Source organism: Lytechinus pictus, unplaced genomic scaffold (assembly GCF_037042905.1).
Source record: "Lytechinus pictus isolate F3 Inbred unplaced genomic scaffold, Lp3.0 scaffold_19, whole genome shotgun sequence".
Classification (NCBI taxonomy): Eukaryota; Metazoa; Echinodermata; class Echinoidea; order Temnopleuroida; family Toxopneustidae; genus Lytechinus; species Lytechinus pictus.
Genome location: NW_026974140.1, coordinates 18,592,707 through 18,664,795, shown reverse-complemented (window position 1 = coordinate 18,664,795; position 72,089 = coordinate 18,592,707). Strand labels below are relative to the sequence as shown.

The 72,089-nt window shown below is 35.7% G+C and overlaps 4 protein-coding genes and 1 long non-coding RNA gene across 8 annotated transcripts in view; 3 read left to right on the top strand and 2 right to left on the bottom strand.

Annotated features, from left to right (window-relative positions):
• LOC129259899 (uncharacterized) overlaps positions 1 to 7,772 on the top strand; it is a 12,486-nt gene extending 4,714 nt beyond the window's left edge. Inside the window, exons 2-3 of the long non-coding RNA XR_010296675.1 lie at positions 519 to 3,154; positions 3,648 to 7,772. This is a non-coding gene — a long non-coding RNA (uncharacterized LOC129259899). The remainder of the gene's footprint in view (positions 1 to 518; positions 3,155 to 3,647) is intronic.
• Positions 7,773 to 18,385: 10,613 nt separating this feature from the next.
• LOC129259900 (signal transducer and activator of transcription C-like) lies at positions 18,386 to 23,459 on the top strand. The gene is made up of 2 exons (XM_054898027.2): positions 18,386 to 18,820; positions 19,400 to 23,459. The coding sequence occupies exons 1-2, from the start codon at positions 18,533 to 18,535 to the stop codon at positions 19,721 to 19,723; spliced, it is 612 nt and encodes a 203-aa protein (XP_054754002.2). The 5' UTR covers positions 18,386 to 18,532; the 3' UTR covers positions 19,724 to 23,459.
• A 714-nt stretch (positions 23,460 to 24,173) lies between these two features.
• Positions 24,174 to 56,604, top strand: LOC129260224 (teneurin-3-like). The gene is made up of 28 exons (XM_064114519.1): positions 24,174 to 24,950; positions 30,513 to 30,661; positions 32,492 to 32,606; positions 33,196 to 33,468; positions 33,988 to 34,219; positions 34,552 to 34,766; positions 35,296 to 35,427; positions 36,099 to 36,599; positions 36,952 to 37,050; positions 38,249 to 38,443; positions 38,877 to 39,089; positions 39,545 to 39,691; positions 40,060 to 40,282; positions 40,679 to 40,798; positions 41,373 to 41,658; positions 42,098 to 42,371; positions 42,941 to 43,081; positions 43,553 to 43,802; positions 44,535 to 44,767; positions 45,168 to 45,325; positions 45,692 to 46,626; positions 46,987 to 47,162; positions 47,757 to 48,001; positions 48,745 to 48,918; positions 49,411 to 49,539; positions 50,027 to 51,626; positions 52,000 to 52,151; positions 52,624 to 56,604. The coding sequence occupies exons 1-28, from the start codon at positions 24,845 to 24,847 to the stop codon at positions 53,416 to 53,418; spliced, it is 8,268 nt and encodes a 2,755-aa protein (XP_063970589.1). The 5' UTR covers positions 24,174 to 24,844; the 3' UTR covers positions 53,419 to 56,604.
• On the bottom strand, positions 55,360 to 63,906 carry LOC129259901 (fatty acid hydroxylase domain-containing protein 2-like). 3 transcript variants are annotated; one of them, XM_054898028.2, is made up of 7 exons: positions 63,759 to 63,906; positions 62,931 to 63,042; positions 61,868 to 62,060; positions 61,392 to 61,510; positions 59,698 to 59,906; positions 58,794 to 59,066; positions 55,360 to 58,007 (listed from the first exon to the last, which is right to left on the bottom strand). In XM_054898028.2, exons 2-7 carry the CDS (start codon positions 62,994 to 62,996, stop codon positions 57,902 to 57,904), a joined length of 966 nt encoding a protein of 321 aa, XP_054754003.2. In that variant the 5' UTR covers positions 62,997 to 63,042; positions 63,759 to 63,906; the 3' UTR covers positions 55,360 to 57,901. The 3 variants fall into 3 exon arrangements, with proteins under 3 accessions (XP_054754003.2, XP_063970590.1, XP_063970591.1); XM_064114520.1 differs by having other exon boundaries at positions 63,591 to 63,761; XM_064114521.1 differs by having other exon boundaries at positions 56,947 to 58,007; positions 61,868 to 62,213; positions 63,759 to 63,859.
• Positions 63,907 to 64,483: 577 nt separating this feature from the next.
• Positions 64,484 to 71,350, bottom strand: LOC129259903 (fatty acid hydroxylase domain-containing protein 2-like). Of its 2 annotated transcripts, none has more exons than XM_064114244.1 (7): positions 71,216 to 71,350; positions 69,833 to 69,924; positions 69,363 to 69,564; positions 68,907 to 69,025; positions 67,448 to 67,656; positions 66,264 to 66,536; positions 64,484 to 65,784 (listed from the first exon to the last, which is right to left on the bottom strand). In XM_064114244.1, exons 2-7 carry the CDS (start codon positions 69,890 to 69,892, stop codon positions 65,637 to 65,639), a joined length of 1,011 nt encoding a protein of 336 aa, XP_063970314.1. In that variant the 5' UTR covers positions 69,893 to 69,924; positions 71,216 to 71,350; the 3' UTR covers positions 64,484 to 65,636. The 2 variants fall into 2 exon arrangements, with proteins under 2 accessions (XP_063970314.1, XP_063970313.1); XM_064114243.1 differs by lacking the exon at positions 71,216 to 71,350 and adding an exon at positions 71,019 to 71,066.
• Positions 71,351 to 72,089: the final 739 nt, after the last annotated feature.

Genomic DNA, 72,089 nt, shown 5'->3' with positions numbered 1-72,089 from the left:
CACCCTATTACCATTGCTTGAATGGACTAATCCAAAGTCTGGCCACTTGCCTTTGTTTTCCAATCATTTGAGGCTGGCCAGCTCCATTCAGTAAAGAGGGGTGGGATCAATGAAGGTCCATTACATTAGAATGTCTAATCCTGAATAGAACAAAAGGGATAACCCATTGTTCAAAGAAGATCAATCCAAGATGCCTCTCATGTTTACAGAGTGATAAATAGCTCAACAGCTGTGGCTTTCTTTGAAATTGAATAAAGTAGTAAAAATCACATGCAGGATTTCAAAGGACTTCCTTTTGAGGTATTGATCAATCTACTTGAAACTTTGAGTGGGCTGTTTTTGTGACCATCTTGGACACTCGAAAACCCTTGAAAATAATCAATTGCATTGATTACCTGTGTTTTAATCGGAAGGTGATGATCAGTATTGAAATATGTGAATGCGGTCTACATACCTACATGTATAGGTGAATCATGTTTTCGGTAATGTTTTCTTCCTATCTTTTATTTCGTTTTCAGATTGAGGAACGATAAGGCTTGGATAGCGTCATGGAGTACTAGTAAGGACCCAAAAATTTTGAGCTTGTAAGTTGTATTCAGGTGAGTACTAAGTATTTAATTTTTTTATTGTTTTAGAAAACTTCTTCTTTTTCTTCTTCTGTACGTGTCGACAGACTTAGTAGTCCACATACAAACCATGGAGCTATTATGTACAAACACAGGAACCAGAACGTGTGGTTATATTGTCTGTAATTTTATCTTGCATTTTTATTACAGGTAAAACAGATAAATTATTGGAATATTATCTAGGCCTATATCTTGGATGACTTCTGCATCCTAACTGTGATAATGATAAACAGTAACCATATCTGAAATGTAGCTGATTTTTTTCAAAATTCAAAATGATGTGATAAACTTTAACAAATTTCAGGCATTCACATCCCAGGGCTGTAGCTGTAAAATAGAGGCATGAAAAAACTCTATTATAAGATGACTTCATTGTAAAAACACACATTGCATTTGGCTCGACAGTGGGAGAAGGAAATTTAATTATGTTGCGCTGTCAGAAGGGATTAAAAACTACCTGTTCATGAATAATTGTGAAAGTTGTGTTGTTAAAGAGATTGCTTGAGCAGAGCTGCATAATTGACGGTGTCTTTTCTGTTTTTTGTTTGTTTTTTTGTTTTGAAGTTTTATATAATGGAGAGCTAGATTAACAACTTCAAATAGAATCAACACCAGGGAGAATATAACGTGATAGGGCTACACTTCATATGAAAGTTGATACTGCCTGGTCTTCTTACGTGTACATGTATACTGTACATGTTTTAGTTCTGAACATAGGCCCTTCATTGTACGTAGGCCTACATGTATACGTGTATGTAAGATAAGATTATAAGACTGCAGTAAGGAATCGCCTTCAATTCAAATGGTGATTTGAATCGTAGAGAAATCAATTTGTCATAATCCCTCCCTTTGAATAGATCAATTTGAGGATATACAAACTTCTACAATGGTTTCCATCTGAGTTAAACCCCTCTTGCTTCAGTCCTTCAAACTTGTCATGAAAATAGAAGGCTCTTCTCACATATCGAGGGGAAGCTACAAAAATTAGTTTGACAAATTACTGTAATTTTGGTGCGGATTGAACCCTTTTATCAAATTCATCTTTTAAGGGCCTAGCTTGATGGTTCTTTGATGTTATTTTAATGATACCAGAAAGTTTTTCATCAAGAGGGCTTTATAGCTAGTTGTGGCTACAAGGAATGGTGAATGATTGAAAACAACACGATGTAGAGTAAATCAAATGGGTGTGGCATCATTCTTTCAACAATTTGTAACTTTGGGTTTCATGATTACTTGGGTCCCATTTCATTTTCCAGGACAAGAGTCCACTTTAGGGATTTATGTTTATTATAAGAACCACTTTTTCAAAGGGAACAAGTACACTGACATCCACTCTTAATGTATTGATTTATCAATCTATTGAGTGTGACTATATTCCTAATAAGATATATGAAAATCTGCTTTAAAAATCCATTACATATCTTTTAAAAAAATATAATAAATGAAGTTTAAATTACATTGTACAGTGTGCTTTAACAAAATTAGCAAACAGTTATTTTTTTTAAAGGAAGATGGGAAAATTTGTTGCAGAGATTTGATGATGGTTTGAAGGATGGGTTTCATATCGCTTAGGATTCAAGGTTTAAACACACTAGATATGATGCTATCCAATTAAACCAAGATTACAGCACAAGATCTTTTGATTATCTTGTTTTTGTCCTCTGCTAAACACTTTAATATGACTCGGGCATGTTGAGTTATAGGCCTATTATTATTTAAGAATTATGAACCCTTCAAGGATGAAGAAAGCTATAAGAAATTCCAGAATAGTGTGATATGCATTTAAATGATTTGGGAGGAGTGGATTTATCAATATTAAGGGATAATTTTACATATTCATTTTACTCTAATGTAGGCTACTGAACATTCAATTATTTCTTTATATTTATCTTGTCACTTAAATAGATAAATGTAGCAGCAATGAATTACAATTTATTTCCTCCTATCCATGAGTCAATATCTTTCAAGTTTATGAGGACGAAGGGTAAAGGGGCTTACATTTTTAGCAATTACTGTTCAAAATATGATTCTGTGGACTCAAATTTCCATTGTTAAACATTTTTCATCCAAAATATGACAATGGAGGTAGGCCTATATTATGTCAGCATCACAATTTTCTCAAAATAATGTTCTATTATGTCCATCTCTTTGGACGCATGGAGTAACTGTAACAGGGATAAACTTGATATTGTATGTGATACTTATGGCTATTACCGACCAAGCGATCTTTCTCTATTAGGCCCATGCAGAGTTCTGTTGAAAAACCATTAGGATGATATTATCTGCTGGTATGGATAGCATCACCTACACAGTGAGTTCACACTAAAAACTAGTAGTGTCCATTGTAGGTCCAGTACATTTGTCTTTTCTTTGCTCTTTTAAGCTTGTATTCTTGTAATACAATGGAGATCTGATTAAAATAGAACTTCAAGAACATCTTTTATGATAAAGCATCTAAGCTTGATCCATTTGCCAATTGGGCAGGCAACCTTTATATATGTGATTTGTAACCGATACATATAGATATTGTTATAAAATGGATGCGAACCATCCGACAGCACAATACCCCCTTACCTGGCAGTGCACGCCGACCCGATCGTTCCCGGCCCCGAACGAGGGACCGCTCAGCTAGTCAGCCCCCGCCCACGGGAAACTAGCGAGCCCGCCAATTTTGTCTAATTTGCATATTGCCGACCCACGGCGTATTTGCATATACCCCTGGCTTATTTGCATATACGGATTACCGGCCGCACCGCATACCGACGCAACGGATCAATGCCCACCTATTGTTCTCGCGTTCGTGCGTACGGTCCTGGAGATTAGTATAAATAGAGTACGTTTTCAGATAATTTTCGTCACTTGATAAAGAGTTGCAGCGGCACTCGAAAGCTCGTGAACTTGTAAGCTAGTGAACACTTTTTGCGAGAGTGATCACGAATTTCCTTGTTGACCATAGTAGATTGCGAGACAAATGAATACCCTCTAGCGATTATTTCAATCCGCAATAATGAACCTATTTAGTATTATTATAAAATCTTGTTTGTAATTCAAGCAGGGTAATTGTGGTTAAGGTTTAATCTTCGCATTATACTTTATTTTCGTAGTAATTTTGGCGTAATTTCTCTTCCAACTTTTTTCATAGAGAGTATTTTATGTTGTAAAAAAAATGTTATTTATATATTACTGTGTACCTAATTTTTAAACTACCTTAAAATATGTATAAATTTTGGAGCAGATTTTATTATTTTCAAATTTTATTCCAATTTCCGCATTGGCTATTGAATATCAGAGGTAAATGTGAACACACTGTTAGTCTACGTGTGGGCAGATTATCCACTCTAGAGCACAGTCAAGATCAAATTATTGACTTTAAAGAGGCGGTAATTGGAGGCCAACTATCACAAGGAGGAGGAGATGGAGGAGGGATGGATGATGAGGACCAAGATGTAGTCCTCCAGTAATGAAATCTTTGCACCTATGGGTGGTGATTGAGGGGTCTTGGGTCGAACAGTTTTAGCAGCGGGATGAGGATTGGAGGAATGGGATGGTGATGTGGATGGGGGATAATAGACTCCAGCGGGAAGAAGATAGAAGGATCGTTCCTTTGTCAATTCTGAGGGTAATTAGGAACATAGACCCCTCTCGATGCCATCCATTTCTTATTTGGGCTGCAAAAGTAAAGAATGTGAAGTATTAGGATATGGGCCTATATTTTATCATGTAAGTGTAACAAAGAAGGAAGTAAAGAAGGGAGATTTTAAAGAAATTTGAAAAAAAAAGGAGAAGTCATGATAGACAATCAATATGGAAAAAGGGAGCAAATATTGGGGGAGAACAAAGATCATCACCGTGATAGCTTGATGCATAGATGTACATGGAATTTATTGAGAAATAGGTACAGGCTTTTTATCTGTTGGGATTTCTTTATAAAAAGTCAGTAAAGTAGGCCCCAGATGGAGTCAGTTTTGCCACAAAGGCAAACAAATATTAAATAGAGGAGGCCACTGACCTACAGTTCTTATGGAGAATATAGCTCCATGTTTATATCCCTAGACATACATGTGTACTGTTGGCAATAAAATTGACCAAATTTCCTTGATCTCATCTCATATCACACCAGAGTGTACGAAAACAGGTGAGGAGTCTTTCCTTCTTATGGTGCAGTATGTGATCGGTACAAGAAGTTGAGGTTAATTGTTCTATTCCAGCTCTTCTCTCTGGTGTAACATTCTTGGAAATCTACCCCTCCATCCCTCATCTGACAAATAATACACACATGCAGGCATAGGCCTACATAAATGTGGTAAGCTGCTTGTGCATGGGTCATCGTCGCCTCATGCTTGAACCATGGACCTACATGCTTGAACATATAGATTTACTTGGAAATAATTAATTGGCATACTCTCATGTACCTGTAGGCCTCTACTTGTATTTTTCAAAGCTCCTTCAGCCTTAAAAATTAAAATAAATTATTATATAAGAAAAATCATTACTGTATGTATAATTTAGAATGTTTTGTTGTTGTTATTCTGATAATAGATGGAAAAAGTTAATTTAATGACCCAATGTAGAGAAACAGTTGTGAAATACAGGGACATAGAACTATGAAAGTGTGATATGATACACATGCAAGGGTAAGTTTATATCAAAATTTTGTAAGTAGGTACTGTAAGTTAGGGTAGTGTTTAGGACTATTCCTGCATTAACTTTTGATAACCACTTAGCAGTATTGGAGACTGTATGCATCTCTGCATATCAGGCAGCCAGCATGTTGAGATAATGACAATTGTTTTCCGAACACTACCCCTCTAAACCAAACCAGTTAGCATTCCAGGCAGAGTTGGGGATTATCAGCTGTGGTGGAACCGCCGGCAGGAGAATTCCTGCGTTACGCAGTCCCCTTCCGCCCGTCCAGGTCCTTTCATCGCGGCAGCGGCCCGCGTCAGATGATCTGTACTGCCGTTGTTTACCTACGGTCCCATCTGAATCAGACTGGAATCAGATGGGGTGCTGGGTACTAGTCGCATGTTGAGTTGGGTCTTAACCTCCGCTTAGTACAAGATTTAGCTACAAATGAGAGACATATTCTGTAAACATTTCTGGTTTATTTCAGCTTTTATTTCCTTTATGTTACTCTACTCAGAGACTAATCAGAAGGGGCAAAAACGATACAAGTAGAATGGTTGAGCTTACAGGACAGGTTGGGAGATGGAATCTGTAAAACCTGTTTTTCATTTTCCCATTTTGAATAAATAAACAAGTCTTCATCTCAGTGAATAAAGTTTTTGTGGCTACTTGATTAAGTGAGTTAACAGGAAAGATGAATTACAATATTGAAAGTATACTATAAAGCATTACTCATTCTCTGATTAATTATTGGATATCTTGAGGTTACTTAAATATTGCACATTGTGGGAATGACGCATCGAGCCATGAAGACATGTTTGGCATCTTGATTAAACAAAGAAATCAGCATTATCGTTGTCTGTGTAATTATGAAGTGATCAAAGGTTCAACTTATTTATTTGTTTGTTTGTTTGTGTATCAGGTGAAATGGTGGTGAAATACTTGGAAACAAAAATAAACTGTTTAATCTGTTGCATTTTTAAGACCACATTTGAACAATCGCAGAAAAAACACTGGGTGAATATCCTCAACAGGTTTTGGACATACGCCTCCAGCTTGACCGAAGAAGAGACGTGATTGGTCGTTTAGCCAGCCATTAACATTCCAACGAATAACTTTTCCCATGTCACAACAACCCAAGTTGTACCAAAGATATAAACGATGGAGTCATTAATAATCTCTTTGCATTTTCAAGCTAGGCATCTTTTTTTGCTGCTTCCGCAATCCCATCTCTTCAATATAGTCCTGTACTGGAGGAGATCTTGAAGAGAGTAGCAGCATCTCCTGCATTCCTCCTGGGTTAGGGAGCCTGAACCCTTCCCATGAGTCATAGCAATATATCCGTCATCACCTGTGATTTGGGCGCAGGTATGCACCCCCTTCCAACCTCTCACAGAGTGGGAGAAGGGCGCAAAAAAAAGAGCTTTAGCAAAAAATGGTCCCAGGCGTCGTCCATTCTGTCCGATGGGGGTGTCGAGGTAAGACCTAGCTCCATCGCAAGAAACTTCAACCCAATCTTGCTTTCGTCTCACAGACTCTTCAACCATATGGAATGATGTGTTATAGTCGTTATCAATCAAACTTGTTTTTTCATGCTCTCCAATTAAAAACCTCTCAATGCTAAGGATAGAGGTGCCTCTCAGAGCTGTGACTGTTAGCTTGTGGATCTTTCATTACTTTTCAGTCAAGCAAGCTGAACTCCTGGTAGGGTTGGAGTCCAGCGGACGGAAAAGCACGGTCTATCAGACAGAACTAGCGAGTGACTTCGGGAGAACAGCAAAGTTGAGGGATTTGTTCGTTCTTCGCTGTAGGCATTCGGTGTGGAAGGAAGATACCCTGTTTTTAGTAATGCCAACTATTGAAATGGAATGACATCCACTTGGTGTGTTATGTAGAGCTCGTGATATTATATACCGTGTTGTGCTATCACTGTGGTGTATTGTTTCCAGAGCGTTGCGTTGCCTGGTACTGACTTCCTTGATTGAAACTAGGACTGTGAACTTAACTTAACTTATTTTCTGGAATATCCTTCTACCTGTAAGTAAGCAAGATAAGTCATTCTTTGTTTCATTTAGAAATATTTTGGTAGTTGCAAGCCTGGCTGTATGTGTATAGGGTACTTGGCCAGCATATCGTGATATTGAAAGATTTCAACTAAATTCAATGCATATTGAGAAGAAAGATTTTTTCATTCCTGAGTGGAAGATTGAGGAGAAAGGAGATTAGGAGAGGATGAGCAGATAAAGAAATATCATAAGGGTATTCAAGATGTATAAATCATACATAAAAGATGAAGGAAGAAGTCAAAGTTAAGTTGTAGGTAAGAGTGGAAAGGATGGAAGGAAAGGGAAATGAGATTGTGGGAGACATAGAGAATAGATAACCTCAACATTACAAACCAAGACAGAAAAAGTCATCTAAATATTGGTGCATTTACTGCTTTTATTACCTACACGCATTTTCTGTGTGCTTTTTTGTTTAATAGCAAACTTGGGTTCTAAATAATGTTTTCATGTTTTACCTTGTAACAAGAAAAGAATCATACAAAAGCTGAATGTGATTATACTTGTACTAAACAACATCACATTTCAATGTTTGGATAAAATCAAGGCAAAACATGGGTTTCATAGTGGGCCAAATGGGTGCTATTGGAACACCGTAACTCAAAGGCCAGCCAGTAATAAGGCCTATTCATTTTCAATGGAAATAGTACCATCTAGCTGGTAAGTCGGTGATAATGAAAAGATATTCACAATTAAATCTTCTTTTAAATATTTTCACTTATAGACTATAGTACATTGTCAGAAATAATTTTTTTACTCCGCTGTAGGCATTGTGGCAGTGCTTCAATATCTGAATGCACCCAGTTATGAGGAATTTCATTTCAGTGGTTAAATAAATGCATGTTGCTTTTTTTCACAACCTGAAAGAATGAAATCAATATTCATAATTCAGAGATCAGTATTCCACTGCAGAAGTCACATCGGTTACAGATTAGATTTAACAAGATTATGAAGATGAATATTTATTTGTTATTATAAAATGGTTAATTCCGTTGCTAAAAGTGACCCTCAATTTAAAATGTTATTCCCCCTTCATTAGAATGGAACAGACCACCTGTCAACAGATAGCATATGACACGGTCCACCTAGATATATATTATCACCAAACTATTTTCATTTCCCTCTGCCAATGTCATATCGTTACTTTCCAAAAGTACATTAGATTGCAAACCTTTCAACCGTCACGTTTATCTCGCCTAAGATTACGAAAATTGCAAGGCTTCGGTTGTCCAATCAGCTGCTTGGTGCGGTGGCGCTAGAGATTTACCCGTGCACTGCCCTGATGATGCAGCCAAGTCGAGACGACCATCTCAGACAAAAACGATTTATTACATGCGGTTTTATGAAGCTGATGACGACAGCGATTACGAAACTGTTGTTGAAAACTCTATATACATGTACTCTCAGGGGGCGAATGATAGAAGACTTTGATTTGACCGTGACTCATCGACCAATCAGAATTAACGATTGATCAGTCTAATCAGGATAGGCGGTGAGCTTAGGATGACAGGCTACCACCAGTCTTACCTGTTTTCCAGGTAGCCAATGGTGATGGATACCGGTAGATGGACAAGAACAGGTTGACATACCAACTCCATATAGTCATCCAAGGAAAGGAGTGGAAGAAAGATGTGTCTTTGTTATGTGTTGGTCCATCTAGTCAGACACCATCACATGAACTCATCATTTTAAAGATGTTTGGTAGAGGTAACACTTGTGCTTTTACTTGAATTGAACAGCTGTCATTCTCCTCCATTACCCCCTACCCACCAACATTGAGCTTGTTTGGGTAAACTTGACAGTTTTGTATTTGGGTATGTTCATGGTTTCACGCAAGGGTGCCTTCGATCTCCATGTCATCATTGACTTGAAGTTTTTGGAGAGAATTTTTTATACAGTTGCAATTCTAGTATTCCATGCATTTATCATGCATTGAAGACCAGTGTTATTAAGAAGTATATACAATGTATCATTTGATGTTACTTTAAAATGGTTCATATTTTAATGAACATGATTGAATACTCCTGCTTGCAGCATACCTATATATTTGAAATGTAAGATACTTATTTTGATGCATGAAGCATTCAACCATCCAATGAACAGAAACAAGAAAATTTGTAAATAAATTCTATAATGTTCTCCCTTTCTTGTTCTTTTTTGTTATACACACACCAAAAGTGTTCAGTACATATATTTTTTTTCTTCCAACTACAATGTATGTATTATCAATTTGTTTAAGAAGACTGCTGTATACACTGTCAATATCATCATCTTCACATGTGAATTACAGAGGTTTACAATTGCCATTAGGTTTGATATTGAAAAACAACTTCTTTAATTGAGGCAGCATTTCATTGTCAAGGCTGTGGAATTGTGCGAAGGCATGCTTCAGTCAATAAAGTGCATACCGGTTGAAGAACGTCAACATTTAACATCGTCACAAAAGAAGCATAAGAGCTATCATGCACGCAATCTGTTGATCGTCATCGATGTTCAGTCGTCTTCATCCGCACCTCACACTTTCCCTTCATCAGCTCTTCGTCAGACACACATCAGCTCTCAATTGGGAGTGATTACTGGGAATATTTCCGCACATGAAACGTGATTGAGCCATTTTGGAGTGTAAGAACTTGCTTCTCTTTTCATTTCGCTCTTCCTCTGATCTGTTCTCCGGCTGTCTCCCTTGGAAGCGGTTTCATTAAATCGTTACACAGCTCTAGGTAAATGTTAGCTGTATTATTTATTATCCTAGTCATTACATGTATGTGTGGAGAGGATGCAGGAATTGGATGCTGTTGACAAAAGGGTCTATTGTTTTCCCAATTTTTTGCCCTGGATATGCAGGTAGAAAATTGATATTCCAAACTTTGACTGTGCTGTTATCGTTTTTCAGACAGGAAAATATCTTGAAATCATTTTTCTCTTACTTTGATGGTTAAGTCGATTGAACTTGAAATTGAAAAGATAACTTTATGCTTATACTTATGCAACATTCTATTAATAAACTGTTATCCTTCTAAGAATTACATTCAAAACTGAATTTTGCTATTGCTGTATATGGAACAATGTGACTGAATGAATCTAAAAAAATATAGGACAGTTGATTTTATACAATAAATTTGTCATTCAAGCAGAAGATTAGAGAAAAATACATCATTAAACTAAACATGATTATGTTAGATAATAAACGTGTTAGTCATAATCAACAGGGATGACATCTTATGGAGATGTACTCTTGTTTGAGAGTATAAATAATTAGATTAATATTAGGTAGTTTGCAGTGCTCATGTAATATTTATTATTTGCATTTTTCATTTCCATTTGTTGACATCTTGTGTGGTTTTTTTTTCATTCAAATTCTTTTTAACTGCATAAGTATGCATCCAATTTTTTTATCATTCTCGTGGGGTAGATTCAAGTTATGTGTAAAATCTAACAAAACTGTCATATTTAGATTTTAATTTTGCTATTATTATCATTAGTTTGGATGGAGACCTTTTATTTTTTTTCGATATTTCCAAAAATTTGTGATTGATAAGTTGGAGGGAGGAAGCCAAAGAATTGATCATTTTTCAATTACCAACAATCACTTTTGCAATAGATTGGCATGTACTGATTAATGTCAATTGTTACAGGAAATTCAATACATTAAAAATGCCATGCAGTGATTGTACAAAAATAAATCACTCTTTTTTTTAAACCCTTTTTCAGGGAGGTTAGGGGATGTTCTCGTAACCACCCCCCCCCCCTCAAACACACTCACCAATATACCATTTTTTTTATTTGATTACACCATTTCATTCATTTTTTTTTTGGGGGGGGGGATGAGATTGACGCTGTCATGTAATTGATGTACAGTAGTTGATGTGAAATACTTGTCTGTTTCTGTCTTTTGGTTTTGAACTGTCAGTTTATATATGTTCTCTACAACTGTTATTTGTACTTTTTGTATGATTTTCCCCCTCTTTTTTTTGTCTCCTGATTTAAGACCTTCACCCTGTCACATCGCTGATTGCAAAATAGTCCTCCAGAGATCATGAACTAAAAATTAGTTCTAAATCCCATCGAACCAATTAGTTTGGAGTCCCTAAACCTAGGGTCTTACCTGTGAGCACCTATTGGTCTGACCTGATAGGATTTCAAGCTGCGGGAAGGCTTCTGAACCTTCTCCAAAGGATTCAAGATTTTCTAACTCCATTCTCCGGAAGGCATCTCTAGACAGTGATGTAGAAGATGGTAGAGGCTGATGAGGTGAACATTACTTTGGATTTATGGAGAAAGATGCTTTTTGCAGGATTGAGTGTGGATTTGTTTTTGTGGAATTACAGGGATTTGATTGAAGAAGGTGAAACACTCTACAGATAATTAGCATTTTTATCTTTTTCTTCTTTTTCTTTTCTTTTGATGGGGGGGGGGGGCTATTATATTTTTGCCATATTGCCCCTCTCCTTGTAGGTTTGTACCAATGGGCAATTTCATAAAATATGTACATCCGACTTCATGTATGCGAGACCTTCATGGAATTTTCTGTCTCTGATTTCTTGTTCTTTTGACAGTCTGTAATGTTCTCAAAGGCCATGACTTGGTCAGTTTATGAAGTGAAGTAAGACTTGATAAAAATGTGGGTTTGATGTAATGTACAAAAAGGTTGAACATTTTATTGAATTGCCCCAATGTTGCAGATAGAGAAATATTTTGCTTGGCATTTTGCCTGTCAAAAGTCTAGGTTGTTGGTGATAATATTATCACCAAGAATATTATATTTTCAATAATCTTGTGATTATCATCTGCTTGATTATTTAACTTATCTCTCTCCTCATAAGCATTTCATTTCATAATCAAGTTAAGTTTTAATTGTTGACACTATCATAATGGGCAGTGTAGTGTTGTGTAGGTAATGAGAATGGAATCATACTCAAATGCAGTACAATGATGAACTTTATTATCATCTTCCTTGAAACAGCATCTATGTTTTTGCCCCAGCAGTCCTGCTTTGAAAATAATAAATAACCTTTAATCAACATTCATGTTCCATAATCTGCACATTTACATATATACATGTATTACCTTCTCATGAACCATATTGTTTTTTTTTGTTCATCATCATACCTCTGATGTAGTAAACTTGCCAAGACCGTCATTAAAACCAAACTCTTCTCCTCTACATTTCTGTGGCTTTAACTTGACAGGTTAGATGGATGATGTCTTGAGCCCATAATACTGTTTTTTCGTCTTGCTTTGTCCTCCATCGAACACAGTCTCCAAACTTACCACTATTCCTGATCAATATAATCAGATCATGCACACCTCAATTTGGGTGAGAACTTCTCCCAAGGAGATCCTTCTCATCTGATACCCCCTCCCTAATACCCCTTTCATAAACCCAATAAAACACAATTATGCGGCTAATAGCAGCATAATTTGGTCGTAAAATCAGAGGAGGACAAGAGTTATCCGCATTATTCTGATGCTGCTATTATCCGCATAATAGCGGCATCGGGACAAGATTTTGAGTTTATGAACATATTTCCAAATAATGCGGATAATTGCCATGGTGCGGTCACAAGGTCACCCTTTTCCAACACAACCGCATTGGAGGGGGCGTGTCCAGTTGTCATGACGATTATCCGCCTTTTTCTGGATGGGCGCTCGTAAAAATAATTTATGGAGTTTGTGAACGCAATTTTTATTGAATTATCCGCATTACTCTTAGGCGGCTAATTGGAGGATATGTTTTATTGGGTTTATGAAAGGGGTATGACACTTTCTGCATCCTTTAGGCAGTTTGTAGTGTCTTTGAAGATACCCCCTCCCTGACACTCTCTGCATCCCTTAGGCAATTTGTAGTGTCTTTGAAGATGATGTATTGGAGGGAGTGACCCGACATTGACCTCCTTAATGAGGCAAAACTCACTTGCACTTGGCACATCTGGTAAGCATGACACTGGGAGATGAACTCATCACAAATACCCCACTTACAATCAACAATTACAAGGAAGGACAGGGGCATGCTGGGACGGGGAGGGGTCAAAGGTTACATCTTGTAATTTGGAGGTAGGCCCTACACAGCCTCGTGTTCCATAATACAATTTAGTATTTATCTAGCGTACATGAAAACCTTATATGAAGGTTATAATGACTCCCTCTAAATTCTATTTTACTTTTTATGTAAAAACGTGGAATAAAACTTGGAGATGAAAGATCCACTTTGGTGTATCATGAAGCATGTCTTGTGTCGGGCTGTTATTTTTACTTGGTAAAGTAATGAAGCCAGACAAACCTTTGTTTCACACATGTACCTTGCGTTTCATGGATAAATTAATTACTGTAATTTTGTAAGGGAAACCATCTTATTTGGATATCTGCCATAGTGCAGACATCTTTAACCCTTTTCAATGTTATCTGAACACCCAAGGTCCCATCTGAGTCAGGATGAAGTCTGATCTAAATGTGACTTCCGTTCTCTTTCCTGAAAACCGCACTAGGTGTTTCTCCATCAGTCTCAGTTTACTCTTATCTTAAGATTCTATCTCGATGGACCCTTAACAATTTTATTCTGGTAGATTCAAGAGACTATATGTATCCAGAATCCTCTTCAGGCGTTTTCAGACCAACTCAAAGTTTTAGAATACTGTATAAGGTATTCTCTGATCAGGAAATACCCTGATCTACCCAGATCAGAAAATAGCAGGTTTTTTTTGTGTGTGTGTGAATGCAAATTACTCATTAAAATTTCCTGAAATGGGGAAGCCTGCTTGACAAAATAACAAGAAATTTAACAGGGATGCAGCAGATCAGAAACAGTAGTTTGGAGTGAAAACTTGGGCTAGTGGAGATCTCCTTTTATCATCCTTGACAGTTTTCATCACATTTCAGAGTTTTATCCTTGCTTCCACATTTCTCTTGATTTTAGAAGTCTAACTGATGAATGTATTAATAAGAATTATGGTCTATCGTGCATACATTGTATGCGGGCATGCAAGGATCCGATGACCGGGCCACCGGGGTAATAATATATCTATACGGCACTAAGAGACGTCGTTCCGATGTATTAAGCGCTATATGCAGAATATTATTATAATTATTAGTATTGTGCCTGCAGACAGGGTATAGATGGATGGAGGCAGGGATTAAATTTTCAGCCCCCCCCCACACACACATATGCATCAACACACAAACCCACTCCCCCAAATTGGTTTATTTATTTCTTTTCTTTTTCTTAAAATTCTGCTCTTGTAATTTTGGGAATTCATTTTGATATCAATTGGTAAGAAGGAAAGGCATGGAGCCAATCTGTAGATGGATAGGCCCGTACTACAAATTTTTAAAATTTTGTTGTTTTCGTTTTGGATTTTAGGGTGTGACCATTAAAATCCAAAACAATCACAACTCTGATGCTGTTAGCAATGCTTAGTCTTGGCTATAACCATGCCATTAGATTCTCACAGAGCCCTGAAGTTTAAAGAGGAAGTACCTGTAAACTAGAGAGTACCTGACAGTAGCAAGTCAAAGTCAAGGATCTCTTGAGTGACAGCATCTTCCTGGACCATACCTTCCGTTTGACAGTTCATTCTGCTGCTGCTTCGTCTGTAGAGGATATCCTGAATGTGGATCAGATCTTCCATTGTGTCTTAGGATGTATATCGTCAAAAATGGGGGGGGGGGGAGAGAATACGCACATTTTTTTAAGTTTTAATTTTTTTTTTTTTGATAAAAGCTGATCTGAAACTCATTTGAAGGTGCCTTTGAGATTGAACCGTTTCCCAAAACACTGTTGCTCAGGACGCAAAAATGAAATAGTCCTGTTAGTACGTATAAACATATTTTTGTGATGTTGAATTTGCTGACACCCAGATTTTATGTGGCTATATGTGAACTAAAAATGTGAAAACGATTTGTGAAACTTATGAATCTTATGTTAGGCACAGATTCTGCATGCTTTTGCCACTTAAAATGCAAATGGACTTTACCATTGCAAAATGTTTGTGAGCTTGGTAGAAACTAGGCTTTAGCAAGACACTAGGGGAATCTTTCAGGAAGCATTTTGTCATTGATTTTCACTGACTGATTTACTCTTAGCCAATCAGATGCAAGGATTTCAGTAGCTTGTAACAATTTAGTAAATGAAAATCACATACCATTTTTTCATGTAAATGCTCCCAGGTTCATTGTCTATCTCAAAAAGTTCTTTGACTTGCACAATGTTCTGTGGTGAGGCTGCTCTAGGAATGTTATTGTTTCATCTTCATGGGGAAATCTTTCATTTGTTTTTATAGGCACCAGGATTTGAAGTACTGCATGGTTTGTGGTTTACAATTGTCATGTAAAGGTGTCTTCAACTACCTGATGCATTCATAAGTCATTATGCAAGATTGTAAAGTTCGACTGTTCAAGTGTTTTCATACCATACCAATAAATATTACTAATGGTGCACTGAATTTTATCTGCATAAACTTGACAGATGTAGCCAATAACCTTTCAATCATTATCTAGAATAATTCAAAGATTCTGATTTTTATATTTTCATTGTTTATCAGTGAGAATATTGATATATTTACCCTGGGTATTTATAATGGATTGATGGGAAAGCAGTGATTTTTTTGGGGGGGACAGAATAATAAAGGTGGTGGTGGTGGTGGTGGTGGTGGTGGTGGTGGTGATGGTGATGATGATGGTGGTGGTGATGGTGATGATGATGAGGAGGAGGAGGAGGAGGAGGATGATACAGGCAATGAAGATGATTTTAAATAACGATATAAACTATTAATTATATGGTTATTTCTAATTTAACAGTTTTCTGTATAACAATGGATATCAATACAATGTTAAAATACAAATTTGTTGTCTTAGCGATGGTTTTAAACTGTAGTTTTATATTGAACCCTCTTTTTTTAATTGAAGTCAAGCGAATACTGAACTTCTTTTGATTTTTTCTTGTTTCAAATACTTCATATAATCGCTTACATGTAGGACAGACGACTGGCTAGGAACACTGAACTGCCATGAACATTGTACAAAGAATCTATTGGACATCTTATGATTTTCAATTCAAGTTCTAGAAAATCTTAAGTTCATTTTTGAAATATAGTTTGATAAATCACATTTCATTTGCCTACCTTAACTTCATACAAAATAAATGTCTTCAAAAAGAGGTGATATACACATGGATAAAAAAAAATATTGCCTATCATACACCTACATCTTTTTCATTTTATCTTGTTATTACAAATCAACTAATTACATACCTGTATCATACACCTACTGTGTACAATACATAATCATGATTGCCACATGATGTGATTTAGCATTCTGTTGAAAGAAGAGAGATTTGAACACAAAATAAATTAGACTGATTCATTACACCTATACATCACACACCTACAGGTTCAGTAATACTAATTCAAAGATTTTTTTTTTCATTGTGAATGGATTCATAGTCGAGTTATATTCTTGTTTATCAAAACATCAAGCTAAGTCACAAGCCTTTGCAACTGAAAATCTTTAAAACCTCATCCTCTATTGAGATGCGAAGGTACTATCTAACATAAAAGTCTCTGCATCACGTTTCCATGGAAACACACCACTGAAGCAGAAAAGCTCTAGCTTGTAAGAAACCACTGAAATATATATTACATGTAGGTGTGCCCCGTTTTGTGGTTGAAAATAAAAAGGGCATAAATATGAAATATGTTATCTTTGCTCTTTAAAAGTATTAGATAACATTGCTCGGAGCTTGTTTTTATCTGTTTGTATTTCAAGGGAAGATTTGAGGAATGAAGTTATCATAAGAATCATGAGCAATAAATATACTCTTTATCATTCAGTTTATATAAATGTGCGAAAAAGCTGTTATAACCTGATATTATGCCCATTTCCATTTTTTTTGGTCCTGTATGTATCTGTCATTGGGTCTGTATGAAATCAATACTCCATTTTGAATGGTCTTTCCATGATCCTCTTTGTGATATTGATGATTGAATTATTATTCATTTTTTACATCTGCATTGGGAATCATGTGCTTTTACCTGCATTCCTGCTGAATTTCAAAATACCACTATGGTTTAAGGATTTATTTCTGTTTCCATGGTAACTCCACTCAGGCTGAAATACAGATTACCATTTTCAATTTCTTGGCATCCACTGGCTGCAGTGTAAAATGTAATGACAGAGTCATATTGTATGATTGTGACTCTTTGTTTTGTTACCAATGTGAAATTATGGCTTTTACCATTTTTTTTGGGGGGAGGGCAATTTTCATATTCAGTTGAAATTACTTTTCATTAAATGTGTGTACTCCTGTCTGCAATTAGTATGTATTGTAGAAAAGTGAACAAAATAAATAAATTTCACAGAAATTGGACAATATAGTAAAGATATAAGCCCTAGACTTTGATCAGATTTTAGTGTTTCATTGTGATTCTCAGAACCTAAAAAATGAACAATTATAATGTACAAGAATTGCTGAATCATTACATATTCACAAGAAAGTGTGCATGTGTCCCTGCTCCAGCAAATAATGCAAAACTAAGAACATACCATAACTTTGTTTCACTTATCCAAATTTAGCGTAAATTTAAGTATTTTTTGCTTGTTATAATTTTGTAGACCATATATTTTATATGTAATTCATATTTATTTCAACACGGTGTATCAATTTACGAATGTGGAAATTGTATCTTTTGCCACTTTCTATTGTTTTCAATTTCTATGGAATTCTTGAAATGACCCCCCCCCCTCTCTGTGTCCATTAAGTTGGTCAGTACAGTCACCCTGACCTCCATCCATTCATCTAGCAGTAGCACCGAATGGTTCCCAGAGGAATGGACTAAGGGTTTAAGAAAGAGATGATAGATATCCAGACTAATCCACTTCACCAAGTAGCAGGAAATGAAATGAAGGAGGTTTTATTTGTGAAGGATATCGAAACAATGGTTTTCGGGTAGTTCTCTAGTTTTGCTTGTTTACCATTACTGTCAAGACTTCAGACGGTGGATTTCATTGACTAAAGAGAAATGCCATAGAAGGTTTTTTTTCGCATTGTCAACTGAACATATCTCCTTTTTATCTTTACAGGTGTGAACTACTTGTTTTCCAGATAAGGATGCATTAAAGTGAACATAATCACCAAATAATTAAAGAACATTTTAGAAGGAGCTACAGCAGGACAGTTTAGTCCCATACTTGAGGTCTGGAAGTGACACAGCTCATATCACCCCTATGGCTGCACGTGGCTCTGTACTAGCTTACTCAGTTCAGCCTGTACCCAAGGAGTATTTTCACCAGCAACCATTGCAACAGGTGCAACAACAGCAACAGCCACTGCAACATCAGCTACCACATCAACAGCAGCAACACCCTCCACCTCCTCCTCCAGAGGGCAATCGAAAGAGCTTGCATCACAGGCAGCGTCGCCAGCGGCAACCACATCATCAGCAGCAACAGCGTCATCAGCAGGCCCGTTCGTCATGTAGCAGTTCCTCACAGGAGGACGATCAATCTCAACAGGTCAGTGTCATCAATCCATCACGAATCTCTAGCACAAGTTTTCGCCGTTGATCGTATAACAATTTTGTGATTGATTGTACTGACCACATTATGCAAACAGTCATGAAAATAAGTTGTATGATCAGTTGTTTAGTTTTGTGTAGCTGGCCCAAGATCTTGGAAGATGAATTTCCTCTTGAATCTGTTGGTGTCTCCACCAATTCTTCATCACCTAGGATAACTTGTGTGAAGTATTGTCTGTGATTTGTTGATTAGGTCCAGATTGAAAAATAATTGGTAGAATTTCATGAAGCAAATAATTGTTGGCTTTTACTGACAAATTTATTCTGCACCAATCAGATGCAAGGAATTCATTAGCTTATAGCAGTTCTCAGCACAGTGAATATCATTGAATATTCATTTCATGAAATGCTTCCCTGGTCTCTGCATATAGGCTTTAGAGAATAGAAGTTGGAGGATTCAGTATTTATGGGACAACAGTATGGCCTCAAATTCATGTCTTTTGACAGGTTTGATAAAGATTATAATTTGTTGTAATTTATGCATCCATCCATGTCTTTCTTTTTTCTTTGTTTTTAGGGCTACGGTGTAAGGAACGGAGGCTATAGCTCCAACGAGACATTGCGGATGAGTGAAGTCCCCGTCTCACCGACAAGTGAAGACGGGAAGGAATTATTTCCACAACCAGAGGTACGAGCTAAAGAAGAGAGTTTGTGCCACCCTGCTGTAAGAATGGAACCTCCCATTGCTGAACACATAGCAGAAGAGAGGCCTTATTATGATGGTAGGTATCATGAACTTATGTTTGAATTTAGTAATTTTATCATTCTTACAGTTCTTAGTTTTCATTATGACACAGAGAAAATGAGAGAGATAAGGAGAGAGAGAGAGGAAGAGAGATGAAGGAAGGTTATGTGCAGGTAGCAAGGGTGTTATGGTAGGTCGAGAGAGGGAGGAGAGACAGAACAAAAGGAAATGATACAGGTAAAGAAGATAGATTAACTTAATTAGATGGGGTAAACATAATCAATATTTAAATTCTACTTTGAAATTAAAGAAATAAAGAATTCAAAGGGTATTTTAAACGAAGGCTTTGAAAAGGCTTGAATACTGCGTAATATCAAACACAATGATGGTATAAGGAATGCCACCAAGATAGGGCATACAGCTGATTAAAAAATGAGGGACTATTTAAAATCAATTAAAGAAATTCCAATTTCTAAAAATATATTATCTTATCACTTTGTTGACAAAGTAAGGATGAATCATACTATCAAATATTCTTAATGTGTGAATCAAGACATCAAATCCGGTTGAAATATGAAGCTGATAGGGAGACCATTACTAATTGATTTAGAGAGAACTATCTTGTATTTGTGTGGATTATTAATCACCGGATTGCAAGTTCACTAATGGAGGATGACAAGGATTAATGAGTTCAATAATCAGCAAATATTGACCTGGAGTAGGTTGGTTATCTTGTCTTAACCAAGTATTGATCTTCAGTCACGCTTGGTTTAGGCATTCAAACTCATTGGCGAGTCTGATTGTTAAGACTAACTTGCTAGTGTTTGTTGGTCATCATTTTCAACTTTACCTACTTATGATAATGTAAAGTATGATCAGTTTTGATTGTCTTTTCTGTAGCAAAGTCTTAGAGAATGATCAGAGAGCTGATCTATAACCTATGTGTTGGGAGTATACCTCTATTTTTCAAGTATATGTTAGTCTTGCATGCATGAAAAAATATTTCTACAGTGCAATGTCTGGAAACAAAAGAATGATATGATGATACAGATTGCAAACAAGAAAAATTGATCAATTGCCAGGGTCCATGCCTATGCTAAGTGACCACAACCTAGCCTGCAGGCACAGACCCTGAATGAAACAAGTGGGCTTGTACACAAGACTAGCACAAAATCAACTTTCTCTTCCAAGTTCTGTACACAAGTCATTAACAGGGACTGTAGGCTGCATTTTCAGACCGCTTTCTTCAAATGAAGAGTTTGCATAGCAAACTAACCCAAAAAGTTTTATAAATATGCTGAAGTGTTTGAAACAAAGGCTTAATGTAATTGATTATATGAGGAGCTTACAAGATTTTCAATAGTTTAAGATTTGTTTATTTTCTTTATTCAACAATGTATTTTATATTCATGAGTGGTAGTTGGATAGAATAGTGAACTGAATACCAATTAAATGTGATCAATCATGAGTTCAAACAATATCTCAAAATATATATTTAAAAAAAGCTGCTCTAGTACTGCAGGATTATATTCTGTACACCTTGTAAAAGTGATTATCAGCTGAAAATTGATGTTGAGGTGGCAATAACATTTTCATTATTCCACTATCGGGCATCCACAATCACCAACAAATATTATCAATGTAATATCATGTTTGAACAATCAATGGGTGATGTGCATACTGATGACTTGTAAGAAATGGAGGGATGCAATAAGAGAGCAAATAAGAAAGGAAAAATATCACAGCATTGATGATTCATTAGCCAGTAGAGGAGACAAAGGGTGTGTTTAATTAAGAATATTGACGCGGAGTAGAGGTTGGTTTGTTCCTCTTGTGAAATGATTGCATCGCAATGATTGACAGGTTAAAAACGGTGATTCTTTCCACCCCAAAATTAGCCTTTTTTCTTATTTCATACCTCCGTCTCTCAGTTGTTAATTTCTGACTTTCATTGTGAATGGATTCGTAGTTGAGTTATTTTCTTATTTATCAAAACATCAATCTAAGTCACAAGCCTTTGCAACTGAAAATCTTTAAAACCTCATCTCCTATTGAGATGCAAAGGTACTATCTAACATAAAAATATAAAGATTTACCTTTTAAATAAGCCATTCATATTCGCAGTGATCATTAGAGTTCATTATGATGGTAGTTTCCTTAAAAATTTGTTAGAATATCAAACCATAAATCATTAATTTTTTACCATTACCGGGAATGAAAATGTTGCATATTCCAATTTTCTACTATAAAATGACATTTCTTGATTTCTTATGTTGAGTAAAGATAAGAAGTGACAAGTGTTTCAAGTTTATATTCTTGTTTTAAGTAAATGTATTGTTTCTATGCTGCTATGTGAGATAAATAAAACCATCTAGATCTGTAAAATTAAGTATACTACCTAAGGAATATGATTTTAAATTGTGCTCTAACTAATGTAATCTAGATTTATGGAATTACAATTCACTACTCACATCAGAATACCACATTTTTGTGGGATTTTGTTTATGTCTTATGAATATTCATAGAATTGGGGGTATTTCAGGCTCAACTTCCGTGGAAAAATGAACTCGACAAATAGGTTTGGACAGAGGGAAAGACCATGTCCGTGGGTTTGTAAAACAAACAGAAGCGATCATTTATCAGGCGTGATGAGTTAATTGAGTCAGACATCTAATTATACAACAGATAATTGATTCCCTTGAAAAGTAGGATCTTTTGTATTTATTCAGTTAGCTAACAGGGTTGTTGTACTATGTCAATCATGTTTGAGACTGGGTGAAATTAGTGAAACAACAATCGTCAGCCCAAGTAAATATTTTACAGTGGTGTAAATAGAGAGAAGAGATTACTTGCTAATTGTTGTTGGGCAGTTGCGTACCATGGTAGGCAGAAAAGGGAATATTAGAAAATATAACAGGATGTCAACTAGATGAATGAGAGACAGAGAGAAGAGAGAGAACAGGAGATAGAGAAAGTGGGGGATGAAGAGAGAGAGAGAGAGGGGAGGGGATGGAGATTCGGGTTGGAGTGAAGAAGCCCCTTCTGAGTGGATTTTAGTGGTTAAATAGAGTAAAATTTAGAAGAAAGGTGACAGTGATATACCTTAATTATGAAAGAAAAGGATAAGGTTTTTTTTTCTCTAATACAAAAGGATCTGAAATAAAGAGAAACCTCACAATCTTGATATGATGGAACTTAGGAGAGATTCAATGAAGAAGATTGACAAGGGAACGAGGAATATGGGAAAAAAAGAAAGAAGGGGAAATTGTTTGGAAGGGGAGAAATAGGAGGACAGAAGATTGTGAGGGAAAGAGAGAAAGAAAGAGAAAAGAGGAGGGGAGAAGAATGATCAGAAATAAGGAAACCTCACAATGGTCATGTGTGAAACTTGGAAGAAATTCAAAGAAGATTGACAAGGGAATGGGAAATATAGAAAGGAAGAAAAAGGGAGGAAGGGGAAGAAGACGAGGGCATGGGAGCATACGGCAGAGAGAATTAGAGAAAAAGAGAGACGGATAGAATGAGCATGAATACCAGTCCCATTGTGGTCTACGGTCAGGAAGTCGGTTGAAATCTTGAAAGCATTGAATATGGAATTATGATGGCTCTCATTGACAGATGGAGGGACTTTGATAGACAGGTTTGGATGTTCTATTCTCAAAGACAGAATATGCTGAAGATCTATGTTGTTATAACCAAGATGTCATAGTATAGACAGAGATGTGAGGTGTAGACTTCTTCATTACATGTCTATTTGCTTGTCTTGATTAGTGTCTCCATGGAATCCACGGAATTCAAATGAAATTAGGAAAAAAAAAACATGCACAAAGAAAATGGAAGAGGAAGCTGGATTCTATAGAATATATTGAAATGATTTAGAATGAGTTGAGGCAAACATATAAATGAAAGATGAAGGTAAATAAATAGAAAGAGCTCATGCCTCAATGGTGCATGTTTGTATACATGAGTAAATTTCGTTAGATTAGAGGTTTTAGGACATAGGCCCTACCCATACCAAGAAAAGGAAATGATTGATTGATTTATTGATGAAGAAATGTACTAGTGTTTAATTTCCATTTGATCAGTAAACCTTTTGGGCAATATTTTAAGATGAAATAAAATGGAAATGTTTGAGCTGCTAGAGACATGTTGTGCTCAGAAAATTAAATTTTAACTGGAAGAAAATCAGATTATGGTTAGAGTTGCAAAACATGAAACAATTACCCAGTATTGCTATCTATTGAAGGTCCTTCAAATACATCCCAATGTTTGTATTATGCATACAAATTTGTTGGAAGTTTTGTTAATGATTTAGCTATCTGTTGTTTATTTATCTGGACTGGCTCCTTATCAGGGGCTCAGATCTGGGGCATCTTTGCACAACTGCAGGGGCTTAGCCCCCCTTCCTTCATACCATAATCCCATGAACACACATTGTAGATTACTGATTGACCAAACCATCACATGGAAACACAAAAGGAAATACCAGTATCTTGCTTTTTCTTTGTTAGGGATTCACCTTATTTTAATCCTAACTTCCAATCTTTGGTTGTTGTGATACATATCTCCCTCTCTGTTTACATAGGTCTTCTCCTTCTCCACACACAGTGCCATGGGGCACCTTTTATTGTGCTTTAATTAGCGAGGAGGTCAGAACTTTGTTCACAGTTTCAGTTGTGCTATTGTTCAGATAACTTGCTGCTTGTCTGTGTGTAGGGACTGGTTCTTCTGTAAACATTACACTTTGGTTACCTGAAATACCTATAACACCAGGCAGATTTGATTTTATTGCAGTATTTTGAACCTCAGGAACAGAAAGGATACATTGGTTCATGTAACTCCTACGTGTTTTTCTCACGCTACGCCCATAGACTTCTCCTAATCTTGCCTCCATGCCAAAGCTTGTGGTTGAATGTGAAATAGTTTTCTTTGTTTGTCGCAATTGGAGTTTGACTAGTACAGTGCCATTTCACAATAAAGATGGAACATTTTATTAATGTCCTCACTGGATTCATTTCAAGGAGTTTGTGAAGGAAACTGATCAGCCTTCAGTCTTGTATTACTACTACTCCGTGATGATACATGCGTGCCTATAGTCTCTGCCAAATTGTCAGACTGAAGAAGAGAATCTGTGATCAATATTGCTTGGACGTTGGATAGTCAACCCATTGGAAGATTACATTTCTGAGGAAATAAGTGATCTGATGGATTTATAAATGGAACATATTTGCATTTTCAATTAGACAAGCAGTGTCTGTATCTTTGAGAACATTTACAATGGAAGTGCATGCTGGAGAAACGCAAAGTTCTCTCATGCGAAAGCCCTATTTTCGGCTTCGAGACGGTAAACCAGAGCTGGCTGGGTGGATCGTGTTTGAGAAAGGTACACTCATCTCCTTGATTCTCACTCTTGTGAAGCAACAGTGTATTTGACAGAGCCCATTATTTCCTTCCATTCATTCAGTTTTCACAAGAGAAGGTTTCATTCTCGTCACTGAAGAATATTTCTGAGTTATTGATTGAACATACTTTCTATAATTACATTCTGATGCTCTTACTGTCTTTGAAATAATATTTTGTTCTTCCTTTTTAATATGAATCTTTAAAAGAAACATTCAGGAGAGGGGGCGCTTAAACTGTAAATAAGAATTGAAGGATTTGGGGCATACTTTGGGCTCATTTTTAATAATTGTAAATAGGCAGGGATATAAAACAATTGATGAAAATATTAAAGTCTCCTTCCCCCTTCCACCCCTGCTGTGTAGTAATGTTATACTTTTTTTCAAAGTATCCTATTCACACTGCAGAGTGCTCACTTGAAGGCCTAATTGTAATTTACCCCCCCCCCCTCGTCTGAAACCTGCCAACATCATGATGCGCAAGCATTCTAAGGAATTGATAATTCTACCGGGTAACCAGTTACTACACCTGGGTTGAGTGCAGCACAACGTGGATAAACATTTTATTGAAGAAAATAAGTAAATGGACGATATTCAAGCCCATGGCATAAAAGGAGCAAGTCAGAACATGGACCTACTACATGGTCAGAATCATCAGATACCAAATTCATGACCCAGTATGTATGTAGGCCTATAGTACAGCCAGATTAATGTATCATTTCATAGGAATAATATTATAGCCTATATCCGCACAGTATCCGGACACATTTTCTTACAATTCTTCTCATTTCTCTCAAGGATTAGGGTTAACATGAATTGTGAGAGGAAAGATGAATTCTTTGGTAAATTGCAGAATTTTTAGAAGAAAGTTGGCAGGTTAATATCCCTGTGATCCTCTCCGATGCAGCCCAGTTCCCTTCACCATGGTGACTCATCAACATGGTCTATCTCACACTCTGGACTCATCCTAATCCTCATCGTCTTACATTCTCTTATCGCCATCGGCAACCCCAAATACTCCCATCTCATACTTGTCAAAAACATGATGCCAGATTACGATTGGAGAGAAAAGTTGCCTGTTCTGGATGTTTATACAAGGTGAAATCTCCATAATGGGTGCACTTTAGATTGGGAGGAGTCGCATGCTCTAACCAATGGGGTAGGAATCAACGATGTGGTGTTCAAACTGCCCCTCTGGCATCTCTCCCCGTGGACAATGTAGGCACTCGTGTTTGGATTATTTTCTTAACAGAAAACTGGCATGCAGGCGAAATAATGGTTACAATACTAGGCTGACTGGTATTAGAATGAAAATCAAAATTGAAATACAAGAAAAACAAAGGTTTATTCATTAGAAAAATACTTGGTCCATTTAAGGAAAATGCTAAAATGTTGGGGAGCTTTGTACGCACAGATATTTAATTGCATGCTCATGTGCATTAGTCTGAATACCTGCTCAAGTTGCTAAAAATTCAAATGAAAATGTTGATTACTTGACTTATATCCATAAACGATCTCCACTCGTCTCGAATATCAGAACAAACAGTTTGGTCTGCTCTTGATTTGAAAAAAAAGGGTTTATGGCCTACACATATAGATTATTTTTATTGATTTCTGCTATGTTATTAATTTGAAATATTATTATTATGTACAGTAGGCCTACCCTCTGGAGGTGTTTGAATTAATGTTTAGGCCTATACAAGTCTGTGATATCCAAACCAAAATTTAGACGTCCAGGGCATATATTATGTATTTTTTTTGTTCAAAAGGCTGTGCAAATCCTATGAATACAAAGATATCTTTGATCATTTTGCAGTAAATCTTATAATTGCCTGCCATTTGATTGGATCTGCGGGATACATTCATGTCAAATATTGAATTATTCACAAGAATAGTTTTTATTCATTTTTATTTTGAAAACATGAAGGAGTGTTAGGGCCCTGAGGGGTTGGGTCTAACATTGTTTCCATGTGTTTTGGTGGTAAAGTTAAGTAGGTTTTCAGCCAAGCTTCAATGATACTCCATTCACCATGATCACATGAGCATGAAGCTATGAAATGGGCCATCATCACACACAATTGACAAAACAAACATTCCATCCTCATGGACATTGAAGTCAAACCAGTATATTGTTATTTTCAATGTTAGCTTAATCAGACAATACTATATAAATCCTGTGGTTTTTATGTTTAAAAGGGAAATATATTAGAGGGTTATTCTGTATTGATTTGGAGTATTGTCTATAAGGCTGTCAAATTTGATTTATTTGCCTGTGATTGTGACTTTTTGAAAATGTAAACAAATTATGGTATACTTTCGAGTAGCAACAGTTCTGTCTGAGATTCATTGCACTTGTAGAACAATGTTTACAATCAAGGAAAATATCAATTGTAGGCCTAGTTCTGTCACGCCTGAATGATTATGGCCAGCATTATGCAGGTAAGTATGGCAAGCTGTTTCATCATTATTTTCCATTTCTTTATATGAAGAGTTATCATTAATAAAATGTTTCTTGATGTTTGAGAATTCAGTTCTTGATATCAAGAAACATATTTAATGATAACATGGCTTGCTATACATACATCTGCATACAGTGGCTAAATTCCCTGAAGGAGGCATGAAGTTCAGCACATAAACAAAATAATTTCCTTCTAACATTCTAAGCAAGAAAATATCCTTGTTCTCAGAAAAGTCAAAATTTGTATGTATGAATTGGTTAACCAGAACTTCAGTCCTTTGTATTTTGATGGATTGTATTGAAATGACCTCCATAACTGTCACTTGTTGAGGTGTATCCCAGCCTCCATGTATTGTTACTGTATAGCCATTGGTATCACACCTCTGATAGTCCCAGACAGGTGTTTGGTGTGATTGTGGATACTGCTGACAAATACTTGTGAAAAGTTATGAAATGTTTAAAAACAAGTTCAGAAATCCTACAGAAGCTTGAAGGATTTGGGATGTTGGATTGTTATTCTCTATCAGGTGGTATCAGTTGAAAGATATTGGGATGGAGTGATTTTCGAATGAGACTTTGATTTTCTTTATTGTTTATATGCAAGGGTTCAACAACTTGAAACAAAGAACTGTAGCCTTCATGAATGTTTTTCATGTTTACCCTAAGTTATTCCTTTGCTTAAAGTTTCCGTGTTCTTTGAAATCGAATCAAATCCTCACTTCGTCTGCATTTGATTCTCTGGCAATATAGTCAGTTTGAGTTTGTAACTGTAGGCCTGAATGTTTTTGCTAATAGAATATCAGTAATTCTCTCAGTAACTTCTTATTCCTCTCCATGAGCCGTTATCATTTTCTTCACTTTTGTTAAGAAACCTTTAGCTTAACATTTCTTGTATCTCTGAACATAGATTTGTTTGCATGGAAAAATACAAACTTTTTCAAATACATTGTTCAGTACTGATTAGAGCCTATCACCTGCAGAAATGCTGCCTGTAGGAGCCTCATTGTTTAATTTAGCAAATACTTTTTCTAGTTACCCAATACCTACACCTATATTGTTACTACTCTGCCACACACAGTCTCCCAATTATGGTCCGGTCTTCATGCCCAATGATCTACCAGAGTTTATTTAGCTTTTCCTAATGAACTTGGCTCTGTAAGTCCTTTGTTATCCACCCTAAATGCAGTGGTATATCGTTTTTCACGATAGATGTCCATTAAGATGAAGTCCAAGCTACTTTGAACCCCCTCTTGTGTATTGTGCCCTGCTGAAAGGTCTCAAATCCATACCAATATACAGATATTGTTTATATTCTGCTCATATCCAAAACGCTTTTCATCCATTAGCAAATGGCATGGGATTTTTTCGGTCTGCAATATCATTTCATTATCCTTATGTTATTCTTCGATGTTATGTTAAATTACAAATGATTTTTGTTTGGTTTGGTCGATTAATTCTTAAATTCGCCCAATTTCCTCTATAACCGAGCAAATGAATGATTCATTATTGTTTTTACATTGTATCACTATCATTTGTGACTTAAAATTCGTACAAAATAAATGGCAAGATAATAAGAGGATTGTATAGATTAATGCCCAATGCATGATTTCTATTGTGAATTGACAATAATTTCTATAGAACTTTCTTTGATAAAAATTTTCATGACTAAATGAGTTTATCCTAATTGTCATGCTTGAGTCTCAAATCAATATACGTAGCTTTAGTGTTGACTTGAATGATTTGTAATGACTATTGAAAAAGTAATAATCACAATGCATTTTTTTTTCTTTTTTGTTGAATTGGAGTGAATCATACACTTGAATGAAATATAAACCTGAAGTGAGTTACGACCTTCTTTTACACCCTCTCACCATGTTTCTCCATCCTCTTGATCTAATGAGGTTGAATGCCATATTGAATCCTCTCTCCTCGCTCACCAGCGAGGGAGCACTCTACCGGTTAGATCCTCCAAATCCCTGATCCCATCTGACGTGAGTTAGGACCTGATCCCGAGCCAAGATGCCCGCTAAAGCTCTAACAACAAACCGCTGTCGCCGCGACGACAGCGGCTTCCACCCCCACCTACTTCCTCCTGAGTCTGCCTAAGATCAAGTGTCAGACAGGAGATGGTTTAAATTTCAAGAATATTTGGTAGAAATTGGGTGTTTTTATTTCTCCTGTGTTGTCTTTACATATTATCAGCCATCACGTAGAAGGGGATTTAAGAAATGGATAAAGCCGGATTCGTGTCTAATTGTTCCTTTTTTTAAATGAAGATTTACAGAAACTTTGACCTTTTTAGGCAAAGAAAACTCTCTTCTTTTTAGCCTATAGACCTGTCCTTGAATGATATGATGTAAAAAACTGTAGTTTGGAGACCAGATTTGATATTTGTAATGTATATGGAAATGGTTTATTGACTGCTTGTATGAAATAACAGCGAATTTTCATTGTTTTTAAAGTATGTAAAGTTTTGTAATATAATTAATGTATGAAGTAGAAACATAAAGCACATTCAGTTTCACATAATGCAATGAAGCTTTGTTGAGTTATTAAGAAATTACCTTGAAATTACCTTGATGGCCACATCTCACTGTCTTCATGACGAGGGTGTACAGATGAGTGTGGCAGGGTTAAGGAGGCTCTTAGAGCCCATTTAAAAACCCAATTTTGATAATTGTATCTTAAATTGCAGGAGTGTTGGTGCGTCAACTGTGGACTGTGGGAGTTTATTCCATTGATTGACAACCCTTTGGCTAAAGAAGTGTTTCCGTATATATCCAGTCTAGATCGTTGCTTGGAAAATTTAAGAGAGTGTCCTCTTGTTCTGGCACACTCTACTCTCTGGAAATAATTGTCCGGGTTTGATTTGTCCATTTGTGTCATGATTCGGTATGTTTGAATGAGGTCTCCCCTTTCTCTCCTCCTTTCTAACGTAGTGAGGTTTACTCTGGCAAGCCTGTCTTCATAGGATAGATCATGGATATCAGGGATCATTTTTGTAAAGATGTTAAATTTGTTAAATTTGACCGAGTATGAGATCTTTTGAGCTAAATGATAAAGTTTACCTGTCTCTTCTCTCTTCCAGGTAAAGAAAGACCATCAGATCTAAAATGTCCATCAGATAACTTTGATTCAACCCTTGGAAGTATGGAAGGTTCTATCAATGCTAGCACGTCAACGAGGGGTGACGTGAACCATGATCAACTATTACAAGAAGTTGATCATTATTTACATGTAAGTAATAAAAGAACATACAAAATGCTAATATCATGACTGTCTTTTACTTTGTCAAATTTGCTTCTTCACTAATTGTTTAAAAAAAGAAAATGAGAAAATTACACTTCCCTGACTGGTATTGCTCTGAGCATACAAGCTATGGAAACAAGGAACTTTTAAACATACCAATTTTGATATATTTTATTAAGGGGTTTATGTAAATCATGCTATTCTGATTTCAATGAATTAACAAATTACAATGCAAGATTATTTTTTTTCTTTTTAGTTGTCTATTAATCCTTCACTTTAATATAAACTATGCGAAGTTGGGTTTTTTTAATCGATGCCTTGTAATTTGCAGTCAAGTATTTCTTATGATAAAAATGTGTTTCCAGATCATGAATGTGCCTGATTTTGTGGTTCCCTTACTTCTAATTTTCTCTCTCACTTTATTCCTGTTAAACAAGGGAATTATGGAAAAATTCATACCAATCCATGTTAAGCTTTTCCCTTGAAAGAACAAGAAATTACTTTCTACTTTGTATTAATCATCACCTGATCAAGATCCTTGTCTGCACATTTTTTTTATACATATGAAAAGATAATCATTATCCATCACAATTTCTAATCAATCTCTCACACCGCTCTCATGAGAATCTTACTTGTAACTAGAGGCACAAAGTAAGGATTTAAATCCATCCTTTCCATCATGGAGTAGATTGCTTCTTACCTTTACTACTCACATGAAATATATACAACTAATTTGTGCTCTTATGTAGGCTTTACTAGATTTCAAGATTACTGTAAAGGCTCCAGATAATTCTTTGAATATGAAATCATTCAGTACAAGCCTAATTTTATTAAATTTGTTCAAAATGAAGCAAAAAATTATGAATCGGTTCTTTTACTTCCGACTTTCTATAAACATATAAGAATCATATTCCCAATAAAAACAATCTTATGCTCGTTTTATTGATCTTTGGAGGATTCTGAATCATGCATTTTGATTTTTAGAATCTTTATTACAATTTAATGTCAAATGTAATGCTTCGTGATTTCTTTTTCAACAAGGAGGAGAAACGTTGCAATGATGTCATTGCCTTTAGATATAATACCTATTCGAACAAGATTTAACTGAGATTTTTAGCCTGCCACTGACTTTGTTTGAAATTCATGAATACTAATGATTAGATGAAAGCAAATGCATAGTGATTGAGTCTCTTCTGCAAAGTATTTGATGTTAAAGAATGATGACAAATATTGATCAGTTATTCATATGACATATATTAAATATTCTCACTGCACATTGTAAATAAACAAAAATTATTGACAGCATTAAAATGCTAAGTATGTGATAAGGATAACAGTTGTCGCCAACAATCACTTTTCAGAATATATTTTCTAGAATTTGCAGGTACACTGAAATTGTCTGCTGAAATCTTGAATGATGGTTCTTTTGCATGTTCTAGCCATGTAAAGAAAATTTCCACAAAATGTAGTTGGCTTTATTTGCCTGGTTCATTGTTATCACAAGGTATTCATCCATGTACAGTGTATATTGAAAATGAAAATGATTTTTCTAAATGCCTAATCATACTGATATAATATCACAAAAAGAATTTTTATTAAATAGTATGTTATCCATTATTTTTTTTTACAAATGTGAATGTATATTGACCTTTAATTACAATTGCAAGAAAATTTTCAAAGATAGAATTGATGCATTTTATCTTGAGTTTGTAATTTTTTTAAACCTAAGGGAATTTCAAGGAAAAAAAATTGTGCATATCCTGTGTTTGGATTGTCAATCATGTGGGGTTTGCTAATGATTTTTTTTTTTAATTGCAGAAACAGAGTTTAGATGCCCATTCAACTGGGAGTCAGAGTACAAGGTCTAGTCTTACAATGACAGAGAATGAGATGGACCATGATATACCATTACATCATCATCCAGATCAACAAGGTTAGTACAATCATTTCATTATCATCATCATCATCATGATGGTGACGGTGGTAATGATGATGGTCGTGGTGGTCATGGTGGTGGTGGTGGTGGTGGTGGTGGTGGCGGTGGCAGTGGTGATGATGATGATAGTGTTGGTGTTGATGGTGGTGGTGGTTGTGTGATGATGATGGTGGTGGTGGTGGTGGTGATGATGATGATGATGATGATGATGATGATGATGATGATGATGATGATGATGATGATGATGATGGCACCTGATAGTGGTGGTGATGATATTGATGATGATAATTTGTAGGCAGAGGGCCTCTTTTTTTTCTTACTCATAGATTTTAAAACTTTGTCAAAGCTCACTCATTCATCCAAATCACATATAAGATGATGCTGCTTGTAGAGAATTCAAGACATTTTATTTTAACGTTCAACTTCTTTCAAGATTTGAAAATTTTAGATTATCAGTTTCCTATTCTTATCACTTCTTATGTTCATATTTTCTCAAAGAATCTGATCCGAAGTAGTTTATATTTCCTTATTGATGATATTGAAACATTTGATTAAACCATATTATTCTTTTCTTACTACACATTAGGTGCAATAAGACTGGATCATATGACCAGCATGCCTGGCTACCCTCCCATTGGCCTCTCAACCTACCCCCACCTACTCAATGGAGCATTCCATGGCACACCAGCCAATCAGATTCGAGGAGCCAGTCTTCCAACCAATGGGGTGCCTTATCCTCCCCATGGTATTGTTTATCATCAGCTACAACCAACCAATGAGGATGAAGAAGAAACAACCTTCATGGGATCATTACCACAATCATATAGTACTGGTACTGGCATTTATAGCTCAATAAAAGGTACATTCCCTCTCCTACAAGCCTTATGCAATTGAGATGATACTAATATGTACTTGAAAGACCTGGGGTCCGTTGCAGAAAGAGTTGCGTTAAAACGCAAGTCAAAAAATCAATCGCAAGTCCCAAATGCACGCTGTTGATTGGTTGAAAATCAAGTTGCGCATGATTTTTAGAGTTGCGATTGATTGCAACTCTTTCTGCAACGGGCCCCCAGGGGCCCGTTGTTTTAATCTAAAATTTTTGATTATCTGTTCTTTCTGATTTGTTTCTTTCAAAAATCTTGTTTTCAACAAAGAACTTTGTAAGACCAACAGGGTTATAATAGATACTAATGAAGAACAGTTTACAAATACTTTGCAAAGAAAAGCTGTTTGAAACAATAGATTTATTCATATTGTATATCATTAAGTGTGTCGTCATATAACATTTGTTACTAATCCTTCAAACTAAATACTCACACATTATTCCTTGAATCAGATGACCAAACTGTATTTGCTTCATATGTTGATTATTCTATAGAAAATCAGTACAACTCAATAGGAGATCCAAACTCTCTTCGGCATTCAAACACTGCCTCTCAGACGTTACCAGGATCCAGTGGGATGTACCTACAACCAAGGACCGGTAACATTATCCATGCTGTACCCCTGATGACAACATGTGATCTTCAGACGTTGCATACCACCAGTAGCCTAGCAACTAACAGTGGTACACTAAATGAACTCAACAATGCAAGGCATAGACAAGAAAGGTAAGCTAGTGGTTAGCATTCGTGTTAAAGAAGATTGGTGGTGATGGTGATGACAATGATTTGATGATGGTGGTGGTGGTGGTGGTGATGGTGATGATGATGATGATGATGATGATGATGATGCAGTAAGGAGAAGAAAATGTGGGAATTGAAGATATAATATGACCTATTTTTCTAACTGGCTAAATGAAAACAGAATTTATTTGAAATCACTGTAATAGCTTGCTCTTTCACATATGCATAGAGAATAAACTTTGAGTTACAAATGACCCTTCAAAATTATAATTCCTTTGCCATGTTTCGTATTCTTATAATTCTCTATTCCCCCCCAGGTTATTTGAATACCCATTGGGCATGAGTTCAGGAGTCCCTCTGGCAGCATACCCAGCAATGAGCAATGGTAAACGAACCAATGAAACCTCAGAGATGAAATATCCCACAATGCAAGAGAAGTACGGCTGTAAGGATCACATGTCGTGGCGCTGCTTAGCTGTTATTCTTGTTTTACTTACCATAGCCCTTCTTGCTCTTGTTACATATTTTGCAGGTAAGTAAATGTTTGATGTTTATATTAATATGCTTGTAAGCTGATTATGACTACTATTGCCTCTTTTGCTGCCAATAAAAACTTGTGTTGTTATCAGGGATAGAGTCAAAGCTACATTTTAGCCTTTGGGCAATGGGAGAAACTTTTATACTGCTAGTTTGTGACTCCATGATGCATACCTCCACTCAATCCCTCATAATCATATCAATGATGCTTTTTACTTTGTTCAGTTTCATAAGTTCAGTTTTTTCATTGATATACTCTTGTGAATGTTGTTTTTATTATGCAATGGAATGATTGCTTCGAAGACTCTGTACTTCAATCTTTATATTTGTATCAAGAATAATTATCAAAACCCTTGAGTATGAGATATAATTATAACCCTCTCCATGGAATGTCTTTCAGTGAAATATATTCTTGTGCATTATATTTATTGTGAGTTTATGTGTTATATAATTATATATTACAGTCTGTTATAGTCTTTATATATCTATTGACAATTTGTCCTTTGTGACCTTTGTACCCCCAGTGACCTTGAGTCGACCTTTACCCAGCATGCCTAACACAGTCAATATTGATGATACCAGGCCAACATCTCCTGGTAACGAGGAGAGAACGACAAGAAAACCAAAGAGGCCTCTTCCACCATCAAATGAAATAGGTAACAATTATGGTCATTATTCTGAATCCAATTTAAAAATTTAAACTCTGGTCTAGCATCATAGTTGAACTGTGGATAGCAGATTGAGATAAATCTCTTACCTTACAGGTCAATTTATTATATTTGATGCTCACATGAGAAAAATATATTGTAAGAAGATGTTGACATTTATGGTTTTTCATTATTTTAGCACAGATTTAGACTTGATTTCAGAATTATACAGATCTCTATATTAAGCAGAGATATTTGATATCTGATATATATATATCAAATGATATTGCATTTGGTTAAACTTTATAGCATGATCATGATTGATGTGTTCCTTTCAGTTTATCTCAGTTTCAATTAAATTGCCTAAACTAATTGTTTGACTTGAGTAAGACTTTTCTGTTCTAACTACTGATTATAGCACACATATTTGTGTATGATATCATATATATGTTAATGAGCTACACTGACATACTTATTTGGAGTGAGTATTACAGTTTCCTTCCTTTTTAACCTGTTATGTAGCCCAATTTGTATTTGAAAAAGTGTGAGAATAAAGCCCTATCAATCACTTTGTCTACTTCATATATTACAATGGCTGAAGATTAAATTGTGTTTGATATAGCATTAGTAATTGCCTAATTGGTAGTATTTCTTACATTGTATTTTTCATTCCTAAACAGAATTAACAACAACAATGACAACGACGTCACCACCAATCCACAGTCCTGCCATACCTTACACATTCGGCACAGCAGCACAGAAAGAAATACCACCGGGTCACTTCTGGACTCTATTCAGCCCCGTTGATTCCGCAACATTCATTCAATTCAACTTAACACTCTCAAAACGGAACGGCTTTGTCGTGTATGCCCAACGAGCGAGGGCGCCCTCACACAGCTTCTATGATTTCATGCAGGTGCATGTTGGGACAGGAAGACGAGGGAAGCGAAGTACCGACACACTGGATGAAGACTTGCCTGAACTGACTTATCATGATGTACTCCGGCTTGGTGGGTTGAAGTATGATGAGAGTAAGGTTGGGTCAAGGGTCAAGAGGTCAAATAGTCACCTGATGCATACATGGTCATTCATGGAAGAGTTAAATGCTGGTGAATGGTACATTGCTGTATTCAACGATGGACCCTACGCAGAGGAAGTCAACCTTGTGACTGGAAGAAAAAGTAAGAAACTTTCAAAAAGTAAAAAATAAAAGAATTGGAGGAAAAAACATTTGTAAGTAAGATATCAAGTTTTTTTTTATTTTAACAACCTATTTCTGTATCAGGTGATTTTTTTAATAAAAAACAATTCTTAAAATCAATTGACACACAAAACATCTATTTCATTTGCACTTGTTTCATATCTTACCCTGATGTAATACAAACCCAGTGTATACACCAATCAGACACATATTAGATACAGTTAGCTATTATTTTCTTAAATTTATTAGTTGAATCACATAAGAATGTGTTTCATGTTAGCAGGAATGTTAACTCAAGCTATTCACTTCTATTTATTGTTGTTTGCCTTTAGATGGATGGAGTTGTCCTGGAGATTGCAGTGGTCATGGGGATTGCCTGAGAGGGCAGTGTATATGTCAGGAACAGTATACAGGAAACGATTGCTCTCAAGGTAAACATTCACCTTATCCCTGTACTTATCATATGGAAAAAATATGGTTCTGCTTTTTGCAACTTATCCTTACTTGTCATATGAATAATATAATTATGATGTGGTTCTACCGCGCTTTCATTTTATATGAACACACTTCTACCAATTTACTTCTTAGATTTGATGTTTGATTGAGATATCTAATCAGCTTTTAATAAAAATAATTTGTTTGCAACATGTGATTGTATATAGGCTTGTGAGATCTTAGTATTAAAAAAAAATGATTTACATTTTACCCTCTTTGCTTACACTTTTTTTAATGGGAACCATTATTCATAAGTTGCTAAATGTTAATAGACAAATTCATATCAGTTTTTAGGTCAGCAAGCCTAGCTGCCTTCTTTGCATCCAATCAACAAGCCTTGATGTAATATAATTTACATATGACAGTATATAATCTGAATGGTAACGATACCTTGTATTTCTAAGTTTGATCTAATGTTTATATTGCCTCCACCCACTTTAGGTGGCGCCAGAGGGATTATGTTTCCTGTAATTATAGAAAGCTGGTGTTAACGGCTTTGCTTTATACCTTAGAAAAATAATTTCCTAATTAATATTATTCTTTGAAAATGTAAAATTCATAATTCAATGGATTTTCAAAAGAGGATAATGCTGGTGGGAGTCATGTCATGAATAATTGTATAAATTAAAGCTTGAGTGGGCATATATGATATTTGTTTAGCAGGATCTTAAAAACAATGGTTGAAAATGACATTTTAAAGTCACCACTAAAATCAAATCTTGTGGAATTTTTAGGAAATCCCACCTTGTTGCCTGGTAATAACCTTGTCATTTCAGCCTGCAATATTTTTTAAAGACATTAGTTCTTTCTGTTAAGATTTCAAAATAAGTTAAGCAATACAAGAACACCATTAATAAAAAATAAAGTAGATTTTAGTAATGTAACCTCACTGTTATTTTAACCTTTTTAAATTCCTATTTATAGACCTCTTTGTTTTGAACAAATACTCAAAGCAATTCAATCGTTTTCACCTACATTTTATTAGTATACCAGGATTTGCATGGAATGGGATCATAACTCTTCATCAACAATTTTGCCGCTTTGATTTATTTATGATTTAATTAGGTAATTTCTTTTTTCTTATAAATAATCCATTCCTGAATTTTTGTCTTTGTCTCCCCATTCCTCTTCCAGGTGTATGTCCAGTGCTATGCTCAGGTCGTGGTCAGTATGTCCATGGTTTCTGTGAGTGTGTGGGAGGTTGGAAGGGACCTGAATGTAGCATCCCCTGGGATCAATGCCTGGTAGCTGATTGTAGTCATCATGGTGTCTGTCTAGAAGGAGAGTGTGTCTGTAGCAGAGGATTCACTGGAGAGGCGTGTGAACAGGGTAAGGTCAAAGGTCAAATGAAAGTAGATGAATAGGAAGGAATTCACTCCAAAGAAACACTGTTAGGTGAAGAAAAGGTTATCAAATATTAGAAGCTTGCATGAAGTAGTAAGGACAAACATTAAGTTCACAATGCTGATATATCTGATATCTGTAATAAAGTTTTTGCCTTGAACATTGGGAATTGTTTATATATAGCAAAGTTTTGAATATTTTTCTTTCAAAATGTCATTTGTAATACAGGGTCAGTTGAGAATTCTTTATATTTATGAACTTGTGTTCTTTTATTGCATTAAGGATTGATTAAATTTCTTCCCAACAAATAACATTCTAAGTCAAGAAGTTTAGACAAATAAAAATGTACTTATGTACATACATACCATTTTCCATCTTTTTGCTATTCTTAATGATTTCTTTATTTTTTATCCCTCAGAGGTACTAGTAGATGACACCCTCCACTGCAGTAATGACACAGACTGCTTCCCCAATGCTCAATGTATCTCTGGAATGTGCCATTGTTTAGAGGGGTGGACAGGTTCAACGTGTGAGGAGGAGGAGTGTATATTACCCTGCTCGCCCCATGGAGAGTGTGTAGACAATTCGTGTAACTGTGAACAAGGCTGGAATGGAAAGCTTTGTGGACTTGGTAAGATTTGCACCCCTATTTTAGACCTGTAAGAATATTGTGTTCTTTCGTACCTATAGGTATTCTCTATATTATAACCGTACATGTGGCTGTTGATGAATTGAAAGAATTGATGAAAATTGAATGGAATTTTAATTGTGAAGTGTTGGGATTGTAAGCTTAATTTTTACTTAAAATCAAATTTTGATGAGTCTCTAGATTGTCTTTCTGTTTGAAAGAAGACTTTTTGATATCGTGTATTATGTGCTTTAATTTGTAAATAGCTTGATACAAAATTCATTGTTATTGTATCAAATGGTTATTCTTGATAATTGTAAATATGTTCAGTGATATGTTTCTTAAAAACCATTGATCTATCAATCAAAACCCCAAAAATTTAATATGGAGATGAAACAATGGATCAAAAGCGAACCAGTGTATCACTAATAATTATTGGCATTGTCTATATCTGACAGAGGGATGTCCATTTGGATGTAGTGGTCATGGTTCATGTGAAGTGATCAATTCTACCTGGAGCTGTGTATGTGAGGAGCTATATCATGGACCGGGATGTAGTATTGGAACGGAAACAGACTGCACGGATGAGGTGGATAATGATGGAGGTGAGAGAATCAAAAGTGGTAACTTTACACAGATTAGTGATAAAGTTTGTTATGTTCTTGGTGGTGGTAGCGGCGGCAGCGGAGGAGGAGGAGGATATTGAAGATAATGTCATTGATGATGATGTCCAATAGTAAGGTCATGGTTCTTATTGTATCATGTTAGTGATTGTCTGTAAAACACTCAGGGATATTGTTACTTTATTATTTTTAGCAAAGATGGAAATATTTTAGACAATTATTTAAGAAATATAGATAATTACAGAGATGACACAAGCAGGAATTCAATTTCTACATGAAATTCATAATCATTTTATCTGCTTATAGTTAAATTATTTTCCATTATTAATCTACTTTTCTTTTGAATTTAGATTCTTTGATTGATTGTGAGGATCCAGACTGCTGTCTCAGTGCATCTATCTGTATCGGTGATGCCCTCTGTGAAGCACCCCCTGACCCCGTAGAGGTCATACGTTCATCCAATCAGCTCTCAGCGTTGACTCCATCCATCCTCTTCTATGATAGGGTCAAGTTTCTCATTGAACCAAACAGCATCCATCGTAGTCCACCTCAGATTCTCTTCAGTAATGATAGGTGTGTTTCAGCGAATGTTCAATTACTGTAAAATTAAATTTTTTAACATTTTCACATAAAAAATTTGAATAAGAATCAATTGGCTGCCAACTGCTTGGATAATATTTATCATAGAATGAATTTTAACAGAATAGTGAAGCCTCGCTTGATAATTGTGAAAGAGAAAAATAATTCAAATGATTTTGCTCTGAAATTTTACAGATTACATAATTCATGTATCTTCAGGGATATTTGACCCACAATATCAATTCCTTTTGAGACCAAAAATGTAATTCATTTGACAAAAAGGATAATGACCTCTCATATAGATAGTTTTCAGGTTTAAAATGTAGACGAAAAAATGTCCTTTAAGTTGTATGCATTGACTAAAGAAGTGTATTTTTATTGCTTATACAGTGTGGTATCTGTCATCAGAGGTAAAGTCTTGTCACACAAGGGCTCACCGGTGGTCGGGGTCAGAGTTCAAGTTGATAACCGACCTCTTATGGGATTCACCTACACCAGAGAAGATGGCATGTAAGTGTGTACCTCTGAGAGAGGTCATTATAGTCATATTGTTTGATTGGTGCAGGAAAGCTCTTAGCACTACTTATCAACTTGTGCTCAAATTAAGAATGGTTGCATTAGCACATTTCGGAAGGGCATGACTGCATATTAAAGCTTTCTTGCACTAGCGTGACACTAAAATGAATAAACATCTATAGGGGGGTTTTTGCGTTGAATATCTTGTTTGACCTATAAACGAAGACTGGCAAATTATTTTTTTATTCAAGGTGAACTTGGATTTATATTCAGGTCATAAAGCAAAATAAATAGGTTTTTTTCCTCTAAAAAAAATTGTTTTGAGCCAATCAGATAATGAAAACCTCAGTAACTTTTAGACTTGTCAGTGAAAGTAAGTAACTCCTTGTTTCATGTAATACTCCCTAATTTATTTTCTACCTTCCAGTATCTTGTATTGTGCAGTTCTTGTATCCCATGTCTTTGTATTATAGGCTGATTTTCTTATTAATCAAGTTAGATGGAGTATAATAGTCAATTAAACTCTCCTTCACACTCTTATAATGATGTTTGACATTTTTCCCTGTAGGTTTGATATGATGGTGATAGGAGGTGGGTCTATCTCACTATCCTTCGCCCGTCATCCCTTCATCACAGCTCACATCCCAACCTACATCCCTTACAATGACATCATCCTGATGGAAAACATCCAATTAGAACTCCTACCAGGTCGTCGTAGCGTGTCTTACTCCGTCCCAGAGACAGTCCATTGTAAGGGTAGTGCTTATATCAAGCCTGTGTTCTCTATCCTACCCCAAGCTGTGATGGATAACTGTGGATCTCGGGGTATACTGGGTGCTGTCCTGGACCAGAGGGTAGGTGGTAGCCTGGGGTGGTGGATGATGTGTTCATTTCTCACCATGATTGAAAACTTAACTTGGTTTCTTTGATGGTTTTGCTTGGTAGGGTGATGCTATTTGTGTGGGACAAGTTGAGATAGAGTGCAGTCTTTGAAAACACAACTTATTTTCTTTGCTATTGAACAAAAAATATAATGAAGTTGAAATTTATTCAATTCATGTTGATGTGCTGACATTGCTGTGCAACAGTTTGAATAATTATTGAAAGCTTACGTAACTTGAAATCGAAGACCTATCCCAAATTCTTTCCTTTAACCCTCAAATGAGCCTGTTTCCAATATCTAATATTATTTTGATTAACTATGTCTGAAGTATCAAATTTCAGGTATTGTTTAGATGTGAATGTAATGTGAATGTAATGTGTTTAATCTTTAATTCATTTTATTCCCCACAGGCCATGCATGAGCAGATTGAAATCCCAGGCACCAGAGCAACCCTTGACTACTACAGCCAACGGTCAGTGGTCAACAGCCTTCCATCTACCTTCAATGCTAGACTGACCGGTCACTTCATCCCTCGTAACCTCAAGCTTGTCCATGCTGTGGTCACTATGGCTGGTCGAAGGTTCCATACGGTCTTAGAGCCGGAACCATTCCTCAACTATACCTTTATTTGGGATAAACTCAATGCTTATGGTCAGCTGGTCTATGGAGATCAAGAAGCACTCGGTCAGTATACGTAATATTTACTTTCATTTAACTTCAGGAGATGCTATATCTAATGTACAAGGTTTTAGAAAGTGAAATACAACGAGGTGGAGATAACATGTATATGAAAAAGACTATGATTTAGGCTCATGGAAGGTTTTCTTGAAGGAGCAAGAGTTCATAAAATAAGAGTCTAAAGCTGTAGCATATCTAAATTCATCTTTTATCTAGTGATTCAAGTTTTGTGAAGAAAAAAAACGGTTAGTGATGAAAATACTGCCATGGAGTTTGGCGTGTAAGCTAACCATGAAAATATACTTCTGTTTATAGAAAGGGTTTCTTTCCGAATTACAACATTTCTATGTGCATCATATCAATGAAATGTTATAAGCAGGTTTTTGAAGATATGATACATAATATTGTTTTATCAGCTATGAAATAGTTAAGAAATTTAGCATTCTTGTTTTCTACCTATTATTTTGATATGGCCACAGCCACATTATTTATAATCCTGTAAGATGAAGTATATTGATTAATGTTGTTTTCCCATTTAGCTATTAATAATCGTGATATATGATTTTTCTTTTCAGTTGGGATTGGTTATGAATACCATACTTGTACAGAGATCATTTGGTCTTATCAATCTACCAGACTACCTGGATACGAGTGGAGCACTACGTCTCTTGCTGGGTGGAATCTACCCATGCATCATACATATAACCCACAAAAAGGTAGCTAAATATTAAAAAAAAATCCTGATCAAAATATTGAAAGTTCTTCATATGGATGCCTGTTTTGCATTTATTAGTTGGACACCTTCCTTGTTTGGATACTTTTTCTTTCATAATGTTATGAAGAGGTGTCAGACAAGCCATTCATATTACAATACAAAATGATTTAGTTGAGTTTTAGATTGCTATTCCCAATTTTTAATCATCTAAGTATCTAGATAAGAGGGGTAGATATGACATTATGCTTCCCCTGTAGACATCTGAATGTATGATTCTATTTTTTTCCTGGCTAATGGACTTAACCAAGTTGTATTCCTTTATCTAATCATAGTTATGATGTTATAGTGATTAAATTTTAACTTTGATATTGGATTGTCCATATGCAGTGATATAATTCCTAATATATCATTATTTATACTAGCAAATCTTAAGTCAATAAAATAAACTATCTCTCTATTTTCACTCATCCAGCCATTCTTCAACTTGGAGACGGTTGTCAGGTGAAGTACTCCCAGCATCCTCCGATCATCCAGACCATCGTTGGTAATGGGCGCCCTCGTAATGCAGACTGTAACCAGTGTGAGGGTCGGGCTAAGGGAGCTCGTATACTAGCCCCAATGGCTGTGGCTAGTAGTCCTGATGGTAGCTACTATGTGGGCGATGGTGACTTCATTAGGAGGGTTGGACCAGAAGGCAATATCACAAATGTCTTGCATCTTGGGTAAGTTTAAAGCTGATATTTGACTTACTTCCAGCTATTCCGTAGTAGCACTTAGTAAATCCTTTTATCATTGGTTTTCTGTATTTCCAAATGAACACTAGTTTCTTTCACTGTTTCAATGGGTTTTAATTAACACACTGTAATTTGCATTTCTTGGAGGCTTTCTTCAGGCACCACTGGGTTCTAGTGGCAACAGGTTAATTGATGATAGACATTCAATAAACTGTATTGAATTGAATAAAGAAGATGGGTTGATGGTATACAAATATTGACTGCTCAATAGGATGGCCGTGGAAATGATCACTTCCGAGGTGATTTTCATACCGGCTCTTCTATCACCTGATATTGGACTTCTAACTATCTCTCATTAGAATTTAGTAATCACTTTTATCGTTGGCTTCTGTATTGCCAAATGAACACCAGATTCTTTCACGATTTCAATGAGTTTTTATTAACACACTGAATACTCTAGTTTGTAATTTCCATGGGATTTCTACAGGTGCCACCTTGTTCTTATAATAATTTTTGTCTTCCAACTTTAAAAACAATGATTTATTATACCTTATGTAAAGAGATCTAGATTCTTCAATAACAGTGCATTAAGAGTACTTGATATCCACAATCATGCAAATCCTGTATTGTTGCCCATTATGGCCAAAGTAATCAATCGTGTCTTGACTTTGCAAAACTGTTTTCATTGTAACCAAACTCATATTCCCTATTCTTATCCAGATATATGCCAACCTACAAGTACTACATTGCTGTAAGTCCCCTAGACGGTAAGGTGTTTATCTCAGACTCTCAGATGAGACAGGTCCTGAGGCTCAGAGACAACAAAGATGTTGCTGATATCAACAACAATGTTGTAGTGGTTGCAGGGACGGGTCAAGCGTGTCCACCCATTGATGGTAGCGAGTGTGGCAACAATGGTGATGCAACACAAGCAAGGCTGATTGCTCCCAAAGGTAGGTAGTTCAGTTTACCATCGTATGTAACCTGATGAAAGCTCAAACTTGACTGTTTGGTGATAATCTGCTAATGCTTTGATCTGGTTCATTTGTGGTTGTAGAATATCTGACGATTAATCAGAAATAAAAGGGTTGATAATGAACAACTCTATAGGAAGTAGAGTATGAATCATAGACAGTTTTTAATATGCCTGCTACCTAGGCTTTAAACAGTTTCACAGCAAAGCCTTTGGATAAATAGGATACTGTTAATTCCATCAGCCTACAGTAATTTTGAATTCTCAGTTAGTTCCTATTCATAAAGCTTATACTTTCACATCATCAGCAGCTAGTTTGAGTGTTTCTTGATAAATGACATTCTGTGATATCAATATCCTTTTTTTTCTCTCTCTTTCAGGCATAGCAGTTGGTAAAGATGGCACAGTGTACTTTGTTGATGGCACCGTTATCCGTAAGATCACTACTGATGGTACCATACACGCCTTCCTTGGTACACCCGGTATCCAGGGTCCTCTTAGACTACCACAGTGTAGAGGTACCATGTCATTCAATCAGGTGAGTTGATATTATACAGATGGTACTGTTGGTAATACCTAAAGATCTTTTGGATATGAATATTTACCATGGTGTTTTGTCAGGTGAATTAAAAAAGAAGCTTGTCTATGCGAAGTACATCTTGCTATTGAGAATTATTTTACCTGGTACAGAATCCTCAAGTTCAGAGAAAAGGAGCTATGAACAGAAAATCTTTACAATTTCGTCATAGTTCTATGCAGTCTGAAATGTGACAAAATTTTGAGCTTATTGACCATTCAACAATCTGCTTGCTTCAAACTACAGATTTATTTCTCAAAGGTACTGAACATTTAATTCATGGTTCAATTAATTTATGTATGTGTATCCTTCCGTCTCTTCACTCAGGTTAAACTTCAGTTCCCAACTGAGCTGGCCGTCAACCCTCTAGATGATTCTGTCTATGTTGCTGATGATGACATCATCATCCGCCTTGGTCAGGACAAGAGAGCCTCTGTCCTTGCAGGAGTTCCTTACAACTGTCCCTTGGCATACTCCATAGATCTTGGTGAGGCAGACGGCAGCGCTCCAGATGATAACATCAGCACCTATGAATACCTGAGACCTAGACCTGCCAATGAGGTAGCTCTCATCATGCCAAGCTCGATGGCTTTCTCCAGGAAGGGTGATCTCTACGTTGCGGAAGCCAACCATCGGGCAATCAACCGCATCAGTAAGATATCAAGTGATGGTTTCATCTCAAGGTATGCAGGACAAGAGACCACCTGTGATTGTTTGTTGGAGGATTGTGATTGCTTTGGTGGTGATAAGTTCTATGCAATGGATGCCAGGTTACACGGACCCATCGCCCTCACAGTCATGCCCAATGATGATCTCATCGTTGCTGATCAAGGCAATTTGCGTTTGCGAAAGATCGCACCGAGGACCCCAAAGCATCGTGTTGGTCGCTACCACGCCTATCAGATTGTTTCACCGGATCGTGAAGAGATCTATTTCTTTGACATGTATGGAATTCACACACACACCAAGAGATTGATATCGGATCAGGTGGTGTATAATATCAGCCATTCAGGCAACATTCTAGACTCTGTGGCTGATTCTGCAGGCGTAGTCATCGGGGTTCATCGAAGGCTGGATGGCCAACCTTCTAACATTGTTATCTCTGGGATGGGATCTCTCCTGCAGATATCTGTTGATTCTCTGGGAAGACTGACTACTGCCCAAGATACCCTAAGGAATGTCATCCATCAGTTTGGTTACCAAGGAGAAACAGATCTGTTGACATTGAGATGGGAGGGGCAAAGTTTGAAGAGGATGTATGAGTAAGTTATTCTTCTTTGTGATTATTCAGCATTAGATTAATAATATCATTTGCAATAATATTCTGCTTTTATGTAGTGTTTGATACATTTGAACAATATCTCTTCAGTCATTAAACAATATTTGTGTAACTGACAAAAGTTTTTGGCATATTTAATTTCATTTATTATTTAAAAAAAATTATGACATTAATACTAGTGATGTTTAAAGTGTGCAATTAAAATTTGGCTATTACCCTGATCATTTTCACTCCATTACTCAATTGTTTAAATGTTTCTTTCAATGTTCAATGCCATCCGGCAATGTATGAATCGGAATACTATGATAATGCAATGTTCTTAATATTTTTATGCCATATCTAGGTATGAGGAGAATGGTCAGCTGTCTTCAGTCAGACATCTCAATGGTCAGATGGTTACTTTACAATCAGCGGTAAATTCATCTGCATCATCGGTCATTATTAATCAACCTTGGCAGACTAGCTTAGCCTCTGATATCACTCACCTCAATGGGTTCATCTCTAGTAATTTCTCTCAAGGTATGATACATTATCAAGATCCTGTTAACCTTTTGGCACCTGAATTCTGTTATACCCATAGGTTTTTGTACAGGGACCAAGTGATTCCAGTAGGCAATGGGTTAACTTTTACATTAATGAAATTTACACAGAAGTTTATGCTGGATTCTCTGCATTTTGCAATGATCATCAGTAGAGCTATAATATAAAAGATTGTTTCTTGTCTCCCTTTTCAAGAAAAGATGCCTTGTCTAAAGAATTTAGCATTATTATTCCTTTCGATTGAAAGATACCTTTAGAAATCGTCTACTGAGTTCACATATGTACACGGTTGATATACTTTAAATATATATTTAGTGTAAACATCTTTCACTGTTTTGGGACTCTTGCCTTCAGGAATTCAAAAGGATGTTTGATATACTTAAGTATTGTTTGTAGGACATAAGATATCAAAGTCATAAGACCTGTATGTGATGAAAGCATAAGACTTGGTTGGAAATTGCATGCAGTGAGGCATCTACATGCAGTCTCATAGAATGAGATTATTTGATGAAATCAACGCCCTTTCATTCATTCTTACTCTAAATTATGTTCTGTTGATTGTTTTTCATTCAGCCGACCTAGTTGATTCAGTGATAATCGATCATGACAAATCTACATCAATCACATTCCCTAATGGACTGGTCATCGGAACAGAGTCACAACCTCATCCCCTGCTGGAGAGTGACGTAGAGGGCTCCCTATCTAAACGCAAGATCAAGCTCCCTGAAACGAGCCCCCATCGGTTAGATTGGAACTTCTATGTGAGGAAAGGAGGCCGTAATAGGGACAGGGTACTAGTTGTTGGACGTAAACTCAGGGTGAGATATTTTTTTTATTTATAGTGTCTTTAAATACTTGGATTCTCTCAAATAACTCTTAATATGAATGTAATTGATCATGTGTTGATGTAATCCATACAGTTGTCTTGATGTTCTAAGGTCCTCCGTAAATTGGGCTTCAATATCAGAACTCATATTGTGACAAAAACCAGTTTTATAGGAAATCACATTACTATAAAGAAATTAATGAGCTTTCTTGATATTTTGAATAAAATTATAAAGAAAAAAAGAAAAAATAACATTTGTATCAATGAAAGTAATAACTGATGATGGAAATGTTTTTCTTATGATATAAAATCAGGACCATGATGTAAAACAGCCATTGTGCTGATACAATTTTTTTATCCTGAATAAATATTTTGAAATAAATAAATAAAATCCTTGTCTTTATGGTATACCTTTTAAATTATTAAGGCACTGTACCTAACTGTAGTCCCTTCAATCGATGTTTCATTTCAATGTCATCATCAGCATTTTTATAAGTCAGCATTTTTGCTTCTACTAAGGGTTACTTACTCCCTCACACTGTTATGACACTCCCTCCTTCTACTTATGTCTGTCTTTAGCATCCTTCACCTCATTCAGACCAACCTTGACACTTTCTTTCTTCACTATATCCTTCCATCTAACGTCTGGACTTCCTTTTCATCATATGCCATCATATTCCATGCTCTTTTTCACTGTTCTTCCGTTGTATAAGACTTGTTTTTCCTCTGTTTCAGATCAATGGTGAGAATATTCTATCGATGGAGTACAACCGTGTTCTACGTAAGGATACTGTATTGGACCCTGATAACACACAGCTCCTTGAGATATCATATAACAGCGCTAAACTTCCGATGGAATGGAAACCAGCATATGGATTCATCCTCACCAATGCTTCGTATGATTCACAGGTAATTAGAATAAAATGAGACCATTGTAAGAAATTGAAAAAGTAAAATCACTATGACAACTTCTCTAAAAATGTATGTGATATTTTGAAGTTTGAGAGGAAAGATTTAATAGAGTTCTCCCAGATACCTGGCTTTTATTTTTTTGCGATTAATGTGGCCTGTTCAAATAAAGAGTGCGAATAGACAATAAGTTTCGACTACATTCTGTATGCAGTTGAAATTAATCTTGATAACAACTTCTAATAGAAATGTGTCCCAGGTAAGCAAACCATTATTGTCCCAAGGAAGACCATTGATTCATAGATTTTGATGTTCAATGAAACTTTTTGTAGGATATAACGGTGTCCATAAAAAGATTAAATTCTTTTTATGAAGCTGTGTTTAAAAATTGCATTTAAAATAGACCTCTTTTCAGAATAGCTTAATATTAATGCACAAATATCTTTTTTCATGTGATAAAGAGTTGTTTTACTTTTCTCTTTGTCATGATAGGGGAGATTAACAAGATGGCAGCGTGATCTTATCTCAGAGTCATATGGTTATGATACTCTAGGTCGTCTCAAGAGGATTCATTCTGGGACTAATGGTACATGGCGTTTCTCATACAATACAGGAATGTTGGTAAGTAGAATCATAACATTCTAAACTTAGATCTCTGTTGAATGATATTTAAGGGCATATCTACTGAGGTATATGTTCTTTGTTTGGAAAAAAAATAGCGAAGAAAAACTGTACACATTATTGCCAAATGCTAGTAAGTAGAAATTTAATTTGATATGTTATTAAAATCAAATGCTTGGTATCAGAATTTGTCATATGAAGTACACATTCATTAGTAAAATCAGGTTTTTTATTCTTTCGTTATGCATAAGATCCGTGTCTTTGATAGATCTAATTGCTCTCATCATGCTAGTATGATTTCATGATACATGTATATTCAAGTTTGTTTCCACTTTAAAATAATGACAAATCAATATCATAAAACACATAAGTTAGTAGTGGCAGGATCACAAAATAAGGACTTATTCAAAATTACACCTGACAAACATGATTAGCAATTCATTATCATGATGCTAATCTAGAATCATATGTCTCTTATATCTTCCAGCCCTCTGAGATAACGCTACCAAACAGAGAGCATTATGAAGTAACATACGATGGATCTGGTAACATAGCAATGGTTACCATGCCAACAGGAAGGCATCACTACATCAATTCAGTTCCATCGGTTGGTTATCATAGAATCATTTACTCAGATGGAACTAGACCTTGGTTGATACTGGACCAGACTGAGGAAGGCTTGCCTCTCCGTCGCTATAGTCCAGGGACTAGCAGGAGAATGGCATACGTCTACGACAACAAGGGTCGAATATCGGAAATCTACTACGACCAGACTAGTGTCAAGTATAAGTACAATAGAGAGGAGTCACAGGTCAAGCTGCTGGAGCTACAGGTTGGTGACTTCCAGAATGCAGAACGGCTTCGTTACGATGGTCCTATGGTCAAACAGAAGATAATCCGTACCAGTGGCTTTGGAGGTTTCATGAACGGAAGGTTTGAGTACATCTATGATCGTAACATGCGCCTCTTGAATGTATTCGCTGAGTTCAACACAACGGTTCTTCCAGAGCACAACCGAGCTTACGATCCCGTCTACGGTCGCCTGACGCAGCTTGGGGCGTTCACACTCTCCTATCCAGACAACACTATTCAAAACTATACAGATCAGAATTTTGAGATGACTAAGAAGTTTGGAGCTTATATTCTTCTTCAGGAAGTTCATTACAAGGTCAAAGGTCAGACTGTGAGAAGACTTGAGCTCTTGTTTGATACTTCCAGTCGTATCATCTGGAACAGGCTTCACATTGATGATACTTCACATACTACTGATTATGTTTATGACCCTAACGGACAGCTCATTGAGGTGAAGACCGATTCTCAGATCGCTTGGCAGTATACCTATGACAGTAATGGTAACCTTGCCTCATTTACCCACAGACAGAATACAACACATCTCTTCTATGATGACTTTGACCGTATCACACGCATTGGTCAGATAGAGTATCTCCATGATCAAGATGGCTTCCTCCTGCAGCGTGGTGGCGAACGCTTTACCTATGACTCAAGAGGTCAACTTGTCCATGCCTTCCAGCTGAATGTATACGAGGTCCGGTACAAATACGATGGAGTGGGAAGGAGAATCTGGCGAAAGGATCACACTGGACGACAGATTCAGTTCTTCTACGCAGACATTGAACATCCCCACCGGATCACGCATGTCTTTGACCAAAGTCGGCAGGAGATCCTGTCATATGAGTACGACCTTCAAGGCAACCTGTTTGCAGTGATGCAGAATCAGCGACAGCTCTATGTCTGCGTTGATCAGGTCGGATCACCCATCGCTGTCTACGATGAGAACAGGACCCCTCGTAAGATCGTGGAGTACGATCCTCGAGGTAACGTCCTCCATGACTCTTCACCTGCTTTCATGCTCCATGTTGGTTTCCGTGGTGGTCTTTACGATGCTCATACCAAGCTTGTTCAGTTCAATGGACGTGACTATGACTCACTTAGTGGACAGTGGACGTCTGCTGATGAGACCTTTTATGAGAACATTGCTAGACCTCAGAAGACCATGCTCTTCAACCTGTACACCTTCCATGGAAACAATCCTGTCAACCCAAAGCTTCATCCTAATTATCTCATGAGTGAGTATATTGTATAACTATGTTTGCAAACCTCAGTAATATCAGAAACATAGATTTTTATTAATCGTAAATTGTAAATCTGATGCGAATGAATGATATAGCTCTGACTCAGGAAATTTTGGCTGTGATGGCTTGACAAAATAAATAATGATCTTGTGAAGTAATTTAGATGTACTACATTCGCTTTCGCATCCTAGTGGGTATCCATTTACCACTTAGGTGAAAATTGGCAAAGTGTGGATTGACACCTAGCCAAAAACTGGTGGGTCTCAAATGCAGGAACCTCTGATGACATAGCAGGCATCAAAACCACTACACCATAACACTTCCATATTGTGAATAACTGTTATCATTTTATCGTCTACTCTCTTAGGTCTTGAGGATTGGCTTCCTGTGTTAGGATATGACATGACTAGTCTTGTACCAGAGGTTGATCGTTATGGTTACCCTCTACCCTCTGCTAGTCTAGGATCATACCAAGATATCAAACCGTCGGCCACTAAGGATTTTGTCAACTGGGCTAAGGTAAGAGGTGTAGATTAGATTTATTACTGTTTTTTTTACTAGTAGTCATATGGCTAGTTCCAGTCAAGATAAATGAACATGATTTCATATGTTAATAAATCTTTAGATATGAGGGCTGTGTAACACAAGGTTTGCAAGAAAACACAGTTGCTGGCCAAACAAGATCATTCATTCATGCGCATTTTGTTCAAAACACTAACTTAGCTTTTACTAGGCTCAGGGCTCAATTGTATGATAACTTGGCCATCAGTTGTAATCTTCAAGTATATCAACAGTTTAACTGATTGTTGAGCTCTGTTTACATTTTAGTTGCGATGATGGCTGAGTAAGCATAGTTGGGCAGTTTAAGGTAACTGGCCCTTAGAGTGTCTTATGATCTGAAAAAACACCTATTAATTTATATGCAGAAATTACAGTATACAGTTTCTTATAATCATTTATACAATGTCTCTTTCTGTTCATTTTAATCTAGGTGAGATGGGGATATGAACAACAAGTAATGATTGCCAGTTACTCTCCAAACTCAAACTTTCATGCCATCTCTAATAGACACACCATATCAGGGATTTCCCCTAATAGTGAGGAAGGGATGTCCCCTATCAGTGAATCATCAGTCAAATATGCCACATTACCAACCCTGATAGATAAAGGTGTAATCCTAGCCATCTCTGGAGAGAGAGTCATCTGTAAGAAGGCAATTAATGCGGAAAGTGATGCTCTGAACATTGCTAGTGTGGTCAATAATTCTTTGATTCTGGATAGATGGCATTACTCCGACGGACAACGAGAGATCAGATACTTTGTCAAGTCTGATCTTACGAGATATGTCAGTGATTTGAGGAGCCTTGGTTACAACGCTAATATAACAGACACTTCAGATGTTGTAGACCTTCACGTAGGCACCGTGCACATGTCTGCACAGATGTATGATGCGCCATACGAGTTTGTGGTGATATCTTTGTCGAACAATTACACCACGTGGAAGATCTTTTATGGAATCACGATGCGTCAAGCGGCTGAGGTGGTCTTAGAGTCGGCGCGAGAGGTAGCCATGCACCAGGCCTGGCTCAACGAAAGGAGAATCTTGGCTAGCGGTCGGAGAGGAACTTATTTTTGGACAAATGTAGAGAGGATATCACTTCTACAGAACAATATGGTTCCAGGTTATGAAGGCCTCTACACCTTAGATCCAATGGTCTATCCAGAGATCGCATTTGATGGAAATAATATCAAGATTATTCGATCGACTTCGGAAACAGCAAGGTGATCTTGGGCAGAGACTGATGTTCTTTCTGAAGTTCTACTTTTGCCATCTGTACTTTTTACTACCATGATTCACTGGATTATTCCTCTTTGCCTTGTGTGTGTTTTATTAGTTTGTTTTATTAAGAAGTAATTAGCTATGGCTATACTTCTTTATGCAACTGGCGGCTCGTCGTTATTTGTTATTTATTTTTGTCCAGCCTGAATTTGTATTCATTGGAAGCAAACCACAGTCCTTTGGTTAGGGGTGTATTATATTCTTAGAGTTCTAAAAAAAGTACTGGATTTGTTCCCTTATCGTTTCATGTCTAAAGAAGATTTTGAGAAGTTTGTAGATCTAAATATATCTTTAGAAATACTGCTCGTTTTAATAATCTGGTGCTTAAATGTATTAGTCTTGAAGAATAGACCCTTGTAAGCTTCTTTGTTAAGAAGTGAAGAAAAAAGATGATTTGTCTTTCATAATGGACATGAGACGTGTGTCCATGGCGATACTACGGATGTGGTACTTATATTTTAATCTGATAATTTATTTTTCAATTTGTTTTTAAGCTGTATATTTTCTATTGATATGACGATGTGGCCAGGATCTTGTTAGGATTAGGACATATTTGGATTTTAGCGGACGAGAAGAACGCTTAAGTTGATGTGATCATATACCATATTTTTAATCCACTGTATAAATCAGCAAGAATATTTTTAAAGCATTCACTATGAGAGATATTATACATAATGATTAGTGTCACCTTGAAGATATATAAATCTTTTAGAGGAAGGAAAATGAGCGAGAATCATGTTGTTTATTGCTTGCATTTTGTTGGATTAAAGACATCATAGTATGTTATTATTGGAATGCCTTTGAATATTGTGATAAAGAATGATATGAAAGTTACTCGGTGCTATTGACAATGTCATTTACAAGGTCATTCACTGACTAATGGGATACAAAGAGTAAATTATTTCGATAAAAAAATTATCAGATTCATGTAATTCACCATCATGTGTATGAAATTTTCTGTGAAATCATGTCAGAAAAGTTTAAGATGTTGTGAAACCACTTTATATACCATCAAGTACATATTCTATCATGTATGAGATGAAATTTTTGATGGAATTTTGTAGCATAATAAACTGGATTTCAAAAGTTATGGAACTGATTCATTTGCTTTATTCAGTCCAGTATCAATTTTGAAAAACATTCAATTTATATTGTATGGTCAAGTAGTTAATCTACTTACAAAAGTGAGGAGAGTAATTTATCATGTTGACTATTGATAATTTGTAAGATACTTATGAAATTATTTATATGTGAAAGTGGATACATTGTCATGTATTCATACTTGAAATCTTTTATACCATGTTTTATTGACTTGATCAAATTAATCGTGATATTTGTTTTCATGTTGAAAAATGTTTTTAAATAGTGACATGAAGAGACGTGCCTATTTTGTAGGAGATTTTTAAAGACATCACACAATATACATGTATGCTTAAAGTCTTCACTTGTAATGATTGTTTATTTGTAGATATTTTTACAGCCTAACTTGCCACAGTGATATGTGTATTTCTTCTTCTTTTTATATTTTCTTGTTTGACAATCAAGTGTGCTAATAAGTGTTTTATTTTAGATCAAAACACTGGATTTCCAACGTCATTAAGAAAAGTTAGAACTTCCATTAGGACCTAGATTTGTATTGAGAAAATATTTCAGACTTGTTCCAAGATTTACATCATGAAGTACATTTTAACATTTGAAATAAGCTAGCTTTAAAAAAATAAACAATTTAATGCAATTTATGACTATTTTAATGAGTTAAAAAACCTAGAAGTGGTGTAATTTTGGACATGAATTTTGCATTCGATCCTTAGACAAAGTTTGTCAATTCCACTTTTAAGCCAGTCTCCAAAAATAATCAGGTTCATTAATGTCTCTTTTTAATTAAAACCTCACTGAGATACATGTATATGACAGAACTGAACAATATTTTCCAAAGTTTACAGACATTGCAGTATGTAAATAATTGACCACAGTAACACAAAACATGATTCTATTATGATGTCATGAATCATATATGGTAAATTTGTCCAGACTATTTTGCTAATTAAAAAAAAATAGAGTTATTTATATGAAGTCATAGATGCCTCATATGCCATTGGCTCTGTACAGAATAACGCTTCTGAGCTTTAGTTGCAGAGATATGCGGGGTTATTTTTTAATGAATCATAAAATCAAGATATTTGATTTGTTTAATGCAATTATGTAAATAAATTGATGATCAACTCGTGTATATGCAATAATTGTCTTAAGATCAAGTGTGCCAAAATTCTCTTTATTGTTTTTTCTTATTTTTTCTCATGTTGCTATTTTGTGTTAGCTGTACTTTAACTGGTGGACACATGCTTATGTCGGTACATTACTTAAATGTAGTCTTAAAGGGGAAGTTTAGCCTTGAATACACTATGTCCAATTTCCGTCTGTGAAGTCATAATATTCTGAATATGTATCACAAAACCAAATCATTCATTAAAAATATTTCAAAGCTTTCTCGGACTGAAGAAAAATGGAAATTGAAGGATATTTCATTTATGCAAGTCTATCTCGAGTTTATGTATTCATTATGGAATTTAGGAGCTATAATTTTTTTTAAATTCTTCATCGTTTATGTTTGTTATATTTTTCTTGGATTCATGGTTGATCACATCGTCAGTATTGATGTTGGTGAAAACGAATTTCACTTAAAACAAAACAACTTTGGAACATTGTTGTTCCTGAATTGGTTTAAGTTTGGAAGAGCATGAGAACATGTTTCCGTGTGCATCTTACGATTATTAAAGGAATAATAAAATCATGCTGTCATCATGTATTTCATTCTCTGATAATTAAGATATATGTAGTTTACAGAATTGGGACATACAGTTTATCATGCTCTGAAAATATGTCTAATTTGCTAGATAACCTATCAAGTTCCATCCACTTTTGTCTTAATGATGTTTCACTTAAATGCATGTAGATGACTATATAGGCGCGTTGTTGTATTGTTCCAAGTCATTGGTTCATGAAAACTAATGTTATAATCCATATTGGTGTTTTTGAACTTATGTATAAACCAACTGTAATGATAAATATATTTGTACAAAAAATAGTACCAAATACTTTGTATAACTATATTAAATGTTTTATAATCAATGACATTTTTTTGCAAACTCTGTAATTATATACTCGCCACCGTCTAGGTTGAGGAAGAAAAAAGAAGAAGAGAGAGATGAAAGAAAGAAAGAAAGAAAGAAAGAAGGAAGGAAGGAAGGATGATAAAAGAGGAGATTGTATTAAATGAAGAGGAGAATATAAAAGGATGGGGAGAGGGGTACAGGGGAGACAACCACAGAGGAACAGAAAGTCAGAAAGATGCTCATAGAGAAAGTAAGAAAGAGGAGAGAGACAGAGAAGGGAGAGAGGGAACAGACCGAGAAATGAGATATGGGGAGAGAAAGACAGGCAGATACTGAAAGAGAGACGGAGACATCACACGCGTCATAGCGAGACCTTTTAATATGCTTCTTTTCTAGTTCAGTGGAGTAAAAGTTTCAGCTCGGGCTTCGCACTCGTATTACTTACTTAATAGGCCTTATGAGATACATATTCTCATTCGTATAAACACATTTGTATTCTTGTCTTTAAAAAAAAAAAAAAAATGCGAACTAAATTTGGTTTGAAGAAAAGGAAAAAATATTACAACCAAACTATGATTGTTTATGTATATAGATTCACACTTTCTTGATAGAAATAAAAGTAGATAGGAAAAATTATAATTCCACGGACTAATCACAACTATTAATAAACTACTTATTCTTATAATGCTAATAAAAATGCAATATATTTAACCAACGAAACAAAACAGCGTTATAGAGCATACCGTGAGAGAGAGCGCGGCTGGGAGTATAGCATATAATGAGTTAGAACTTTTATAGTAGCTGGAAAGGCGACGAGGAACTGTGCCCACCCCCACCCAAGTACGGAGTGACGCCCATGATTTAGACTTAAGAATCGTTTTGTAACCTTACAAAAGGAAAACGAAAATATTTTGCAATATGTAGGAAGTCAAACTACAGGAATAATAAAGTTCGACATGGGTAAGCCTACACCTTGACGATATCTCGACATCGCTGAAAAATTCTTGCTCAAATTATATTACTATACACCGTATTCCCCAACAAAATGACCATTAAACTTAAACAATTTATTATTTAACACGAAGTAGTCAAAATTTGTCATCCGTGTAGGATCTCTCCAACGTATCATTCAAACAGTCGCAAAAACACAACATCCCTTTACATTTTTTTTTATAGCGCTTCACTGCACAACGCGAGCACAATATTTATTGCGGAATTACAATCGGACTTAAAAGGTGCCTTTAAACAAGTATTCATAATCAATTTTGCTGATTTACTTCATGTTTTTCAATTAGTTTGTGATCAAGAATCAGCATTCATTGAATTGTTTGACGTTTTTGGAGTTCTTTAAATTTCCTGAAATGGTCATCGGTTCCATGAAGCCAGTCCAACACACCAAGAACACCATAGTTATTTGTGAATCTGATAAAGAGAAACAAAGTAATTTTTCTATCATTATGGCAGACTCAATTATAATTAGTAATATTGACAGTTACTCTCAAGGTCATCACTAACACCAGGATCGGTAAATAGCTACACTACCACTACAGTCATCAAATCACAATGCACTACCACCACCGCCAGCACCACCAATCAGCACCATAACTAATACTACATAATTATTATCATCATCATCCTCACTTCATGTATAGAGATACGGCGTTATGCATTTCCTCTACTTATTGTACTATTATTCTGCGAAACATATACCCTATACCCAAGACAAACACTTAAGTCACGCAAACCTAGAAAAGTCACGTGAAAACTGGTGAAAAGGGTCATTTAAACACACACACCTCTCCAGAGAAAACCCACACCACATAAATACCAGCACTCAGGCGCGCGCACACACACACACACACAGTTCAATGAAGAGAGAGAGAAAGTTGAGAAAGAAAGATCAACATTCATTCATTGATCTAAGGTAGATGTCAACATATTTCATCCCACCGCTGCCACCATTATCAACTCTGTTCTACTTTGTAAGGGTAGCCCTGCCATTAAGCTAAGAATTTTCCAGGGGTTTCTTTACATTTGCGAATTAAAAGATAATACGCAGGTCGGAACCTTTTGGACATGTGTTATAAACAGTATGAACAATAATTGCTGAAAGGAATATTTGCAATAATTAGAAAGAGTGGAACTACAATATCTGCAATATCTAAGACGGACATTTTTGATGGGTTTGCTAACAAAATAATGACTTACTTGAAATGATGAAAGTCATGATACTCTGGCGAGGGAAGGAATGGAAGATAATAACCCGAGTGAGTAACTATGGTAACGAAGAGAGTTATCCTAAACCAGATTGATGTAACAAGCATGTGAGATCCTGAGATGATTGAGCCCAGAGCCACAGGGAAGGTATTAGAGAGAAAGTAATCGAATGGATGACTGTAGAGGGAGACCATACCAAACGGAGCAGTCCATTCATGATGCTTCTTATGGAATGTTTTATACATCGATGGATGATGAAGCAGTCTGGGTATATTACAATAGTAATAGTAAAAAGGTTAAAGTGATGATTGGTCAGTGAAGTTGTTGAGGACTGTGCATTGATAGGTAATTCATTGCAACCTGAAGCCGCGAGTTACATCTATTTGTCACTTTCCACCAAACTATGGTCTTGAACGAATATAAGATTCAATTAGCTTATAAACAGAGCCATGTACGATTTACTGATTTACTAAAGCAAACAATTCGTTGATGATGATTATTGATTGACCTGCTTAGGTTTATATCCTAAAGACCATAATCATGATTAAATTATCATACTTATTTGTTGAGAATATACACTGACTGCAGTTAATGAAACATAGCATATTAATTAACAAATTATTTTGAGCTACTTGAATTCCGATTATTTTAACTAAGTTCCAAAGTCGAAATGATCCCTGGCGCCCTTTTTTTTTTACCTTATCATAGGTCTAAATGAGGTTAAACTATAACTTTAAAAAAAATATCAACGTCTTTTTTCTTTCTCTTTCTTTTTTTTTTACTACCTGCACAAATATCTCTTTCTTTAAAATTACCAAATTGTATTAACACAAGTACTCTTCTGAAAAAATATTTCATATTTGTTGCTTCCATATCTAAAGAAATTCAGTTTTACCTATGAGTATAATAGAAGCCTATTTCTTCCACCACCACACATACAGCTAGCTGAAAGAGGGCGGTATTGAATGTTGGTAGCTCATCTACTGTAACCCCGCTTCCTCTTAATCCCATACTGTAATGAATAGCAATCAGAATAGGTAGACTGAAGATGGTTTGGTTTAGGAATACTGTCCACAGGGTTCGAATCAGTTTACCTGTAGGAATCTAGTGATAATGAAAATAAGATTTTGCTTATCAATTTTTTTTTATTAACGCTACAATGACTAGTAAGTATATTTAAACAAATAAACACGGAGGTGGTGGAAAGTCTCAGCAATAATAAAACAACATTTCTCTTCAAGCAGCTCCCTATATAAAAAGTGTGTTAATAATTCAATGCAGGTAAGGACAATTTAGAAAACAAAATTGTAAACAAATAAGAAAAATATTCTAGGAGGACATATCTCTTTATTACACCCCTCCCCCTATTTCTTTATCTTACTCTCCCAATCTCCTTTTATTTTTTTCTCCTGAAGCGGGGGCGATTTTGAATCTGTTTATATCTTTTCTGATATCCTCGTATTCTTTTTTTCTCTACATGTCTCTCTCTTAGCTAAAGTCAACAATAAACTGATAAGTTTTAAATAGCCTTGTTAAATCTCTCCTGTCAACACTTATACGCTTCTGCTACGACAGAGTTCTATAATCATCATAATGGCACAGATGCCTATGGTTATTTTGCCCAATGACAAATGTATCATGTCTCATTCAACAAATTTGACAATTATGAATTTAAACTCTGATCCTTCTGACGTATATGAAAGAAAATTCAATCTTGCTGAAATTATAGAGGCCTATAACAGAAATAGGGCCTACACGTTAAAACGTTCTTTCAATGTTCCTTAATCGTCAACGATGACTAATATTGAAACCTGGATTTTGATTGACTGTAAGTATAAAGAGCAAAACTTCAAGTTATAGCTAATTAATAGCACTGTTAGAGCGATAAGCTTACCTTAAACTTAAAGGGATGCTCCAGGCTGAGAATAATATGATTTGAACAGATAAAGAAAATCAGACAAATAAAACACTTAAAATTTGATCAAAATCGGACTAGGAATAACAAAGTTATGGCATTTTAAAGATTTGCATTATTCCGGTGAAACAGTTCAAGGCATGTCTTCATGAATATTCAATTAGCAACTTGATGATGTCATATCCCCACTTGTTCTTTTGTATTTTATTATATGAAATTAGGTTTATTTAACTGAAAAAAATGGATGGACAACTAATTTTGTGCAATAGATATTTATTGCCTCAACTTATTTCATTATATAAAGAAGACACATTATCCATATGAAAAATAAAACAATTATGATTTCATGTAATAACATAAGAAAAAGGAAAGTGGGGAAGTGACATCATCAGACAACTTAATGAAATATTCATGAAATTTTCAGCAGTTTGCTCGGTGAGTTACTCTATTTATTTAGATATAAATATTTTCAGCCCGGAGTACCCCTTTAAAAAGGAGAACTCTGAATTCATGTCAATTTATAACAAATCAAAATAATAACTCAAATCATATGCATCATCACACCAACGAAACCGCCTCCAGACCGATCAAATCTATTACGTTATTATCAATGTCTTTCCATCAATCGAATTGGAGTCGGTTTCGTTAGGCGTGACTGTAGCAGTATGAATTACCTCGGTCTGATCAGCTTGAATCTTTAGTTTGGTGATAAACTTTGGTTTACCAGTAAGATCCATGATTAAGAACATACACCCTACAAACCAGTGCTCTATGATAGAGTAGCCATGAAGAACTGAAGAGAAAAGGAAATTTTGATTTAGCAACAAACATAAACAGATAAACATTAGCATTCTGAACTAAACATGCCACTAGACAGCATATACAACAAATGAATCAAATATATACCTAGATTATCTTAAAGTATTTTATGGCCAATAATTCTATCAACTGTAAATATCAAAGCATGCCAAATGTTTGGGTTTGAGTTTTTGTGCGTGTGTAACCAAAAAAACTATAAAGAAAAAATACAAATTCTGTATTTCATAAAATTAAATCATCTGTTGTGGTTGATTTGACCATCATTAGTTGTAAAATATGGTCTGGGTCAAGAAAATCTTCTTGCTTACAAAAATAATATGTTCACACTTACCTAAACCCATCTTGACTTGGTTTCCTTCGAAATAATCATAGAATCTACCCCACTGCTTCGCTATGCAGTCCCCGGATGTAGACCAGAATATCTGACCATGGTGAAGGAGAGTGGTTCGAAAGACAGCACACATCACGGCTAAAGCAACAGTGAGAAGAGATAGAATGGCAGTCGTAACACTAGCATCTCGCTTCTAATGATTTAGTTTGAAAGGAGAAAATATAGATATATGATTAAGACAGAAAAGATTTGAGAGAGGGATGAAAGGGGAGAAAGAGAGAGGGGGAGAGACAAATATGAGGGGAGAGAGAGATGGGGGAAGGCAGATCTAGAAGAAATTGACATACTGAGGGAAACAAAGAAACGCAAAGGGAAAGAGTGTCCGAGTTGGAAAGACTCTATTTTGTAGAGTTTTGCGACAAATTAACCATAATGTGATTAATTTTTAAATTGATGGAACTATTATAATGCGATTTATTATAACATTATTTTATTTGAGTCTAACTTCGATTCTCGTGATGGCTACAAGAAGTAAATGTTGTTGTTTTCCCCTTTGTTTTATATGATGTAATGTTTCATGTTAATGTACTTAACAGTGAAATTTGGACATAAATTCAATTCTATTAAAAGTACCTTTATTTTAGGCGAAATAACTTTCAGCGACTTTCCTTGATCTGGCAGACGAATTTGATTATTTTTCAATGCCACTTTTTTACAAATTGATTATTAATCTATAAACATTGGATTTGTTGGTCTCACTGGCTTCGCTCCCTCAATTTTCCAATTTATCCTTTAATCTGCTTGTTTGGGGACGGTGGGTGGTGCCTAGTCTACAATGCATGTACCACTCGGACCTTTCAAAACCTTTGATCTATTATCCCACTGTGGAAGAATAAAAAAAAGGGAAATGCGTCATTTTGATAGGATTAAAATCAGAATGTGAGTTTAATTGTAAAACTAGTCACTTGTGATCGAATTAAAATGAATGAAAGCAAATATCTATTATGATTCATACCTGAGTGCATATCAAACACCAATCAATAATATATATTTTGAAAGTTACCTTTGAATACACGTTGTCATCGGGGAGGGTCTTTGTAACACCATTTTCCTTTTGCTGTCTGACCATCGTGGGTGATAATCTCAACGCTTTTATTCCTCCCAATGATATAAATCTATATTGAGAAAATGTATGAATACTAGTACAATAAGTACAATGGCAGATTAACGTGCATTTCTGAACACCCCCCTCCTCCTCCTTCACCTCCACTATCCATATTTCCATTCGCCCCCTATACTCTATGTGCAACTATTCACCCACTCTCATAAACAGCTTCTTGTTCTCATTTCCTCAAATGTCTTTATCTTAATTGTCTTGTCCCATTTGCAAACATTCTTCCAAACTCAACGTCGGCATTTGTTTCTCTAGTCTAAACGGAAAGACAGTTCAATTGACCAATTAACATATATACATATTCTTTGTCTATGTGAAATTTTAATACTATTCAATTTCCATCCGTCATTTAATATGACCACAACTACCACACAAATGACACAATAATGATCCAAGGATGGATTATGGATGTACTTGATCATAATCGTGGACCGAGGTTCATGATTATATACTGCTTATAATTGCCTAAATGGACAATGAATGGTCAAACCCTATCTGACAGATATATTGCAATGGACGGTGAATACAAGACAGACAGCAATTATATACCTGTTTACGCCAGTTGTATCAGACGCTCTGACAATAGATTTTCATTTGTATGAGACAATGAAAACTAGCCTAACAAGATGAATGATTATCTTCGGAATAGTAAGCATTGTAAACCACCTATGTATTGTCACCATAACGTGTAAAATAAATAGTCACAAAATTACTTACAATATTGTCGGTCTACACTGGGATTGTATCGATGCTACCAAGCTATCAGCTTATATCAGGTACCTGAAGAGCCGAGTTAAGCAAGAGCAAACTTTGAAAATGGACCTTTGATATAGCCTGTTGTCTGTCTGGTCGAATTGTTGACATTATATTTCCAAGGTTCGTTTATTGTGAATAGTTCTGTGCTTCCAATAGATCTCAGATATTTATGACTTGTCTTGAATTGTAATGAATGGTGTTTATTGTGGCGTAAAAGTAACCAGACAATTCTCAAAATACAAAAATACCCCTCCCCCATACACACGCACGTACTCAAATGAATGGAGAATTTGCTAAACTACCTTGCTCAACTTGGAAGAGTATACTGTCTCTCGGTGTTTACCAAGTGAAATTTTATCACATTGATTGATGTATTGCCATTTTCATTATCATTGACATTACGTCAGCTCCTTCTAAAGACCCCCAAAACACGAGCTACATTCTCTTTGGAATAATTTTTAAGAATTATAATATTATATAATCTTTAGAGACAATCAATCTTATTTGAAGTCTTTCATAGCAGTTCTTGATACTGACATACTCGTCCAAACTCTCTCATTTGTATTTTCCCTCTCTTTGTTTCTGTCTCTCCCTTTACCACTTCATCTCCTCTCTTACTCACTCCTAAAATTGGGAGAAATACGTTTACTCTCCTGTCTTACAGTAGGAATAGATAACAACAAATTCCCGGTGATTCATGATTTTTTTTGTCATATTCAAGGAAGCTTATATAACTAAGTTATATAAAATCCTAACATATTTATTTATAAACCAGTCCATGACATGTTATCTCCAATCATGTCCGATATGTTTCAACCACCTTCTCATCATTATTCACTACGTAATTCTCATAACTTTGCTTTACCCAAACCCAAAACAGAATACTCTCGTCGCACTATCCAATACAGAGGTGCATCTTATTATGATACTCTTCCCCATCACATTAAATTATTGGAAAATATCGATGCATTAAAAAAAGGCCTTAAAAACATTTTCCAGACTTCTTGTAACTTTTAGCTCAGATCCCTCATTCTTACTTTCTTATCTTGTGTATATATTGTACATATGTTTCTTCTTACTTTTTCACATTTTGTCAACGTCTTTAACGTAAGTCAACTAAGTTTTTCCTTTCCTGTATTATGTTTACATGTATATCTATGTAAGGGACCCCTCTGTAAAACAGCGTTGATATGTTATCAACGCTTAGTAGGGCAATCCCCCGTCCTTTTAATTATCATTTCTTTGTAATTGTAGATATATCTATCATTGTTATTCTTTTTAATTGACGGAAAATGAATACAATACAATAAAACGCTGAAAATTTGATAAAAATCGGATGTATAAGAAAAAAAATACATTATGACGTTTTAAAGTTTCTCTTATGTTCTAACAAAACAGTGATGGGCACATCCTGGTCAGTATGCAATTGGGTAAATTGATATCATCACCCATTTATTGTTTCTTTTGTATTTTAAGACATGAATTATAAAATACCTTTATTTTACCCATTTTAATGTAAAACAATGTTTGATTTTTCGCCGGAAATGTGTTATTTTTGTTACAACCTATTGTAATTCATACAGATGCTTCCTTAATGTCAAATTCACAAAATAAAATATTCTGTATTTCAGAACAAAATACAAAAGAAATAGTGATTGGTTTACTATACGCAAAATTCCATAAAGATTATTTTTATTCAATGGTTGATCTCTAACAAGCTTTCTTAAAAACATGATTATCTACATAGGGCCACATAATTAGTAAAAATGAATATTTTTATTGACACTTTATACTGAAACAGACTGCCTACTAAACAGTTGTACATTTTCATTTCTTGTTTCAATTTTTATCGTCAGGAATGAGTTGGCTGATTGGTGTAATTCCATAAAGGGTCTTGTGTCTCAGGAATTGTTTTGATTTCTTGTAGTTAACATCTGTTCCGTGAAACCAGTCCAGGAGGCCTAGTACACCATAGTTATTGGTGAACCTGAATCAAGAAGAAAGAAGAGCATATCGATTACATAGGCCTACAATTATGCTAACCATGAACTTCTGTACATAGCTTTGACTTCCATGGACAAATTGTGTGCATGTGCGCTCTGCGTTTCAAGGACTAAATTCATGCCATATCCCAATTTTTACTAAAAATACACCTTACTCTAATCTTAGTAAAAAAGACACACAATTAAGTCTGTTTATGCATAATATTGAATCCTCCAATATCATGAATACATATACATCTACTTTGAAACGTATATACTTCTGTAAAAGGAACTAAAATGGAAAGGAAAATAAAAGATTGGCCGACGGTGACTGCTCCCTGAAAGCAGTTATAATTATTTCATACAAAATGAGACATTCGACTTGACGATGTACATTTGGGATATTTCCATATTCTCTTAATGAAGTGCAACATGCTGCAGATAAAACAAATAGGATTAGAGATGGAGCAAGAGATGCACTCACTTGAGATGGTGGTAGTCATGGAATTCAGGAGACGGGAGAAGAGGTAGGTGGTATCCAGAGTGGTGGACTATTGAGATGTATTGTCCCTGAATGATCCAGAAATAATAGGTAAGAAGATGTGAACCAATGAGAAGGGAGCTAGTGATAGCTGGGAGCATGTTGGAGATGAAGTTCTCAAAGGGATGAGCGTAGGATGTGACGAATCCGATGGGTGCGATCCATTCGTGATGCTGCTTGTGGATTGGTTTGTAGAAGAATGGCAGGTGGAGCATCCTATGTATAGAGGAAAAATTAAAGATGGCGGCTGAGATCAGGGACTGCGTTAGAATATTCTAATGGGGGAGGGGTTTGGGGTAGACAACACACACACATATATATATATATATATATATATATATATATATATATATATATATATATATATATATAAATACATCAACATATTTTTCTCACTCAGAATTTATCTGTCTTCTTCCTCCTCTTTTCATTTTATTTTGCTCCCTTTCTTCCTATTTTTCGCGACTCATAAAAAAATGAGGGGGCCGGATCCCTTGCCCAAACTTACACATAATAATCTGTAGATACTCTGGGCGATCAACATGTTATTGTATTATTGTGGAGCGTTGTGGCCCAGTGGATTAGTCTCCCGACTTTGAAACAGAGGGTCGTGGGTTCGAATCCCAGCTATGGCATAAATTCCTTCGGCAAGTAATTTATCCACATTGTGCTGCACTCGACCCAGGTGAGGTGAATGGGTACCCGGAAGGATTTATTCCTTGAACACTTTAGCGCCTATTGATATGGCGACTCAGCTACAGCCGGGGTAATAATAATTATGATACCAAGTATCAAAGCGCAGTTGAGTATGTGCACATAATAACTGCGCTATATAAATGGACATATTATTATTATTACATCTTGGAATCCTTGTAATTTTCATCAAAAAAGTATTATTCCCACTGCACACTCTTTGAAAATTAAAATAATAATGATAAATACAATCATGTATACTTGTATGAATATTATTCATACGAGTATACATTATTGTATTTACATACTTGTGACAGTAATATTCATGTCTTCTGTAAAAAAAAAAGTAAAAAAATGAAATTGTGGAAATTAGTTATATCATGCTTCCTCATAAATAAACTTTAAATTGTGAGTTTAAGATGTACCAAGATCACCTGTGACTGTAGTAAAATCCGAATTCTTCTACTATAGCAAATATGACCAACTGAATGATGAGAGTCGGTAAGGTGGGTAGATCATGAACAGACCAGACACACCCCCTCCACACACCAGCATAGTAATGACATATCAGGATAGGAGCACTGTAGATTGTATGGTTCAGGAAAACAGTCCATAATGTACGTCGTAATTTATCCCCTGGAATCTGAAAATATCATTAGTGCAATCAGTTGAGAATGTAATTATTGCAATCGTTCATTTTAAGGATGTGATTATTGTTATAGAGTTTATTTCATGAAATTTCAGTTATGGTTCATGCAACCCCCTCCTAAGAAAGGGCAATAATAAAATAGGTATATTGCATTGACGTCAGCATATTACATGAAATTACATTGTTGTATAAATCTTTTATACCATTTGTTCGAAAAGTATGCATTTCTGCATTTATCGAGAATAAAAAACACACAAATGTTTGATACGACGTCATGCATTCAATTTATGAAACGCATTAAAATGTGAGAATTGGCAAATTCTTTCCCCAGAGGTTTTATTCAATGTCTATATTTCGCATTATTTTATTACAGTACATTATTTCAATGTTATCAAAACAAGATTTTTTAGGTTCATCGGACTATTGCTAATCAATGTTTACAAACATAGATAAAACTTACTTATACAGTTGGCATTGATAAGGATTGATCCCAGTATTGCCAATTTGATTACTATTATGCCATCAAGAAATTTCAATCGATGGTCTAGAATTGTTTTGTCAATTCGGAGACTTAATTCAATTCAATTTCAATCTGATTTTATTCCATTCCAGATATAAGAAAAGTTACATCAACAAGTGTAAATATGGTAATCAAAACATAATAATGCAATGATATAGATAAAATTACATGATTATATTAAATTAAACATCATAATACTTACACACTATAAGCATAAATTATAGCTTGTGTTTGTTTTCATCCGAAATATAAGTCTTTTTTCAGATTGTCAAAAGCAACCCATCAGTATATTTTTTTAATTGTACACCAGTGCCAATCTTTTTATATACGAATCATCCGTTTTAGAACCAACTCACACGGCCAAACTTTGACTTTGGGATAGCTAAAGTCAACATGGTATTGTGATCATGTGATCATCTTGACACAACAGATAAATTAGCTGATCAGTGATAATACATGATTAACATTGGCGGCGATCGGGGGGGGGGGACATGCCCCCCTCGATTTTCAAATTTTGTACACGATCCCATGGGGTGTACTTTTCACGTACCCCCTCGATGGTCCAAAAATGTCACAAAATCGCCTCCTCTGGTGATTAATATCCAACAATTAAAACATTTTTGGCATGTAAATTTGGACAATTCAAGCCTGCATAAAACGAAATGCCCAGGACCACATTATAATTATTTAAAAAGAAACAAATTTCAAGATGGCGTCACTTTACCTCTGTTTCATCTAACTGTACTTTGTATTTGCGGATGAACTTTGGTTTTCCAGTCAGATCTGTGATGAGAAACAATCCCCCTAGCAACCAATACTCCAAAACAAACACACAATGAAGAGCTTTAGAAAGAAAGATGGAATGAGAAAAGAACGATAGTAAATCAGTACTCTGGCATTATTCATCTTTTCAGTTAAGTTTTTCATTTTTTTTGTTAAATCACGAGTGATTAGTATGCAAACGAGGAGATAAATATAATCATTTAAAAAAAACGGTTAAATCAGGCAAAGCACAACGTATCATGTTTATGATATACACGAAAAAACGAAATATTTTCATCATCATAGGCATAATCAGTGTGTTTTAGTTGGGGTGGGGTGGGGGCTCGATAAGTTATATACATTGGTCGAGATCTGCGTGTTTGACTTACTACCTAGACTAGAGGATACTTTGTCTTACCTATTCCCATTTTAGCCAGATTTCCATCAAAATAGTCATAGAAGACTCCCCACTGCCTGGCTATGAAGTTCCCGGATGCAAACCACAATGATTGGCCATGATGAAGAAGAGTGGATCGGAATGCAACACAGAATATTGCAAACATTACACCAAGGATGGACATGATGGCGGTACTCAGGCTGGCTTGGTCATTAGATGATGACTGGAAAATATGATATTGAAAGAGTTAATAAGAAAGAAAGAGAGGGGTATATAGGAGTGGAAGTAACCAACAACATTGTCTGAAAGAAAGGTGCAAAATCACAAGAAAAGTAGTATAAAGGATTTACAGCACTAATCCACAAATTTTAAACTGTAATTTGTTACATTCGATTTCATGATATTTTTCATAGGATGATAATAATATTGATATTTCTATAGCACTTTTCACAATTTTTTTACCTTGAGTTGAAGGTATATAAAGACTTTACCTTAGATTTGTCGTTGTTTCTTTCCAAATAAACACCATTCTCCTTGTTGCGATTTCCCATGACTCTCTTGTGTTCGTATTCACAGACAATCCCTGAAAAATAGAAAGTTTTGTTACCAGTTTTATTCAACGAATATGGATATATATATGTCTGTGCTTGCATGTGGTCCGGGGAGGGGGTTTTGAGGTCGAAAATACACCCCTCCCTCTTTACGTTTTCGAACGCTTCTCGACTCTTCTTCTTCTCCTTCTCCTCTTCCTCCTCCTTCTTCTTCTTCTTGTTCTTGTTTTTCTTCTTCTTCTTCTTCATCTTGTTCTTGTTCTTCTTGTTCTTGTTTTTCTTGTTCTTCTTTCTTCTTCTTTCTTCTTGTTTTTCTTCTTCTTCTTCTTCATCTTGTTCTTGTTCTTCTTGTTCTTGTTTTTCTTGTTCTTCTTTCTTCTTCTTTCTTCTTGTTTTTCTTCTTCTTCTTCTTCATCTTGTTCTTGTTCTTCTTGTTCTTATCGTTCTTCTTTCTTTTTCTTCTTCTTCTTCATCTTGTTCTTCTTGTTCTTGTTTTTCTTGTTCTTCATTTCTTCTTCATCTTGTTCTTCTTGTTCTTGCTTTTCTTGTTCTTCTTTCTTCTTCTTCTTCTTCTTCATCTTGTTCTTCTTCTTCTTGTTTTTCTTGTTTTTTCTTGTTCTTCTTTCTTCTTCTTCTTCTTGTTTTTCTTGTTTTCTTGTTCTTCTTTCTTCTTCTTCTTCTTCTTCAATCTTCTTCTTCTGTTATTTTTGAGGGGGTGGGACAGCGTTTTGCCCCTCATTTTTTGGCAGGGGCGAAGGTCCCCCCCTCGACCTGCTGCCCCTCTTACGGTGCTCCTGATTACCCCTCCCTCCTTATATTCCAAGAAAAAATATTCTGCTTATTACGTCCAGCCGAATCCCTTATTTTGTTTATATAAATCATTCATGCACTCCAGCACTTACTCAGCAGTGCAATATAAAGAAAAATCACATCTGTATTGCTTAAACGCTCGAGCTCACTACGACAATAGAACAAATGAACAATAAACTATATCAAATTCATACAAAAATTAACATATCAGTCGTATCTAGAATTGAAACTAGTCTACACATTCTCATGATCTATAATAACGTGTTTATATTTTCATTATTTTAATAAATATCAGATACTAGTATAGTTTTCTTACCAGTAGCTCAAATGGGCTCAAGTGTAGATCAGTATATCAATTTTCTTTGATAGAGCTAGGGTTATATTTTACATGATAAGAAGCAGTATCGACCTTTATCCTCTACTGAAAAAACAATCTCATAAATAACTAAACCTTTCATTACACGGGGCCCCTCACTCGTTTCCTTTATAGATAATGATAATAGTTTAACACACCTGTTTATTGGAAATTAATTTTCTGTGCAGAATCTTCCTTGAATCTATCATTCTGGCCGATATAACAACAATGCAGACTGAGCTGTATCAATGTAATACTTTGCTGTGGCGTTATGAGCCAAAAGTTTTGAGGGAGCAAAATATGGCGTGGGCGGGAAAAGGTTATAAAAATTTGAGAACGAGCGAGCAAAAAAGTCGATATTTTTATTGCAAAAATCAATATTTGTGATTTTGACATAATATTAAAAAAACAATATCACATTTTACCTTCTTTCTTTCCCTTTCTTTCCTTTTCTTCCCTTTTCTCTATTTGTTTTTATCCGAACGCCACTGATACTTTGAAATCAAGTCCCCGTGCAGGAGACCTAGCAATTATGAAATCACGCTATGAATCTTATTCAGGACAAAACGTTTGTTTAAGGAACTCTTTTTTTACTTTCAGGGTATAAATCAATGTCCATGTAATAAAGGTTCAGTCAGCTTCTTCTTCCTTTGCTTCTGTTGATTTGAGTGGTGATTAGTCACATTTGTATATTGTCGCCATTGACTATATCTACAATATCTCACTTCTCCTCACATAAGTCTAATAACATATAACATCTTTTGTATCATTTCAATGTGAAAACGATAATAATTTCACAATGAAGTTAATTGGTATATTTTTAAAATTCTTTTTATCTAAATTGGCATAAAAGTCTCACCAAAACAGAAACAGAGAAGAAGAAGAAGAAAAGAGAGGAAACGAAAAGGGGGAGAAAAAGGAGGGAAAGAAAAAGAGAAAGAGAAAAAAAAAGGAGAAAGAAAGAAAGATGAAAAAAGAGGGAGGGGAGCACCGAATTAATGATCGAACGGGGGGGGGGGGGCGCCGAATTGA

Bases quoted from the DNA above. Each gene is read 5' to 3' on its own strand.
- LOC129259900 (XM_054898027.2), top strand. From the start codon at position 18,533: ATGGCTGCACGTGGCTCTGTACTAGCTTACTCAGTTCAGCCTGTACCC. The intron at 18,821-19,399 runs GTCAGTGTCATC...CTTTGTTTTTAG, and splicing joins AGGACGATCAATCTCAACAG to GGCTACGGTGTAAGGAACGG.
- LOC129260224 (XM_064114519.1), top strand. From the start codon at position 24,845: ATGGAAGTGCATGCTGGAGAAACGCAAAGTTCTCTCATGCGAAAGCCC. The intron at 24,951-30,512 runs GTACACTCATCT...TCTCTCTTCCAG, and splicing joins GTGGATCGTGTTTGAGAAAG to GTAAAGAAAGACCATCAGAT. The intron at 38,444-38,876 runs GTAAGGTCAAAG...TTTATCCCTCAG, and splicing joins TGGAGAGGCGTGTGAACAGG to AGGTACTAGTAGATGACACC.
- LOC129259903 (XM_064114244.1), bottom strand. From the start codon at position 69,892: ATGGGAAATCGCAACAAGGAGAATGGTGTTTATTTGGAAAGAAACAAC. The intron at 69,565-69,832 runs GTAAAGTCTTTA...CATATTTTCCAG, and splicing joins GAAACAACGACAAATCTAAG to TCATCATCTAATGACCAAGC. The intron at 65,785-66,263 runs GTGAGTGCATCT...TTCTTGATTCAG, and splicing joins CATGACTACCACCATCTCAA to GTTCACCAATAACTATGGTG.
- LOC129259901 (XM_054898028.2), bottom strand. From the start codon at position 62,996: ATGGTCAGACAGCAAAAGGAAAATGGTGTTACAAAGACCCTCCCCGAT. The intron at 62,061-62,930 runs GTAACTTTCAAA...CTAAATCATTAG, and splicing joins ATGACAACGTGTATTCAAAG to AAGCGAGATGCTAGTGTTAC. The intron at 59,067-59,697 runs GTAAAACTGAAT...TAATATACCCAG, and splicing joins GGCTTCTATTATACTCATAG to ACTGCTTCATCATCCATCGA.